Below are 72,089 nucleotides of genomic sequence, written 5' to 3'. Positions count from 1 at the left end.
AACAATTCTTCTATTACTGTACTTATGTCATGCACAACATATCTCAAATTTATGTAACTTAAATTAACTAATACTTTAAGTCGGTTTCACTTTACCTTGAGACCATAGTTAAGGAACACACTGTGTGTAAATATATTGTGCAGTTTTACGGATGTTAGGAAAACTAATTTTCATAAAATCGTCCTTGTTTCGATTCAGTAAACTAATCGATACTTTCGTAATGATATGGTTGAAAGCGTTGATACAGTATGAAAGCGTTGGCCTGCAGGCAGGACCGTCGAGTGGGTTGTAAGCGCCCGGGGCGAGAATTCCCAGGCGTCCCCCAACCGGTGTGTCTTTTATGAAAGACAACCAGAGTTTATTTTGTACTGTGGACGTAGCCAGGATTTCGATTCTCACCCCCCTTCCCCAGTACACAAGGTCTGGCAGTACCCCTCGAAACTTTTTGTAAAAATTAAGCCTTAAATTGCATTGTAATGCGTTTTTAAAGGCTTTTTTCAGTATAAACCAATATGGAATAGCCTAAATTTGAATTTTATTAAGATTTCTTTTTCCATTTTAATGGGAAATGAAAATGAAATGAAATCTTTAACGTCCCACGCTTATGCCGGTTAGGCTAAAGGAGACGGTGATAATGAGAAATGAGTGAAATGGGGGAATGAAGGAAGTGGGAGGAAACGGGGGAATCCCGAGAAAACCCACGAGCACGGTGTTTGTCCACCACAAAGTTCACACGGCGCGAGCTGGGATCGAACCAGGGACCCCAAGCACTGGAGGTGAACGCTCTACCACTGAGCCACCGCACCCCCACCATTTTAATGGGGAAGGACCCTTGAGTCCCCACCATGGCTACGTCCTTGATAGTTAATAAACACAGTTGTTGAATGAGATTACTACAGAATTGAAGGACTGGAAAGATATTTATTCTGTTATCGATTGGAAAGTACGTGCGAAGTTGTATTTGTGATGCTAACCGGTTATTATCAAGTGATGTCAAAGTAAGCAGATAATTGTAGTACTGCAGTTATTGTAATATTACTTGAGCTTTTTTTGGATAGGAATAAAGAAATGTTATTAACTTCTACTAAATTTCTTCAGTTTGTACCAAACTGCCATATGGATAAGAAGTAAGTAGTAGCAAGTAGTAATAGCAAGTAAGTAGTAGTAAGTAGATCTCAGTCAGTTTTCCAAGATAAAAGGACAGAGAGACAGAATTCCAGTTGAATATTTCTAGATGATGTTTTACATGACCGAAATTTTACTTAGCCGTGGTCTGATTATTATTAAAATATGTGAATTAACATTATTTTTAAAAAAATATTTACCAACATAATCTGAATTCCTGGAATTTTGTGTCGTGACGGCACCCGGGGCGATCGAGGTTATAATTGTAACTAAGCAGTAGTGTGGTTAAGGTATTCCCTCAATTGAGAATCTGGGATTGTTCGGAGACTCACTACGAACCACACTGGGTTCTTGAATTTAAACAGCCTGTCGATCTTAAAGATCGAGTCATTGGCCAATTCCTAGGACTACGGTCTTTTGGATCCGGGAATCGATACGGGGGTTTGTGTCACAGATTACATTCCTTTCCGTTGGCTGAAACATAGAAATAGTCCACCTCAGTGTGCTGAAATTGTCGGAGAAACAAAAACAAATATCAATCGTATATTAATACACTTATATTCAAATGTGCGGAAGGATGGTTATATTTGTTTTTGTTTTTGATTTGGTTCAGTTTGGTTTTGATTGATTCATTTCCATTTATCTATGCTCCCCAAACACTATCACTATCCAGTTCATCTCTCCTTCGTGATCTCTTCTTTCCTCCACTCATAAAGGCAGAAATTGGATTTCCCTATTTTTTCTCTCTTTTTAGAATACGCAGGCAAAAGCTGTACTGGAATAATTACATACATCCTTTGTTGAATAGGATACGACTCTTTGTACACTGCACACATAGTTTCTCACCAAGCAACGTGTATTATGATTTATGAGCATCATATTTGTGAATGGTGCGAATGAAATGTCCGTATTCTGTGTCACTTTGAAAAAAGCCAGAAAAATTGAAACCACGTACAATAGTTGATAATCAAAACAGTATCCGGTTGTAGGTATATTCCTTCGTCGTCGCTCAGCTTACAATTGGATGCCATGAAGAAAGAAGTGTGGAATCTGCGATATAAAGGAGTCGTTAGCTACACGTTGGATCACTCTGTTATCACGGAAGTTCTTCTGTGTCGAGAAGTGAGCCGGAAAATATGGTGCTTAGTGGAAAAATCATCAGAAGAATACGAACAGTGATAAAGGATTTTACACCATAATTCATGGACAATCTTTCTCATTTTTTGAGCAACGTGTAGGCATGCATTTTTGTGCAATATGAACATTGAATGTTGTTGAATTCTTGCCGAGTTTTTAGTTCATTGCGAGGTCATCATTATAACGATCGATAATTATATTTCCATCTCAAAAGACATTATGGATCATCTCCATCATAGACCACCTTAGCAGCAGATAAAAGAGTGGATTTAGAAACCTCTTTGGATGTAGATCACGCTTACTATTATCTTAGCAGATTCGTTTTTTCTCGTGAGAAATGGCAATCTGATGTAGGAAATCTTCTCGACTATTGCAGTTGAACAGAGTCAACTTAAGCGACATCCATGAGTGCTATTGTTCACCTTTCTGATTAGGCCCAGCCACTGAATGGCAGTGGTATTGTGTATGCGTAACTCGTCTGCAATTACACGAACAGTTTTCGTAGGGTCAATTTTAACGGTGTTCCTCTGAAAGCTCATCAGATTGCGGCTAGTTGTGCAGAATGCCCCAGTTTGAACACGAAGACAAAAATCATTGTTCACATGAGACAATTTCATATCACCCTGTTCAACAAGGCACAAACCTCATATGAAAAGTAATCATAAAGTAAGGTTACAAAGTCAGCAGTGAAAGTGTATATATTATTTCATACAACCTATACAGCCGACATATATTACATACATTAGGTTATTTTTCGACATGACCTTCATATCGGTTGAGGCACTTGTCACATCATGGGATGAGTTTGAAGATTTCCTCCTGGTAAAAATCATGTCCTTGCGTGTTCAGCCACGTTGCACTTTCCGGTATTGGAGAATATCGTGCACAATGTGACAAATGCTTCCGAACGACATTCTCAATTATTCTGCCATCATCTTGTTGTCTTGAATCAGTTCCTCCACGCTGTGTTGAAGTCTGTTGATGACTTGCTGGTTCGGGCACTGCGCACCTCGTCGGTGACATTTTCTGTACCAGCTTCAAACTTTCGACACCATTCTGCAAAATGCTGACAAGGCATTACATTCTTCCCGTAATCCTCCACCAGCTGCCGGTGAATTTCAACCGCGGTTACATGTATCGCCCACAGAAATAAAATAACTGAGTGAACAACTAGCGCCGTAGGTGGCGGGTGACTGAAACTCTGCACAGTTGCTAACTCCGCGTATTAAAATTATCACACGCTCCTCATTTCTCTATAACAGACGGCTTTGTTACTTTAGTTTCTGATCCTCCCTCGTATATAAATCACATAACTTTTTTGTAATAAACAAACAATTGTATAAGATATATATAAAGTCTTCAACAGATACCGCAGTCGTTTCTTATTGAATTTACTAATAACCAGAATAAACTATATGAATGATCAATATATGAATTCGTATATTGATAGCCTGGTGCTTGGATCACTGTTGAACTCGACATGGAATTATGCTTGTACTCCTTCCAGTGAGTTTCCTATGAGCAGCAATCCTTTACGATATATGTCCTGGCCTCTTTCATCAGCGGTATTTTCTGTCTACAGTGGTAGTTGCCTCTACATCGGCTGTTTTTCCTTCACTGTTGCAGGTCATGTTTCCTCCTCCGAGTTTTCCCCTCTCTCCTTTCAGTGCTTCATTCACAGCTCGCTACATGGAATATAAAACATTATTCCATGTTACGCGCGCTCTGGGTGCGGTAGTCCCGGGGTCGATTCCCGACGGGAGCTCATGTGGTTCGGATTCTACGTTAACTTGTAGTTCACATAGCCTCGCTGTTGAAAGAAACACTAAACGAAAACCATATTATATTACTTCATATTGCTACTTCGAATTCACTTGTACTTTTCGGTTTCTCATCTTCCATGTTGGATTCTAGTTATGTTGACCCAATGTGAACCATATCCTTATTTCTCAATAATTCGCTCTCACTGAAAAAAAAAAATGATATTTCGACATTAGAGATTCAAGGCATATTTTGGAGATGGAGAATATGCCACTACAAATAAATTTTCAAGTATGGGAGTAGTTGTTAAGAATGCACTATAATTAACTAACATGAAGTATATGAGAGGCACGGGCGAGTACAATGACATTTTACATTTTGTAACTTTCATGTAAACTGGGAAACCAGGTTGACCATTCCCATGCAATTTAATAGAATGACATACAAGTTTCCTCTGCCTTTACAGATACATTTCCAACATTGAACTACCTCCATACTATTCTGTGGTACAATCCCAACCCAGTCCACCTAATAGCTTAATTCCATTGGAAGAGGGGTTTACCATTTCCCTCGCTCGAGCTGCTCATATATTGCTACTATCGTATGGAATTTTATCAGAATGATTTAGAAAGCTCCTTTGTGGATAAGCGGTTAGCGTACACGCCATTGGCGTGGGAGACCGGGTTCGATTCCCGACGGAAGCTCATCTGGTTCGGATTCCACGTTAATCTGTTGGTTCTGTCTCATATGGCCTCGCTGCTGAAAGGCATGTTTGTGAATTTTCAACACAATTCAAATCAATCCGAGTAGTAATAAAATGCGGGTTCTGCGCCACTGACCCTGTACCCACTTTCTCGGTCCCACCTGAAGCAGACAACGAATTTCCCAGTGCCGCCTGACACACTATGCCGGAAGACACAGGGAGGATACGAGAAATCGAGCATCGTGAACTGTCAACCCACGGTCTTTTACGACCTCCATTTTAGGGGTGAATTTGTTCCCTTTTATGAGCACCTTTTAGGGGGTGTACTCGTTCCCTTTTACGAGCACATTTTAGGGGGTGAACTCGTTCCCTTTTATGAGCATATTTTCCAACCCCTATGAACAAACAGCAGAACATCAGACTACGTAACATAACGAACATACAGAAGAGCAAATTGAACTCGTTCCCTTTTATGAACACTTTTTCAGGGGTGAACTCGTTTCCTTTTATGAGCATATTTTTCAACCCCTATTTTAACATAGGAGATAACACATACGATTACGAACACATAGAAGAACAGATAACACATAACACTACGTAACACACAGCAGAACAGATAACACATAAGAGTACGTAACATAACAAGGGTGTACTCGTTTTCAACCCCTATTTTAACATAGCAGAAATTACACTGACACTACGTAACACACAGCAGAACAGATAACACAAAAGAGTACGTAACATAACAAGGGTGAACTCGTTCCCTTTTATGAGCATATTTTTCAACCCCTATTTTAACATAGCAGAAATTACACTGAGACTATGAACACACAACAGAACAGATAATACATAGCACAGCTAATAAAAGAACATGGCTTATTTTTTAACCCCTATTTTAACATAGCAGAAATTACACTGAGACTATGAACACACAGCAGAACAGATAATACATAGCACAGCTAATAAAAGAGCATGGCTTATTTTCCAACCCTTATTTTAACATAGCAGAAATTACACTGAGACTATGAACACATAGCAGAGCATAAGACTACGTAACACACAACAACCTCCATTTTAGGGGTGGACTCGTTCTCTTTTATGAGCATATTTTTCAACCCCTATTTTAACATAGCAGAAGACTACGAACACATAGCAGAGGTGTATTCGTTTTCAACCCCTTAGCATAAGACTATGCAACATAGCAGTTACGAACACATAGTAGAGCAGATAATAAACACAACCACCTCCATTTTAGGGGTGAATTTATTCCCTTTTATGAGCATATTTTCCAACCCCTATTTCAACATGACAGAGACTACGAAACATGGCGGACATAGCACAGGGGGTATATTCATTTTCTCCACCCCTAATGAAATTACATAGGAGAGCAGATAATACATAAGATTCGTTCCCTTTTATGAACACTTTTTAGGGGGTGAACTCGTTCCCTTTTATGATTACTTTTTCAACCCCTATTTTGAACATTTTAACATAGCAGAAATGACATAAGCATGTCCTCAAACTACTGACCATCGTAAACAAAGGTCAAACTCGAAAACAAAACAACATATCGAGGTGCTGTTTCCACATTTAGTAATTGGTCAACAGGTACCACAAGTTCCAAAATTAGTGGTCATCGAGGTCAAGGCCAAAATACTTAAAACCAAAAAACTCGAAAATGGATCCACATATTGAGGTGCTGTTTCCACATTTAGTAATTGGTCATCAGGTACCACAAGTTCCAAAATAGTGGCCATCGAGGTCAAAAGTCAACATACTTAAAACCCAATAACTCTTAAATGGATCCACATATTGAGGTGCTGTTTCCAAATCTAGTAACTGGTCATCAGGTACCACAAGTTCCAAAAATAGTGGTTATCGAGGTCAAAGGTCAACATACTTAAAACCTAATATCTCGAAAACGGAGCCACATACTCAGGTGCTGTTTCCACATTTAGTAATTGGTCATCAGGTACCACAAGTTCCAAAATAGTGGCCATCGAGGTCAAAGGTCAACATACTTAAAACCCAATAACTCTTAAATGGATCCACATATTGAGGTGCTGTTTCCAAATCTAGTAACTGGTCATCAACTACTACAAGTTGCAAAATAGTGGCCATCGAGGTCAAAGGTCAACATACTTAGAACCAAATAACTCGAAAATGGATCCACATATTGAGGTGCTGTTTCCACATTTAGCAAGAGGTCAACAACTACTACAAGTTCCAAAAATAGTGACCATCGAGGTCAAAGGTCAACATACTTAAAACCTAATAACACGAAAACTGAGCCGCATATTGAGGTGCTGTTTCCAAATCTAGTAACTGGTCATCAACTACTACAAGTTCCAAAATAGTGGCCGTCGAGGTCAAAGGTCAACATACTTAGAACCAAATAACTCGAAAATGGATCCACATATTGAGGTGCTGTTTCCACATTTAGCAAGAGGTCATCAACTACTACAAGTTCCAAAATAATGACCATCGAGGTCAAAGGTCAAAACTCGAAAACGGAACCACATATTGAGATGTTGTTTCCATATTTAGTAATTGGTCATCAACTACCACAAGTTCCAAAATAATGATCATCAAGGTCAAAGGTCAAAACTCGAAAACGGGGCCAAATATCGAAGTGGTGTTTCCACATATAGTAATTGGTCATCAACTAGTACAAGTTCCAAAATAATGACCATCGAGGTCAAAGGTCAAAACTCGAAAATGGAGTCAAATATCGAAGTGGTGTTTCCACATTTAGCAAGAGGTCATCAAGTACTACAAGTTCCAAAAATAGTGACCATCGAGGTCAAAGGTCAAAACTCGAAAACGAAGCAACGTATTGAGGTGCTGTTTTCAAATCTAGTAACTGGTCATCAACTACTACAAGTTTCAAAAATAATGACCATCGAGGTCAAAGGTTAAATATTTAAAACCTAATAACTTGAAAACGGAGCCAAATATTGAGGTGCTGTTTCCACATTTAGTAATTGGTCATCAGGTACCACAAGTTCCAAAATAGTGGCCATCTAGGTCAAAGGTCAACATACTTAACACCCAATAACTCGAAAACGGATCCACATATTGAGGTGCTGTTTCCACATTTAGCAAGAGGTCATCAACTAGTACAAGTTCCAAAATAATGATAATCAAAGTCAAAGGTCAAAACTCGAAAACGGAACCACATATTGAGATGTTGTTTCCATATTTAGTAATTGGTCATCAACTACCACAAGTTCCAAAATAATGATCATCAAGGTCAAAGGTCAAAACTCGAAAACGGGGCCAAATATCGAAGTGGTGTTTCCACATATAATAATTGGTCATCAACTAGTACAAGTTCCAAAATAATGACCATCGAGGTCAAAGGTCAAAACTCGAAAATGGAGTCAAATATCGAAGTGGTGTTTCCACATTTAACAAGAGGTCATCAAGTACTACAAGTTCCAAAAATAGTGACCATCGAGGTCAAAGGTCAGAACTCGAAAACGAAGCAACGTATTGAGGTGCTGTTTTCAAATCTAGTAACTGGTCATCAACTACTACAAGTTTCAAAAATAATGACCATCGAGGTCAAAGGTTAAATATTTAAAACCTAATAACTTGAAAACGGAGCCAAATATTGAGGTGCTGTTTCCACATTTAGTAATTGGTCATCAGGTACCACAAGTTCCAAAATAGTGGCCATCTAGGTCAAAGGTCAACATACTTAACACCCAATAACTCGAAAACGGATCCACATATTGAGGTGCTGTTTCCACATTTAGCAAGAGGTCATCAACTAGTACAAGTTCCAAAATAATGATAATCAAAGTCAAAGGTCAAAACTCGAAAATGGATCCACATATTGAGGTGCTGTTTCCACATTTAGCAAGAGGTCATCAACTACTACAAGTTCCAAAAATAATGACCATCGAGGTCAAAGGTCAATCTCGTAAATGAAACACATATTGAGATAACGTTTCCTCATTTAGTAAATTTGTGTGATCTATTCAATTTTGTACAAAGCAGAAAAAAAGTGAAGAAGGAATAAATTTGAGAACATAATTTTAACTAGCGCAGAATTTCTGTACCTTTTTGGGCCATTCAAAAGAAAGCAAACATATGCCATATTAACTAGCTGAGAATTATTTAAGCAAAACGAAGAAAGCGAACATGGACCATTTTACTCAAATTTGGATGGAGTATTTATCTTTGTATGAACCAAAAAAAAATGAAGAAGGTCCGTTTTGACTAGTTCAATATTTCTGTACAATTTTGTACTACCCAAATAATCACAAGAAAATCAAAGAAGGGTCATTTTATACCTTTTTTGTGCTATTCAAATAATAGAGGGAACAAATTTCAGTGGTCTATTTTATTTTTGTACCAATCAGAAGAAAAGCAAAGATATGCCATTCTCAGACTTTTATACCATTTTGTACTACTCCAATAAACGAAGGAATACCAACCAGAAAAAAAGAAGTGAAGATCAGGTGGATTATTTTCTTTTGTACCAACTGGAAAAGAGAAGAAGAGCTATTTTAACTAGCTCATTATGTACTGTTTAAACAAACGAAAATTGAGCATTATGTAACTTTTGAACTACTGAAATGTTCTATTTTTGTATTAATTAGAAAAAACCGAAGAAGGGTCATTTTTAACAAGTTCATAATTTCGATGTTCTACTTTTTATACCAACGAGAAAAAATAAACTAGCTGAATATACGAAATAATAAATTTAAGTGACCTATTCAATTTTGTACTACTCAAATAAATAATGGAGTATTTAGTTTTGCACCATTTTGGAGTATTCAAATAAACAAAGGAATTATAACTTGTGTCAACTCTAAAATTAATTAAACGAAGTAATGCATTTGAAAAACCGAAGTTGAGTATTTTATACCATTTTGTATTATTTCAACAAACAAAGGAATAAGCAAAAACAAAGGATCATTTTATATCATTTTAAACTAGTCTAATAAACGAAGGCATAAATATGAGTGAGCTATTTAATTTTGTAGTTGAGTATTTTAACGAAAGAACAAAATTGTACTAACCAGAAAAAACCGAAGAAGGCCTATTTTAACTAACTGAGAATTTCTGTACCTTTTTGTAAATTTGAGTGGCCTGTTTTTTGTACTAACCAGAAAAATCGAAGAAGGTCCAATTTAGCTAACTCAGAATTTATATACCTTTATACTAGCTCAATGAACGAAAGAACAAATTTGGGTGTTCTACTTTTTTATACCAAACAAAGAAGAACCATTTTAACTAGCTCAAACACAATTTTAACTAGCGCAGAATTTATGTAACGCAAAAATTAATTTGGATGGAGTAACAAGAAAGAAAGCAAAGATATGTCATATTAAATATTTAAATAAACGAGGGGATAAATTTAAGTGATCTATTCCATTTTGTACCCATGAAAAGTGTCATTTTAACTGGGTAGAATTTGAGTGCTCTAAAAAAGGCGAAGAAGGACTATTTTATATAATTTTACTACTCAAATAAACAATGGAGTATTTAGTTTTGTACCACCGAGAAAAACAAAGAAATTGTACCATTTTGGAGTATTCAAATAAACAAAGGACTTATAATTTGTGTCAACTCTAAAAAGGACCATTTTAAACTAGTCTAATAAACGAAGGTATAAATATGTGTGACCTGTTTTTTGTACTAACCAGAAAAATCGAACTCTTTTTATACCAATCAAAGAAGAACCATTTAGGCTAGCTGAGTATTTTATACCATTTTGTACTACTCAAATAAACGAAAGAAAAAGCGAAAAAAGATCATTTTAACTAGCTCAGAATTTATATACATTTTGTACTAATCAAATAAATGAAGGAATAAAATTTGGATGGACTATTTTCTTATGTACCAACAAAAAATGGAGCAAATTTGAATGGCATACATACTTTTGTATTAACGACAAAAAACCTATTCACTTTTGTACTAAGCAGAAAAATTTGCATTAAAAAAGCGAAGAAGGTAAAATTTAAATAGCTCAGTATTTATGTACCTTTTTGTACTACTAAAATAAACGAAGGAATAAAATTGGATGTTCTACCTTTTATACTAATCAGAAGAAAACGAAGAAGGGTCATTTTATTTTATTTTGTAGTACTCAAATGTACAAAGGTATAAATCTGTGAGACCCATTCAGTTTTGTACTAACCAGAAAATTTGTTGGCTTTTTTAGGAAGACCATTTTATCTTTTGTATTACTCAAATAAAGAAACCTATTCAGATTTGCCGGCTTATTAAAAAGTGAATAAATTTCTGTTCTACTTTTTTGCGCTAATCATTTTCTTGTACTCTAAAGCAAAGAGAGACCATTTTTAACTAGCTTAGAATGTATGTGCCTTTTTGTAACGAAGGAACAAATTTGAGTGGCCTATATGTATATCAATCAGAAGGAGGTTCATTTTAACTAATCCTGCTGCGAGTAGATCAATTAGTACATAGATTAAAAAATAAAACAGTATGGCATTAAAGTAAAACGAATTGCGACTTAATAGCCTAAATAATTCATTTTCGAATACATACGGATTAAACCACTATGTTAAAAAATATTACTTTCTCCTTATGCTTATTTGGAGCAGAGTTAAGAGGACCAAGCATTATTTTAAACTCCTATTCTAGCCAATCAGTATTTAGAAACCCACTAGTAGGACGTCGATTTATCGTTTGCAGTAAACCTGTTATGCTTTAGTAAACAAAGTCCATTTTGGATTATAACTTTAAAAACATACTCTTATGACCACCTTTTATACAACAAACAAGCTTCTTAGCCTCACTTCAGAAATTAGAAAACAAATTCTTTCTTCTACGCTCTTCAGCATACATTTGTTGTGTTTTTAGCTCTTTCAATTCTTGCATTCTAGACCAAGAGCAACAAGATTCGATTCTCACGATCTTCTGTTTTATCCTACAACTTTACTTTGGAAATTACCCCAATAAGCATCGGTTAACTTTATCCATATCTGTAAAATATTTTTTGGTGTGTAAAATTGGATCCACTCATCAGTATAGTAGTTAAAGATAATTGCTTCCAATCTCGTAATACCCTGTAAACGTTTGTCTGAACAATGAACAAAATCAATTAGATGTAAATGTTAATGGAAGAATTACCTGTATTCCATTTAAGACAATCTACACCCACGGAATCATCGTTGTTACAAATAGTGTTAATAGGTTTGTCCTTCCATTCAAAAATTAAAATACCTGCAACATCTTGTGTAATATTCTGTTTGTAAATTTTTCTATTAGTACATCTGCTAATTCCATCCTAATACTTCTTACTTATATCTCCCAAATACTTTTGCACAATTTGTTGTACAGCTCTTTCCCATTTAATTTAACCTTAAATCTGAGAAATTAGATGGTATAAATGTGTTCGCAACATTGTCGCAGAATGGTGGTGTAATTGGTTCACCACTACCAAATTGTTATCTTTACCTAATAACTCTCTGAGATTTTAGTAGTACAAAATGGTATAAAATACTCAGCTAGCCTAAATGGTTCTTCTTTGATTGGTATAAAAAGAGTTCGATTTTTCTGGTTAGTACAAAAAACAGGTCACACATATTTATACCTTCGTTTATTAGACTAGTTTAAAATGGTCCTTTTTAGAGTTGACACAAATTATAAGTCCTTTGTTTATTTGAATACTCCAAAATGGTACAATTTCTTTGTTTTTCTCGGTGGTACAAAACTAAATACTCCATTGTTTATTTGAGTAGTAAAATTATATAAAATAGTCCTTCTTCGCCTTTTTTAGAGCACTCAAATTCTACCCAGTTAAAATGACACTTTTCATGGGTACAAAATGGAATAGATCACTTAAATTTATCCCCTCGTTTATTTAAATATTTAATATGACATATCTTTGCTTTCTTTCTTGTTACTCCATCCAAATTAATTTTTGCGTTACATAAATTCTGCGCTAGTTAAAATTGTGTTTGAGCTAGTTAAAATGGTTCTTCTTTGTTTGGTATAAAAAAGTAGAACACCCAAATTTGTTCTTTCGTTCATTGAGCTAGTATAAAGGTATATAAATTCTGAGTTAGCTAAATTGGACCTTCTTCGATTTTTCTGGTTAGTACAAAAAACAGGCCACTCAAATTTACAAAAAGGTACAGAAATTCTCAGTTAGTTAAAATAGGCCTTCTTCGGTTTTTTCTGGTTAGTACAATTTTGTTCTTTCGTTAAAATACTCAACTACAAAATTAAATAGCTCACTCATATTTATGCCTTCGTTTATTAGACTAGTTTAAAATGATATAAAATGATCCTTTGTTTTTGCTTATTCCTTTGTTTGTTGAAATAATACAAAATGGTATAAAATACTCAACTTCGGTTTTTCAAATGCATTACTTCGTTTAATTAATTTTAGAGTTGACACAAGTTATAATTCCTTTGTTTATTTGAATACTCCAAAATGGTGCAAAACTAAATACTCCATTATTTATTTGAGTAGTACAAAATTGAATAGGTCACTTAAATTTATTATTTCGTATATTCAGCTAGTTCATTTTTTCTCGTTGGTATAAAAAGTAGAACATCGAAATTATGAACTTGTTAAAAATGACCCTTCTTCGGTTTTTTCTAATTAATACAAAAATAGAACATTTCAGTAGTTCAAAAGTTACATAATGCTCAATTTTCGTTTGTTTAAACAGTACATAATGAGCTAGTTAAAATAGCTCTTCTTCTCTTTTCCAGTTGGTACAAAAGAAAATAATCCACCTGATCTTCACTTCTTTTTTTCTGGTTGGTATTCCTTCGTTTATTGGAGTAGTACAAAATGGTATAAAAGTCTGAGAATGGCATATCTTTGCTTTTCTTCTGATTGGTACAAAAATAAAATAGACCACTGAAATTTGTTCCCTCTATTATTTGAATAGCACAAAAAAGGTATAAAATGACCCTTCTTTGATTTTCTTGTGATTATTTGGGTAGTACAAAATTGTACAGAAATATTGAACTAGTCAAAACGGACCTTCTTCATTTTTTTTTGGTTCATACAAAGATAAATACTCCATCCAAATTTGAGTAAAATGGTCCATGTTCGCTTTCTTCGTTTTGCTTAAATAATTCTCAGCTAGTTAATATGGCATATGTTTGCTTTCTTTTGAATGGCCCAAAAAGGTACAGAAATTCTGCGCTAGTTAAAATTATGTTCTCAAATTTATTCCTTCTTCACTTTTTTTCTGCTTTGTACAAAATTGAATAGATCACACAAATTTACTAAATGAGGAAACGTTATCTCAATATGTGTTTCATTTACGAGATTGACCTTTGACCTCGATGGTCATTATTTTTGGAACTTGTAGTAGTTGATGACCTCTTGCTAAATGTGGAAACAGCACCTCAATATGTGGATCCATTTTCGAGTTTTGACCTTTGACTTTGATTATCATTATTTTGGAACTTGTACTAGTTGATGACCTCTTGCTAAATGTGGAAACAGCACCTCAATATGTGGATCCGTTTTCGAGTTATTGGGTTTTAAGTATGTTGACCTTTGACCTAGATGGCCACTATTTTGGAACTTGTGGTACCTGATGACCAATTACTAAATGTGGAAACAGCACCTCAATATTTGGCTCCGTTTTCAAGTTATTAGGTTTTAAATATTTAACCTTTGACCTCGATGGTCATTATTTTTGAAACTTGTAGTAGTTGATGACCAGTTACTAGATTTGAAAACAGCACCTCAATACGTTGCTTCGTTTTCGAGTTCTGACCTTTGACCTCGATGGTCACTATTTTTGGAACTTGTAGTACTTGATGACCTCTTGTTAAATGTGGAAACACCACTTCGATATTTGACTCCATTTTCGAGTTTTGACCTTTGACCTCGATGGTCATTATTTTGGAACTTGTACTAGTTGATGACCAATTATTATATGTGGAAACACCACTTCGATATTTGGCCCCGTTTTCGAGTTTTGACCTTTGACCTTGATGATCATTATTTTGGAACTTGTGGTAGTTGATGACCAATTACTAAATATGGAAACAACATCTCAATATGTGGTTCCGTTTTCGAGTTTTGACCTTTGACCTCGATGGTCATTATTTTGGAACTTGTACTAGTTGATGACCTCTTGCTAAATGTGGAAACAGCACCTCAATATGTGGATCCGTTTTCGAGTTATTGGGTGTTAAGTATGTTGACCTTTGACCTAGATGGCCACTATTTTGGAACTTGTGGTACCTGATGACCAATTACTAAATGTGGAAACAGCACCTCAATATTTGGCTCCGTTTTCAAGTTATTAGGTTTTAAATATTTAACCTTTGACCTCGATGGTCATTATTTTTGAAACTTGTAGTAGTTGATGACCAGTTACTAGATTTGAAAACAGCACCTCAATACGTTGCTTCGTTTTCGAGTTTTGACCTTTGACCTCGATGGTCACTATTTTTGGAACTTGTAGTACTTGATGACCTCTTGCTAAATGTGGAAACACCACTTCGATATTTGACTCCATTTTCGAGTTTTGACCTTTGACCTCGATGGTCATTATTTTGGAACTTGTACTAGTTGATGACCAATTACTATATGTGGAAACACCACTTCGATATTTGGCCCCGTTTTCGAGTTTTGACCTTTGACCTTGATGATCATTATTTTGGAACTTGTGGTAGTTGATGACCAATTACTAAATATGGAAACAACATCTCAATATGTGGTTCCGTTTTCGAGTTTTGACCTTTGACCTCGATGGTCATTATTTTGGAACTTGTAGTAGTTGATGACCTCTTGCTAAATGTGGAAACAGCACCTCAATATGTGGATCCATTTTCGAGTTATTTGGTTCTAAGTATGTTGACCTTTGACCTCGACGGCCACTATTTTGGAACTTGTAGTAGTTGATGACCAGTTACTAGATTTGGAAACAGCACCTCAATATGCGGCTCAGTTTTCGTGTTATTAGGTTTTAAGTATGTTGACCTTTGACCTCGATGGTCACTATTTTTGGAACTTGTAGTAGTTGTTGACCTCTTGCTAAATGTGGAAACAGCACCTCAATATGTGGATCCATTTTCGAGTTATTTGGTTCTAAGTATGTTGACCTTTGACCTCGATGGCCACTATTTTGCAACTTGTAGTAGTTGATGACCAGTTACTAGATTTGGAAACAGCACCTCAATATGTGGATCCATTTAAGAGTTATTGGGTTTTAAGTATGTTGACCTTTGACCTCGATGGCCACTATTTTGGAACTTGTGGTACCTGATGACCAATTACTAAATGTGGAAACAGCACCTGAGTATGTGGCTCCGTTTTCGAGATATTAGGTTTTAAGTATGTTGACCTTTGACCTCGATAACCACTATTTTTGGAACTTGTGGTACCTGATGACCAGTTACTAGATTTGGAAACAGCACCTCAATATGTGGATCCATTTAAGAGTTATTGGGTTTTAAGTATGTTGACTTTTGACCTCGATGGCCACTATTTTGGAACTTGTGGTACCTGATGACCAATTACTAAATGTGGAAACAGCACCTCAATATGTGGATCCATTTTCGAGTTTTTTGGTTTTAAGTATTTTGGCCTTGACCTCGATGACCACTAATTTTGGAACTTGTGGTACCTGTTGACCAATTACTAAATGTGGAAACAGCACCTCGATATGTTGTTTTGTTTTCGAGTTTGACCTTTGTTTACGATGGTCAGTAGTTTGAGGACATGCTTATGTCATTTCTGCTATGTTAAAATGTTCAAAATAGGGGTTGAAAAAGTAATCATAAAAGGGAACGAGTTCACCCCCTAAAAAGTGTTCATAAAAGGGAACGAATCTTATGTATTATCTGCTCTCCTATGTAATTTCATTAGGGGTGGAGAAAATGAATATACCCCCTGTGCTATGTCCGCCATGTTTCGTAGTCTCTGTCATGTTGAAATAGGGGTTGGAAAATATGCTCATAAAAGGGAATAAATTCACCCCTAAAATGGAGGTGGTTGTGTTTATTATCTGCTCTACTATGTGTTCGTAACTGCTATGTTGCATAGTCTTATGCTAAGGGGTTGAAAACGAATACACCTCTGCTATGTGTTCGTAGTCTTCTGCTATGTTAAAATAGGGGTTGAAAAATATGCTCATAAAAGAGAACGAGTCCACCCCTAAAATGGAGGTTGTTGTGTGTTACGTAGTCTTATGCTCTGCTATGTGTTCATAGTCTCAGTGTAATTTCTGCTATGTTAAAATAAGGGTTGGAAAATAAGCCATGCTCTTTTATTAGCTGTGCTATGTATTATCTGTTCTGCTGTGTGTTCATAGTCTCAGTGTAATTTCTGCTATGTTAAAATAGGGGTTAAAAAATAAGCCATGTTCTTTTATTAGCTGTGCTATGTATTATCTGTTCTGTTGTGTGTTCATAGTCTCAGTGTAATTTCTGCTATGTTAAAATAGGGGTTGAAAAATATGCTCATAAAAGGGAACGAGTTCACCCTTGTTATGTTACGTACTCTTTTGTGTTATCTGTTCTGCTGTGTGTTACGTAGTGTCAGTGTAATTTCTGCTATGTTAAAATAGGGGTTGAAAACGAGTACACCCTTGTTATGTTACGTACTCTTATGTGTTATCTGTTCTGCTGTGTGTTACGTAGTGTTATGTGTTATCTGTTCTTCTATGTGTTCGTAATCGTATGTGTTATCTCCTATGTTAAAATAGGGGTTGAAAAATATGCTCATAAAAGGAAACGAGTTCACCCCTGAAAAAGTGTTCATAAAAGGGAACGAGTTCAATTTGCTCTTCTGTATGTTCGTTATGTTACGTAGTCTGATGTTCTGCTGTTTGTTCATAGGGGTTGGAAAATATGCTCATAAAAGGGAACGAGTTCACCCCCTAAAATGTGCTCGTAAAAGGGAACGAGTACACCCCCTAAAAGGTGCTCATAAAAGGGAACAAATTCACCCCTAAAATGGAGGTCGTAAAAGACCGTGGGTTGACAGTTCACGATGCTCGATTTCTCGTATCCTCCCTGTGTCTTCCGGCATAGTGTGTCAGGCGGCACTGGGAAATTCGTTGTCTGCTTCAGGCGGGACCGAGAAAGTGGGTACAGGGTCAGTGGCGCAGAACCCGCATTTTATTACTACTAATCCGAATGATTTAGGGTTAAGGTTCCTGTTGGACAGATAAAATGACGTGCAATATGAATTGTACTTGAATTATGAGTTATCAAATTGCAAACTGTAAATCAAAAAATAATGGTAATGAAACACAATGTATTGGACACATATAATCCTACCAAAAAGTTATCGTCTTCTATAATATTTCAGGGCTGTAAGAAGCTAAGAAATAAAGTTTATAAACAATATAGAATACTGATGGGTTTGTTAGGCTAGTATATTAATAATATTGTCTTTTTCATGTAACACTCGGCGGAAAATTCCCTGAAAATCCTCAAAGAACAAATACCCGGAGAAATTCTACGGAGAAGCCTCAACATGCAGCTTACTTCAATGCAGCTTCAGTGAAGTACAGTTTCAAAAGAGTCAGCACCCAAACTATATGAATTCGTCTCTAAATTCTTGGTGGTGCATTTATTCAGTGTGTTATATAAGAACGTCCATATCAGCGTAACTGAGACAATCTGGAAGATAGCATCATAACATCGGACTACACCTAGATATTTAAATAGACATATATATCTATTTTTTGAAATGTAGCTTTTGTGGCGATACAAGAGAACAAAAATAAATCCTATAAAGAAATAAAACCTTTTACATTATTAAAGTAAATTAACTAGGAAGTTTCTATCACTTCCTGACAGTTTTTTAAAATGATGCAATTATACTGTATATGTATAAAACGTTTATTTAAAGTGTAGCGAGATTTTCAATAAGAAAACAGCTCAGTTTCAGTTATAGTGTACTTCCAAATCGTAAGGATCCAAGATTGAAATCGCAACTGGTAAAGTTGCATATCTGAGTTAAATGGAGGAATAACAAAGAGATGTATCATATCCTTGGGACGTTCGATTCATATCAAGAAGAATTTTTCTTTGTCTTTTACCGTCTTCCATTTATGGGCATTAATATTTCGAAATTGTGTATTGAATAAATATATAGATCGACAGAACAGCTTTTTTTTTATAAGATTCACCATAGAACTTATGGAAAGCATTATTTCAAATTCTGCTTGAAGAAAAAATTGTTCAATATACTGCAATTTTAATGCTAAAATATTGAAAATTATAAACACGTGGTGGGCACACAAACAGGTTTTTCGGTTTTCGGTTTTTAGGAAAACCGAAACCAGTTATGAAAATTTTCAAATACCGGCTTTTCATAGAAACTATTTTCGGTTTTCTCCAAAATCGGTTCGGCTTTTCACCGGATCCGGTTTTGGTTTTCTTCAAAACCGTTCCTTTTTTTTCTTTCAAAATTAGTTCTGTTTCTGACCAGAATAGCTTTTCGTTGCTCTCCACAAACCGATTCCGTTTCCACAGAAATAGTTTTGTGTGGTTTCCCAAAATTTTCACCGAAACCGGTTTTGGAGAAAACCGAACTGATTTTTCGGATTTCTGTTTTCTAGAAACCGGTTTCCGGTTTTTATAAAAAAAACGGTTTTGCCGATTCTTACTTAAAACACTTTTTAATTATCAGTAGTGCGGTTTTGTATTACTTGAGACAATTTTGGATTGAGAAACTTTCGTTGGATCACTACAATTTCCTTAGTCAATAATCAATAGCACTTGTAACGTTACGGCGTTACAGAATTATTATTTGTATTCCCTAAGATTTTTTATTTAATTTTATTTTCTAACAAAATCCGTTCCATTAATTTATCGTATGTATATTCGAAATGAGTTATTCAATTAATTTGTTAACTTTTATCATTAGAATTGCCCTCATAAGGCTTGTCTGTACGCAAGTAACTATATGCGCGTTCAGAGAAGAATTCCGGAAGCAGAATTCTTCGCTATTATTTTCTTATAGAAGTTGAAAAAGATTAGTTCGTAAAAGTTTTCCTGTTGTTAACATATAAACAGATTTTTAAAGATCTGTAATTGGATAATATATTTACATATAAAGTGGAAAATAGAACGTAACGTTGTAATTCTCATAACTAATATTTAAAATTGTGTTATTTGTTATGGAAATGTTTAAGAAAATACAGGAATAAGTAAAAATAATCCTACTTTCGATCCTCCGGATCGAAATTCCATCGAAGCGGAAAATGCCTATCAATCTTATTTAGATCTGTTCCCTTTTTATACTCATTAATCAGATGTTTAGCCAGATAATTGCTTATATTTCAAGTTTGTCAATTAACTTGTTATATATACGTACCGGGGGTCTCATGCCGTCAGATATGTAGATGTTGTATGTGATGTTTAGCATGGAGAATTCGCTACTCATGAGGAACAGCCGCAGGAACACGTATGTTAAATCTGACGCCGCGCTTATGTTACTAGGAAGGAATGTTAAATTTTGTACTGGTTTAATAACGTTATTAGAAAACGGTATAAAATGAAGATAACAATAAACAGATGAAACTCAATCCAAGTTGTACCGTTTTATTTATATGCTGATAGGTTTCACTTTTAAACAAGAGTATCTTGAAGTGGTTACCTTTCACGAGCTGACAATCTTCGTTCATGATTAACTATTTGATTCCTGGAATATCTGTTCTGCTTGTGTTATATATTGAAAAAAGTATAAAAGTTCAGAACAGAAGAATCTCCCACACGAAAGGAGGACACTAGACACTTTCTAGTACTTAGACAAGTTATGAAAATCTGGGTCAGAATATAACCAACAACTCAAAACAGTTCCGCGACAATGTTTCCCGAAAAAGTATTACTTTTTTTTTAAGATATGTCAACTTTTGAGTCTATTCATATGACTCTTCTAATAAAAAGATTGGATATAGTATACATGAAGCTGCATCAGTTCACGAAGGAGCAGGACGCTCATACTTTTAGGGATTATTCATTGAGTATGTACGAACTTACAAAGGGGGTAACAAGGCGACTTTTATTTACTTATCGACTGATACGAAAATAAAAAAGAACGTACCTGTAATTTATATCTGCATGTGTAGTGCCCTTGTACTTTATCTATGATTATGTGTGGGGGGGGGGAATTTAAAACATATCGCATGTCTTCTGCACATGGATACTTCTTACTATTGCACTACGTAGAAAATATATCGTATTTTATGTAGAAGTGGTAATAGAACACAGAAGAAACACAGATCAGGGGGTTTTCATGTATACTATTACCAAAAGATTATCAATAAGTGTATGAGAACTTTGAAATCTAGTTTTGGCAACGCTGCGTTTGAAAGAATACATTAAATTGTGGGAGCTGTACAAGGTAGTTTGATGTAGATAAGCATGGAACGACATACAATGCAATAAGACGGTGCAACTTGCCCCACGGTTTCCTAGACTTCGGACTTGAAGAAAAAGTTCCTTTGTCTCATTCAGCCAAGAAATGGCGATGCAAACTTGTCAGCCAGATCATGTGATCTCTCTTAATTATTTTCTCTGAAGCTATTTAAGAGAATAAGCTACAAACAGTTCCTTAAGTGAAAATAACTGGCGCCTAAGTCATAAGATTTTTCCGCGTTACTAAGATTTTTCCGCGTTAAAGTGTAGTTTCAATATGTAAACCAGTCACTCTATTCAGTAAACTTATACTCAAATTATTGAGTCTAGGCTAGTTACTTTTCGGATTCTACAAAGATTGAGTCTATCCTTGACTTAAAGATCCTACATAACCTAATAACTTAAACGCCTCAGTATGTCTTGAAAATAAAAACGCTTTTAAAAAATTAGATAATACCTTTCACTATCACTACAAAAGATCTACGTCAAGAGATGGGATTAGTGAATGAAAAATGGATCGCATTCTTTTCAATGATAAGCTCTAAAATTAAAGCAAACTTCAACGAAGCAAAATCAAACAGAAATAGCTTATTCCAAAAATAAAATCAATTAAAGGAAGTAAATACATTAATACAATCCAAAATTATATCAGCCAGACTTATCAAGGAAAGTATAACATGGATAATTTCTATTCTGACTGTGATAGGGCCACACAGGTACTGAAACAATATTTCGGTTTTTATACTGTATCCTTCGAGAAGATATTTAAATCTAAATTCCATGTACTCAGAACAAATAAGCTTGACATCTAACCTAGGACATAGCAAACAAACATGACAAACTCTTTGACGTATTTCTAACCACATATCGTACATCAATCGTAAAGACATTACTGGCACTCTCTCAATGACATCTCAACATCCATACTTCACAAAAAGTAGCAACAATAAAATCTGAAGCACAGAGAGAATGCAGCTTTTCAGCAGTCCTCAAGAAATCCAACGTTCTGGGACTTCTACGTCATTCGTAACTCAATTTGGGAAGATACAGAAGATAGGTGTTGATCCTTCTTTCCCGGTCTGTCTGGAGTGTTAGTATTACTTCTCCATGGACAATAGAATAATTTGAATGCATCATTAATAGCAAAATAGCAGATGTTGCTAAACATCATCCTCTCCTTGTTTTATGGGAGTAAATTTATGCTAAAATTAATTTTGGAAGCTCAATTTTAATCAAAAGCAAGACAGCACCGTAAGCCCCTATAGATAAAAGGACCAGTTCTTGCCTTTCTTACCGATTTCGATCCCTGATAAGACATACTCAAATTCCACTAGTCCACAAATCACGTACAGTACAATTGTCCATAAACTCAATATTACCGATGTGTCTTATTGTAAATTATTCTTAGTTATCCTCCTCCACAGAAAGTAATACTACTGTTACAGGAATCTATTCAATAGTATTGATTGAGCTACGTCTTGGCTATAGTTAGCATACATGTCCTCAGCGAAGAAGATCCGGGTTCGATAACCGGCGAAAGCTTATATGACGCGGATCACACGATAAATTGTAGGTCCACGTCTCATATAGCCTCGCTGCTGAAAGAGAAGATATAGATGAACTCTCGCACACAACCAATCAAATCAATGTTCCTGATCTCATATACCCCTCTGGTTATGGTCTTCATTCAAACGTGCTTATCTTGAATGAAAGAAGCATTTGCGTTCGGGACGTAAATTCTAGAAAAAGGAACGGATTATGTTTATCGCTATCATAGTGCGAGTTTACTCAACATATCTTAAGCTGTCATTATTGAGTTCCAATAGAAAGAACCGATTTAATACCAATTGTACGATACAAGATTTTGGTCATTATTCGTCAAAGACATTGTTGATCATGATTGAATTGTTTTAAAAACGTCTGCACCATAAGCAATATCAATTTCTTGAGTTCGACAAGTTTGCCAATAATAACATGATCTGGGAGAAACTGAGGTTACTTTGGTGCGATCGAAATATCTTTTCTATTTGTGAAAAATTGCTCTCTGTAAAGTAACCAACGGACAGCCTGAGATGAATTGTACGACTTCGCGAACTATGTACATGTTCAGAATAGACTGGGGTTCCCAGAAGGCAGTGTGTTGTCTTGAATAAAATCACTGTGATTTTCCTTTAAAATGAAATAAGTTTAAACTGAAATATTAAGCACATCAATCTTCGAAGAACATTAATAATGCATTTGGGTCCGGAGTTCTGAATGAACGCACCACATACTGTTAGATTTTGAAATTTTCTGCCCGTGACACAACTTGAGAAACAAAACGATGTTGCGACCGATCAACAAAATTTTCTGATAAGTTCCTCATAAATCCCGTGGAATTAGCCCCTCCAAGAACTGTTCGTGCATTTCAGACTAACTAGGAATACAACAAACTACTGTCGTTCTACGACTTCAAGCAATCCATAAGATTAAAAAGTAAGAGTTATGGGTGTTACTTGACTTGACACGTGCTAAAAAAGGGTGAATGTACAGAATAATGTGATACTATATTGTCACTTCGGATGAAAATGAATGTTTTGACTATATCAAACAGTCAAAATAGTTGTCTAATCGAAATCAATTAACTGTCCGCCTTTGAAAATTTAGAGGTCAATGTTGGAGTGATTAGTGATGCCTTTCTTCATAGAGGACAAACCCCCACTGCTGAACTCCATAAATGGATGGTAATTTCAATTTTTTTTTTTAACGAATTTTGTCATCAGGAAATGCCTAATACTAACATGTGACAACGTTTTTGTTTCTCTATTGCAAGGTAGATTGTTATTCTCCTTTAAAGCAGCAGTCTTATTGTAAAAGGACATCTTGCAAATTATGGATGACAGGTTGCCACTTCATAGGACAAAGTTAATCACTAGCTGGAAAAGACACAGTTGGATTGAAACTCTGCCGTGGTACGGACAATTATCAAACATGAATTATGTAGAAAATGTTTGGTGTTTCCTACAACTAAAATTTCACAATCGGCCACTCATACCCAGAAATTACCTATAGTTATTTGATGTAATTTATCACAGGATGTTATCAATGGGTTACTTGATACCATGTTACATAGAATTGAAGATTTACGTGCTACAAAACCAAGGCTCTTCCGAGTACCAACTCCAGTATCAGGATTTGTTGAGTTGCTGTAGTGGCAGTGTCAATGGCCAAAAGTACATCTTTTGGGGTGTATATTTACTTATCAGGCAATGTAAATGTTGTAATTGAAATTTTCTAATGCGAACTAGCAAAAGACTTGCACGGACTAGCACCAGTCCACGGACCGACAGCTGACAACCACTACTACGTAATGTATGACTGATCATAATGCACTTCCTTTGCAACCATCTCACCATAATGGGATACAGAAAAGTTCGAAATTAGTGATTCTATCTCAAACAGACATTAATTCTAATGTTTTTCACCGATTTTTTATTATGGCAATCGAACCACCTCTCTAACATGCCAGTACCACTATCAAACAGCAGGTTTTGTTATTTATAATTCTGACCAAGGACGGATCCAGAATGGACTTCTGGGGGAGCGGTGGGTTGTAATACTGCTACTTAGAGCAACTTTTAAGAACTCCAAACTCTGGGAGGTGTTTTATTTATATATAAAACTAGCATATATTACCCGCTTCCCTGGGTTGAAATAAATAATTTAAATGCACACTGATATTGCTCATTTTCGATCATACTATATATATATATCCCTCCACCAAGTGGCGGGGCTGATTTTGGATTTAAACCGGATTGGAAATATCACTGTTCATCTGAATGATCCCGAAAACTATGGATTAGACATTAATATTGATCATTTTCGATCATGTGACAAATTTGATCGAGATCGGTCGGCGGTTCAGGAGATTTAGAGTCACGAACATAGTGATTTTCAATTTTATATATATAGATAAGAAAATTTCATCTTTTGGGGGGTGATCGTTCCAATGGACCCCTCTGAATCCGCCCTGGCTCAGATTATTTCAGTATAGTTTAGTCAGGAAAAAACGTTTATTAAGGTATTATGGAATAGATCTAATGTAACACAACATCAAGGGTATGACAGATCATAACCGTTTTGCTTTGAAACTATCTGTAATTCTGCATTATGACCAATGTGAACATGAAACATTTAGTGATTTGCTTACAGTATTCTTGAATAAATAGCATTTCCTCTTCCGCCAGTGCCGGATCTATAAACCGCAGGACCACGCGGTTGGGGGGGCCCGGACCCTAAAGGGGCCCAAGGGCTTTTAAAGATCCTCCTGTACCTTGCCTGTAAATACTGATTTTTAAAACACTTGAAAAAGAATTATATTTTTACAATAGTTTAATTACTTAAAACAAGTAATGAGCTACTAAGATTGACAACGACGCAGGAGATGTGTCTCTTACAGATTTAAAAGCAAGCTTATCTGCACATTGTGCCTCTTGCAAGAGTTGCAACACTGCTGAAGTGGGCGGGCGCAATTCCATTGTCGGAAAAAAAACGAGAAGAATAGATGATATTCCAAGGTGACCAGACTTCCCGTTTTAGCCGGGACAGTCCCTTTTTTCAATCATTGTCCCGTATTTTTCTGATTCTCAAACGGGACGCCTAAATGTCCCGTTTCTAAGCAAAAATGACCCAGGTGTCCCGTAATTATTATTCAAAATATAAATAATCAATACAAACTCTACACTCTTCCGTACCAACACTCATTGGAAAGGTTCATTTAAGTGGAACTCAAATAAAGTATCTCCTGACAACTGCTGGGTAGATGTATTTTCCCATTTCTGTTCTTATAAAGTACCGTACTCAAGTCTTCTAAAACTTGTGAAGTTCCTTCCCTGTTTACCCGGGACTAATGCTACAATAGAACGTGTATTCTCGCACATGAATGCTTTGTGAACAAGTTTACAGATACTTTGGAAGCTGTGCCGACCAGTAAGATTAATTTTGATCAGTCTTGTACCAATTTCTACAAATTGTTAAGTGCAAACAAAGAACTTTTAAAGAAGATCCATTCATCCCAAAAATGCCAGTGAAAATTACGCTATAAATGATGTAGTGAAAGTAATAATATAGTAAAGAATAACAGATATTCAATAATGAGGTAAGTAGTTTATTAGTAGTTAAAAGTATTGTTGGGTAGTACTTAAGTTAGAAACGCTGTGTTATCACTCTTACTTGTGTATTTTATAAATTGAAAACAGTGCTAATCTGGAAACCAGCCCCCCTTCCCCCCCGTCGCTGATTCGTATGCGTCCCGGTTTTGCAAGTAAGAATTCTGGTCACCTTGTGATATTCCTCTGTGTACAGTGATGTAATTTAGCCTATTTGTGGCTAAATCTAGCCTGTTTGGAGAGGCACTTAGCCATACAAATCTACGAAATGCTTATAGCCTTAAATATAGCTTATATTATGAAACTCTTTTGCCATTTATTGCTTTTTTATTAGCCATTAAGTACATTTTCAAAATACTTCTTTGTTTGAAAATAAAATGTAAAGTTAAAAATAAGTCTATCTGTCATTATATACATTTGTATTAATTTTTTTTCTTAAGACAGAGGATGATTTATTACGCAACAACTCCCCCATTTTTTAATTCTCCTTTTCTCTCCCCACTCCACAGATTTACAACTACTCAACAATACTTAGAAAGAATTTTACGCTTCCCGAACGCTTCGTTTGAAATTTTTAAATTATTTTAAATTTGCATTTCATTGCAAGAATGAGAATTTTCTAATATAAATTTAGAAACTTCGCGTCTTCAAGCCACGTAGATTGTTTTAGCTTATTAAAGGAAATAAATAGGAGATCTAATTATAAATTTTAGTTCATAACTTCAAAGAATTTGCACTATCCCACTACTTTATTTCACTACTTGGAAGTGGAAATTAAATATGAATTTTATTTTCTGTAAATTTTGAACATATGAGCTTGAAATCACTCAGCAGTGATGCCAATTTAGCCTATTTTTGTCTAATTCTAGCCTATTTGTAGACACATTTAGCCATACAAATTTACGAAATGCTTATAGCCTTAAATATAGCTTATTTTATGAAACTCTTCTGCCATTTGGCCTCTTTTATTAGCTGTTAAATAAATTCTAAAATTATTTTTTTTCTTTGAAAATCAAATGTAATTAAAAAAAATAGAAATGTTTGCCATTATATATTTGACATTGTATTAATTGATTTCTCTTGATTAAGGGTGTTTTATTAAGAATCAAATTATTGTTTTTTCTTCTTCTCTCTTCCCACCCACAGATTTATAGCTACTTAACAATACTTGTCTACTCAAGAAAAAATTTTATTGTCACTCCCGTAACGGTCATGTTTCGTACTTTTTAATTACTTTAATTTTCGCGTTTCGTTACAAGAATAACAGTTCTCTTATACGAATTTAGTAACTGTTTGGTTCTTCTAGCCACAGAGATGGTTTTAATTTATTAAAGAAAACAAATAGGATATCTAATTAGCTTGAAAACAATCAATCATGACGATTCGTGTGGGTGTACGGAGAAATTAGAAGGGTTGTAACGACTATGAACTGTCCAAAAAAAAGGACTACGGATAATTGGGACAATGGCAATCTATCCACAATTCAACGATGGTGCATCCTGTTCCAGCGCCTCGGCTAGCTGCGACTTCATCGATGATGATTTATTTCAATTCAACTGATAATATGGCTGTTGACTTTCACAAATCGAATGAGTTGTTAATGAATTTTATTGTAATTTAAAGTCATTGTTGCTTGTTGATCTTCAGCGAATAAAATTCAACATTTCAAATTTTACTATAACTTACTTATAATCCTACATACAAAAAAGGGGTTTAAAATGTACAATGTGGGTTATAGGTTAGCAGTTCAAAATCTAGCAATTTGTTGTGTAAAAATGCTTATTTCTGAAGGTCATTCAGCCTATTTTCTTGAGAGATTGTTGGCAACACTGTCACTCAGTGCTTTCATAACCATTCGTGTAGTCCGGGTGCCAGACAGAAAACCTTTTTTTTTTGTGTGTGTGTGTGTGGTATGGCAAAGGTTTTATGATTGATTTTGATAGTTCAATATGTGTAGATTTCGAAACAGCTTGATGCCACTTTGTCATCATTGGGCAAATTTAAATATTCAAGATGGCGTTCAATATGACACATCAAATACCGGTATGCATATTGTAAATGTACAGCAATTTCTGTAAACAAGGTGTTGTTTTCTATGTTTTCTGGGTCATAGAATCCAAAACTGAAGTCCATTTCTTAAAGGAAGCTAGAGTAATCTAAATATTCAAGATGGCGTCCAAAATGGCGGATTAAATATGCATACTGGAAATGTAAAGAGATTTTTGTACACAAAGTGTCATTTTCTGTTTCCTGGGTCGAGGAATTCAAAAACTGTCAATTTCTTAAACGAAGCTACATAAATCTAAATATTCAAGATGGTGTCCGATATGGCGGATCAAATATGCCTATTGTAAATATAAAGAGATTTCTGTAAACAAAGTGTCATTTTCTGTTTTTAGGGTCGAGAATTAAAAATGAAGTATATTCAGTGTTAAAATGTAACTTTTATTTTCCTAATATTTAAGTACTTCTTTTTAATGAATAATTACAAGAGCTATATTTTTAACATGTTCTGAACAATAACTAATTAATCCTCGATCACTAGATCATCTTCACTATCACTTATCCTTTCTTGTTATCCCAAAGTATGCGGATTACAATAATTATCTCATGAGGGTATGCAGCAACAAAGAATGTTGCACAAAATATTACTTAGCCTACAGTTGCATCTCGCATCTAACATTGCTGAGCAGAGTTTATTTGACCGACAGGAACACTTCATTATGTCCAAAATATCTTGGGGAGTTATAGTTGCGCGTTTTGAAATGGTAATGGAAATCAGCTGCTTGTCGTCTTCGTTTTTAAACCATCCAAAACAGACGAAGTTGATATCAGGCAAAGTCACGTCACTTGCTGACAGCCATAAAGTTACTTGAAAGTGATCCCGTTTAACATTTTATACAAAACTTTCAGTTGGTGGTGGAATGGATGAAAAGGGAGGACCATGAAGCTCTGCCTGGCTAGTTTTTATCGTCCACAGAGCTATTCTGCATTCTGTCATGTCAAGAGATTCAAGTCCATAACAAGCAGTGACAAACTTCGTAGCTTCTTTTACTACGTCTGTTACATCAGTATCGATGTGACCGAATTTCTGAGGTTTATAGCTACCATTGAGACATTCTCGAACTTTTCCTATGCCACAGTAGCTAGCAACAGTGTCACATTCCGAAAGAGTGTGGACTGCAGATAAACTGGAAATGATATCATGTTTTTTTTTTAACTGTAGCCTGTATGACAACTGCATAGCTTTCTCCTTTTAATGACACCATGTACATTTGATTTGACATAGAGAGTCTGTAGTAATAATAGATTATAAGGGCAAATACATAAGTGTCGTCACAAATAACATGGACTGTTTGATAACCTCTTCCATTTCTACAATCAACTGTTGCATTATTATGATATCTACTTTTTCATGAAAGGTTTGTAAATTGATTCGATCTACGACAATACCACATTTTATTGGTATGGATGATGGATCTTGGTTGGTAATGATGAGAGTGTTTTCTAGGCACAATCTTTCCACTTTGTCAGCAACATATCTGCTTAAAAGTTAAATCAACTGCTTCTTATTGTCATTATTCGTTAACATTGCCTTCTGTGCAGGAAGTTGCGTTTCTTCTGTCAAAATAAACCTTCTTTCAGACTTCCTCCCCGAGCAGCCCTCGCGGATGATTTAATACTGTATTCGTTATATTTGTCGAAACTTAAGTTGACGTCTGCTTCTAGCAAACGTGCAATGACTTTACCACAGAAGTTTTGCAAGAAATCTCTGACAAGTCCTCTCACTGGCAGTTCACTACCCACAAGATATACACAACCATCAATAACAAGCAGTAAAGGTTTGCTACAAACTCTGGCTGACATGGGTATGGTCATGTTAGTCTTTAAAATAGATTTGTCTTTAGCTTCTCGAACCATTATCTGTAAACATCCATGGAGCTACTGCAGCAAGTTCTTATTTTAATGTCAAGCATGTTTATTTGTGTGTGTATCTAACGGGTTAAAGTCCTAGAACATAGTAATGTTGTGTCTATTGCAACATAAGTTTTAGGTTCAGTACTTTTCATTTCTTCATTGAACTCCTCTATGGAGAGGTTCATAAAATCCATCTGGCAAACTTTGCTCAAATTTGGAGACAACAGATTTTCCTATTTCTTAAACACTGCGTACATTTTGCTAGTGCTGCTCCATCCTCATGAGATACTATTTTCCGGGTATAATATTTACTAATCTTTCAGGGTGATTTACCGGCCTGTATGAACATCTCTAACTTCCATGCCAATTTTTTCCTATCTTCAGAATTACTAATAGGTCTAACCCTCCCTATGTGATACAACGTCTCCTTCGGTCTAACATTATTCCTCAGTTTACAAGGTCGTTCTGTAGTTGGGTTGTTACATGCATACTCAAAGCCCACCGTTTCATAGCGGCATAAATCATTGTTATGTGTCTTCAGGAAGTTCCTCTTTCACCATCCCCATAAAAGTGTTATCAATCGTCATGTCTGGGTATAGCATTCCGCAAACCACTGGTATGCCTCACATATTCACCACCCAAGAAGTGTTCAAGATTTTCTTTAGGCATTCTTTCCATAAACCTAAGGTATGTTTAGCATATCGCAAATAGTAACAGTGACCAGCAGTGGCAAAGTAAGGCAGCATTTCAGATACCCACGAAATGTGTAGACACCAATCTGTTTCCATTCTAGCCTCATAAATGACATTATAACATATGATATTATGACATCATCATGCATAATATCATATGTTATTAGACTATTCAATATAAAGTATGGAGATATGTACTCATAATATTGTTATTGTTCTTTATTAATATCATTTCTTCACTCCTCGACCCTAAACTAACTCACTCACTCACTCTATGGCCTATGGAACCCGGAGATTCAATGCCGCGTTCACAAAAGCTCTCCACTGACTTCTATCCTTAACTAATTGGATCCAGTTTCTACTTTGTATTCCTATCTCTGCGAGATCCATCTTAATATTGTCCTCCCATCTGCGCCTAGGTTTTCCTAATGGTCGTTTTCCGATTGGTCTTCCAGTCAAGTATTTGAAAGCGTTTCTACTTTCTTCCGTTCTAGCTACATAACCTGCCCATCTAAGCCTCCTAGACTTGACAACCCTAACAATGTTGGGTAAACCGTATAAATTATGTAGTTCCTCATTATGAAGTTTCCGCCATTCCCCATTCCCGTTTCTCTTGGGACCGAATATTCTTCTCAGGATCTTGTTCTCAAATACTTTCAGTCTATGTTCTTCCCTCAGAGTAAGCGAGCATGTTTCACAACCATACAGAACAACAGGCATGATTATCATTCCTCGACCCTAAAAACAGAAAATGACACCTTATTTATAGAAATTACTTTATATTTAAATATACATATTTGATCTGCCATATTGGACGGCATCTTGAATATTTAGATTTCTGTAGCTTCGTTTAAGAAATGGACAGTTTTTGAATTCCTCGACCCAGAAAACACAGAAAAGGACACCTTGTTTACAGAAATCTCTTTACGTTTACAGTATTCATATTCGATTCGCCATATTGGACGCCTATGAACTGCCAAAAGAACTACTACTGAAAATTGGGACAATGGTAGCCTACACAATCAATACACAATCCAACGATGTTGCATCCAATTCTAGTTCCTCGGCTAGCTGTGACATCGATGATTACTTTCGATGATCAGTCGATATTTCAATTGGACTGATAATATGGCTCTTGACTTTCACAAATCAGATGAATTGTTGATGAATTTTGTTGTAATTTAAAGTCATATACACAGCGCCGTAAGTTAGATTTTTTTTAGGGGGATTAATATTCGGGCCCCTTAGAAAAAGTTGTTTTGAGCCCTCCCGCAAAATTCGAAAATAGGGCCCTCCTTTCCCGATAAATCTCAACGACATACGAACATATATTATTTCTAGAGTTTCTAATAGTAGACATTTATTACTGAAATGGGTCCACGACTCATTTTTGTTTTATTTAGCTTTTGTGCGCTGTTTTGTTTATGTAATGTAGTGAACCTGTTTGATACTTCATTTATAATTTCATAATCGTGTCGTATAAGGAGTAAGAAAATTTTGTCTTAAAGTGGTTCCCCTCGAATGATCGGGAGTTTCTCTGTTGGGCATTGCCCCTCAGAAGTTAAGGCCCTGCATATTATTACTTGTAAGTCTCCAGTAAATAAAATTCAGCATTTCAAATTTTACTATAACTCACTTATTGTTCTACATACAATAAAGGGAGGTTTAATATACAGTATACAATCTGGCTTATAGGTCAGCAGTCAAAAATCTAGCTATTTTTCCTCTAAAAATGCTTGTTTCTGAAGGCCATCTAGCCTTTTTTCTTGAGAGATTGTTGGCAACATTGTCTGTGCATTACAAAACAATTAGAAAAGCGGGATAGTCATAGTAGGTAAAACGGCTGAATTATTTAAAGAAACTGGATTATGTATATTGCTTGTCATGTTGTTTATTCTCTAGTGGTGAAAGCAAATGTGGATGGGCAACAGGGAAGAGAGACTGGCAAAGATTATCGAAAAATAAATAAAATAAAATAAAGCAACACAGCAAATCTCATATTTCAGCATGTTTGGTTTCTGGTAAGTGGAAAATGGATAAAAGCATTGATCATTCACTGGAGGGTGAAAGGAAATTTGAAGCAAAGTTTTGGACCCTGATTCTGGTTTAGAAAATTACACTCACAGTAGCATTTAGAGGTAGTAAAGAGCATGATGGAAGCTACGATGGATATTTTTTGTCCCTCATATAGTTGTTAACTATGTATGATCCTACCCTGGCACGGGTCATCAGTCTACTCAAACGCCAGATTAGGTATCTTAGCCATAATACTCAAAATCAAGTTATCTATTACCTGGCTTCAAACTTAGAATTTAATTTGGTGAAAGAAATTAAAAGAGTACTATTTTTCTCATCAATCATTGTTACGACTCTATGAAGAAAGATAAAATGAGTTTCATTATTTTCTATGTATTCGACAGAAGTAAACGATACCTTAGAAAACGAAGTTTCTAGACGGGTCGAGATTGAGGAAGTGTTTCTTAAGGATTTTTAGATGTAAGAAATCAAACTGAATCCGGACTTGCAACTCTAACCCTTTGGGGAACCCATGGTACAATTTGTACCATACGGGTGTTTCATGGTACATTGCGTTATAACTCTCCTATTTGAACTTTTTCCTCCGGTTTCTTTTTCAAGTCCAGAGGCATTGTAGAAGACCTTACGTATGGTTTCACACCTTCCTGCGTCGAGACATAGGAGGTGATGACGTCATAATTCTAAAATATATATATTTTCTTTTATTATTTTTTGGCGGGTCTATGTTCATTATTTTTTGGCGGGCTTATTTTTGCACGTAGAAGATTGAAATTTTGCACAATCATTCAGTGCACCGAGTAGTATTTACCAGATTTTTTTTCAGATTTCTGCGTTAAAACAGGGGGGAATCCAGAGGGGCAAAAAGTTGAAAAAAGGGATATTTTTGCCAAAAAAAAAAACCTTTCTTCGGGATTTTCCAGCCTTAGATACATGATGGAGACATGTGAATGGTACCACCTGAAAGGCAGTTCTATTCTGAAGAGAATGATGGGCGAAACATGACCCTACGGTAATTAGGGAAGTGTCAGGTTATTTTTATCAAAATATACTTCTGTATAGGGGAATTTTGGACATTTTCGATATTTTTGCGGGCTTATTTTTGCACCTAGAAGATTGAAATTGTGCACAAACATTCAGTCCACCGATTAGTATTTAACAGATTTTTTCATATTTCTGTGTTAAAACAGGGGGGTACAGAGGGGCTAAAAGTTGAAAAAGGGAAATTTTTACCAAAAAATCCCTTTCACGGGATTTTCCCGCCTTAGATACATGATGGAGACAAGTGAATGGTACCGCCTGAAAGGCAGTTCTATTCTGAAGAGAATGATGTGCAAACCATGATCCTAGGGTTATTAGAGATGTCTCACGGAATGTTTAAAAATATCCCTCTCTATACAGGAATATGGGACATTGTCGGTATATATTTTTTTGGCGGGCTTACTTTTGCACCTGGAAAATTGGAATTGTGCATAAACATTCAGCCTACCTAGTATTATTTATCAGATTTTTTAGATCTCTGCGTTAAAACAGGGGGGTCCAGAGGGGCTAAAAGTTGAAAAAAAGGATATTTAGACCCAAAAAATCTCTTTTTTCGGGATTTTCCCGCCTTAGATACATGATGGAGACACGTGAATGGTACCGCTTGAAAGGCAGTTCTATTGTGAAGAGAATGATTGGCGGATTATAGTCCTAGGGTAAATAGAGATGTCTCAGGATTTTTTTTTTACCTGAGATCATGGTGTTTTAAGGTAATTTAGGGCATTGTGGGGATTCTTGATAAAATTTCTCCTGCCCTTAGTATTCAAGATAGATACTTTAAATTTGGCACACACATTCAGTATACCAAGTACTATTTATCAGATTTTTTTTTGAGATCTCTACGTTCACACAGGGCTGTTCCAGAGGGGCCCAAAGTGTGAAAAAATTCCCTCGAAATTTTCCCTTTGACATCACTTTTCCCTCTCCTGGTATATGGTATGACCATGCAAGTGGTATCATTCGAAAGCCAGCTCCATTCTGAAGAGAATGAGGTATGAACTATGATCCTAGGATAAATAGTGACGATGCAGTAGCTGCTTGACTGAAAGTCTAAAAAATACCCCAAAAACCCAGGATCCCGAAAGGGCTAGTGTTAAATCATTTGGAGAAATTGAGATTTACTGTGAAAAAATGCAGAGGACAGGGATATGATGGCGCTCGCGCTGTTGTGATGAGTGGTGCTTACTTAGGTGTTCAGAAGAGACTTCAAGAAATTGAGGAACGAGCTATATACATATATTAACTGCGCAGTACCTAACTGGAACCTTGTTTTTAATGATGGCGTCAAGGTGCAAAAGAGATTGCCAGTTACTTTACAACGCTCCAGGATTTGTATATATTTTGTGGCCAAAGTTTAAATAGGTGGAATATTTTGTCATCATTGACAGGAGAATTAGATATAATTTTAAGAAAGCTCAATCCAATCAGATGGGCCTCACGGTATCAGTCCATTGTAGCCATCAGGTTGAGGCATGCTGATATAATGAGAACTCTCTGGAAACTCACTGAAAAGTAAGAAGGCTAACGAGGTATCAGAAGTAGAGTGATAGGCGAATGTCATGGGCTCCTTCGATTTTGTTTTTCTGACTGGTGCTGTTAAAAATATTTTCACAACTGAACATCACATCGCAGCTTCTCCAAAGTAAACAAATTGACCTTAAGAAAGCTTTAAGCACTCTTGAAGAGAGCCGAGAGGATTTGAAGAAAATGAGAGAAGAATATTATTAAATAAAACAACAGGCCACAACTGTTGCTGCGAAGTGGAAAGTCTATCCTGTGTTCACAGAAAAAAGGCAACCACAGTGGAAAACACTTCGATGAACTGCTGGAAGATCATCTGTTTTCGGACATAGAATCTTCTTCGGGTTTAATATTTACAATAAACTTCTAGATATCACGTACTATGAAATAGAGAATCCTTTTGCATCGTTACAAACGATTCTTGATGAATTTTAATCATATCATTTAATCATAAATACTTGTCAACCTTTCAGACGAAGAAATTTTAGTTAGAATACAAAAGAAGTACCAGCAAGACATTGATCCGCCGCTACCATTGGAATTAATTTCCCTTCGCACTGGACTTAAACATCATATTTCAATGATCAACACTAATCTTGAATTGGCGGTATTACTATACGTCGTGTTTAATACGATTGCCCCAAGTTATCCTGAAGTTTTGACTACTCTTGCTTTATTCCGAATTTACCCGTGACTGTAGCTTCCGCTGAAAGGTCATTCTCAGTCTTAAAGAGGCTGAAAAGCTATTTGAGGTGTTGAATGACAAGGAGAGAATGAGCGACTTGGAGATGTTGGCAATCAACCATGAGAGGGCTTCGACCATTGAAAAGAGAGATTTTATACGGGAGTTTGCGAAGATAAAGTCGAGGAGGAAAGATTTCTTGTAAAACGTATTTGAATCTCTATTCCATAGCAAATAGAACACTAGGAATATTTCATTAAAATGTAATATTAAAAAAGTGTATTGAATATAGAGGAGGCCCTTGCAAATTTTCATGCTGGGGGACAGAAATTTTTAGATCCGGTACTGTCTTCCTCAATACTATGTTCAGTCATAACCACCTCTCTTTAAATATTTTGAGTAACCAATGGCAAACGCAAACTTCGGAAAGGGGGTTCAAGCTCTCAAGTTTATGAAATTTCATATGTTTGTTTATAAAATTTCAAGTAATACTTTGCCTTGCAGGGAAGACTATCTTGTCTGCTTGTTTTCTCAACGTTTATCGGTATAAATATCAGCAACTTCTTTGTTATAAACGCTATAAGCGCCCTGTATTTACTATTTTTTTTTTAATTAGCAGTGTTACACACTATTCATTTTGTAAATAAATATTTTGTTTTTCCAGTACTTCGTAACATCTAAGAAGTATGTAATTGAATTGAATTATGTACCATACGTTAATTATGAAACTTCGTAGTCATCAATATGTATACTACGGGCAGATCCAGGACGGACTTCTGGGAAGGGGGTCGATAGGTTCTAATACTGCTACTTAGAGCTACTTATAAGAGTTCTAAACTCTGAGATGGGTTTTATTTAAAATAAGAAAGTTTCCTCTTCTGGGGGAAGATCGCCCCGAGCGCCCCCTTGGATCCGCGCCTGATATATACTGGTGTTCTTTTATAGCTTTTGCATTGGCCCCCATAATTTATTTTCGGCATCTCTAAGACACCGGGCTGCTACGGGCCTGTTATTGACTAAATTAAGTTTACAGACAGCATCGCTTCACGCTATCTCGACAGGGACTACTTTTATAGGAATAGCTTTGAAGTTTAAATTGTACGCTGGTCTTATTTTCAAAAGTAGTGTTTTAATGCTTTAAAATGATAAACAATGCTAATGCTAACGTAATTTTTAGGGATGGACACGAGCGAGTTTCATTGAAACTCGACTCGACTCGAAATAAACACATTTGAGCTCGAATAGAGAACAAGGCTCAAAAAATTTCCTACAACTCAACTGGAATTTGACTCGAGTTTCGAGTCGAGTCGAGCAAAAACGAACTAAATCGAACCAGCAAATGCTGCGTGTAGTTTCAAGTACTTTTTTCAAGATTCCTACATAGACAATATAATTATTATCAATGCTACTTACTACTACTACTATTACAAATTATTATTATTATTATTATTATTATTATTATTATTATTATTATTATTATTATTATTATTATTATTATTATAACAACACACTGTATAAACATGAAAGATAGGTGGTTTGTAGCTGAATACTAAAAACTAGTTCACTGCTGAAATAGTCGTGAAGTCTAGGAGGCAACGAGGTTCTGGGTTTGAGTTAAGGAGGACCAACTATTTGGGCTTGAGCCAAAAATTGTTAGGTTAAAAGTTATAGGGCGCTGGCCAAACATGTTCAAAACTCCTCTGCCCGGGTTTAGGGTTGTCAACGGCTCGAGTAGCTTGGCTCACAGCTAATTCACTATCAAGCCGAAACAGCAGCTCACCCAACCTAGCCGGTTCGAGCCGATTGCTCACCTGAACCGAGTCGGTGGCTCATATCAACCGCGCCGGTTCGAGCTGTTCGCGCAGCTGAAGCGAGCTGAGCCGGTTGACATCATTACCCGAGTTGGGCTTCTGCTTTGGCTCAAAACTTCGATTGTGCAGATCTCAGCCTTAATGGTAAGAAATACTGTATATACTTATATTGGTGCTTACCACATTTGAAGATGTTTCGTTATAAAACTCTATTGTCGTCTCGTTAATCGAGACGAGACCAGATGCGAGCAACAGTGTCCCATCTCGTGAGCAACACTAAAAGTATTCCACATTACTGCTTAAATTTCTCATGGCTTTCGCTTTCCGGTCTAATCAGGCAATGATTTCAAAACGAGTTAAAACGAGCTGAACGAGCGAGCCATGTATCAAACTCGACTCAACTCGCAACTCGACCTCAAAGCAGTGACTTGGCTTGGAACTCAACTCGAGAAAATTACCTTTGACTCGACTCGGAACTCGACTTGAATTCGCTTCAAGTTTCGAGTCGGGTCGAGTTGTAGTTCAACTCGTGCTCATCCTAGTACTTTTTAAAAAACTTCTTTCAGATATGTGTAAATATTATTGCTAGAAGCAGTAGCCTACAGGTATTTCTGGAAAATTCAATATGTGCAATATATAAATTTCTGCCTGTTCCACAATAACTTTAGTAAAACAACTACAGATTACTACGATACACATTTTCTTTGAAGTTTAACAATCATGCTTACTCCTTGGAATTAAATTTGGTCAAGTATAAAGCATAAAATTTAATTCCTTTGAAAAACACGCTTCGCTTTATTCTATTGATAAGTGTACCACGAGTATAAGTTGAAAAGTGCAGAATTTGTCTAAGAAATTTATGATCGTCTTAAATATTAAAATTCTTTCGAAAGTATTACTATTAATTTCGCAAACTATTCCACAAAAATAATCTTTCTTAAGCTTTCTTCTTGCCCCATTTGGTAATAATGACCACTAATGAGCTTTCACAAAATGACAATATAAAAGAGAAGTTAAAAAGTTCACGAAATGAATTTAACACCTTCTTTTCATAATTAGATCCATAACTTCAACTGCTTCAACCTGATGCTACTTTTTCTTCATGTTATGACGTCATTAGTATCCTCACGATCATCGCTGGTGTGAAATATTCTCGCTGCTTTCAACGTTAGTTGTAACGTTATGTTCTATATCCGAACTTTCCGTCTCTCTCCCTCCCTCCCTCTCTCTCTCTCTCTCTCTCTCTCTCTCTCTCTCTCTCTCTCTGCTTCCCCTTGTATCTTTCTTTCTCTGTGTTTTGTTTCTACCGTCTATTTTCTTCTCTAAGAATTTCAAGAGGACTTACTTCTATGAGATAAGCTCATATTTTTTGTTCATGGAAGGACGTCAAGCTTTTGTCTCACAAGGGACAAAGAGCACTTTCTCCTCGACCTCCAGAATATGAGTGCCATTTGCTGTTACTATTAAACTGTAGTCATTGTTGCAATCTCTGATGATATATATCTTAATATAAAAGTACTTTTGAAGGAAAAGCTTTTTATATATATACATGAAAGAGCGAAACTTATGAGCTTCGTTTAACTCTATATATACACTGAGTGCTCACTGAATTGCGACTACGTACATAATACTTTGTTGGTTCAACTTTTTGCTCAGATGACGGCCTAGATAGGGCGTGGCATGGATTCTTCTAGTTGCTAATATCTTTCCATGAAGATCTGACACCATATATTCCTGAAGGTATTCCACAATAAGCTCACAGATGTCAATGCACGAGTCATAGCGCGAACAGCTCTTCCACAACATCTCATAAATATTTCATAAGATTAAGATCCGGTGAGTTAGAGGGACAATTCACATGCTACAGCTCCGTGGAATGTTCCTTAAGCGAAACAAGTACAGTCCTGGCTTTTTGGCACAGTGCATTGTCGTCCTAGAAAATGCCGTCTAGTTGTGGGTAGAAGGTTTGGACTGTAGGATGTACCTGATACCCTAATACCTGCAGATACACAACAGATGTCACACTGTGGTCCATGCACACCAAGGTTCCAGTTCATACAAACAGAGGCATCCCCAAATCATACAGCTGCCCAAACTGCCTGTATAATACGCATCATACACGAGGAATCCATAGTTTCGTGCTGTTGGCGCCACACATGCACACACTCGTCCGAGAGGAGTAGCACAAACCGTGAGTTATCGGAACAACACAACCTATTCCAATCATTCACGATCCAATTAGCGTGTTCCTATGTCCCAGCGCAAGGACGTAGTCGGTGACGAAACGTAAGGAGTGGGTCAGTGCGGCACCGTACAGTGCGCAGTGCGGCAGTGTACACCGTATAGTTGCGTGGGATATGGATGTTGTACGTCCTCCATTGTATTGATCACGTAATTTCCGAACACTGATGAAATCGTTTCTTCTTTCACGAGCTGTTTGAAGCAACGCCCGCCCTCACGTTTCGACTTCCGTAGGCCCTTGCAGTTCTTTATGCACCTTCACTACACACAAACTTGTGCATCTGACAAGTAGTCTGTCTGTCTGGATTATTGTTTCTGCGATATCCACAATCATGCCCTATCGGGATGCTAATTAATCTTGTCCACCTCCAATTATAACAATGTGCTGTTTGCCAACATGTAGTTACGTGTGTGTTCTTTTCCTGCAATACTACTAGTCGGGGTCGTCATGCAATCAGATCGGCTGCTGACCATACTTTCTTCTATGGAAAGTTGGTCGCAATACAGTGAGCATTCAATGTATAAAAGAAGTCTTGACTAACTAACTGATCAACGCTCAGGCCAAACCGCTTAAGCTACAAACTTGAAATCTGGACAGGGTGCAAAATATGGAATGTAAGGAATTGGTAAAAAGGAATGTAAGAATGTAAGGAATGAAAACTAAGGAAAGAATTTTGCAAATTCGACGAGAGGGTGAGAAAGGGGTGTCAATTATTATTTTAAAGTGTTCATATGTGGAAATCTCTGAAGGTTAGAAACATGAATGTTGGTGTATGGACTTTTCATTTAAAATAATTAGACACATGTTTCAGCGTTACATATATATATATGGCTTAGAAAGGAAGAAAATGGTACAAGAAGAAAAGAGGTCTGAGAATTAAGAGTATTGTAAGATTTCCACATCTCGGAATCTTTTAAGGTTCGAGACTCTGTTCTTCCATAATTCGGGGATATTACCCTTACTCAAAATAAATAGACATGTGTCCCACCGTTTCTTGATATTTGCCCTAAAAGAGAAGAAAAATGCCGATTACAATTTTTAGACTATAATTTAATAACCATATCTGGAAACTCGTTAAGGTTAGAGACATGAAATTTGGAATTTATATCTTTTATTTGAAATAATTAAACATGTGTTTCAGCGTTTACAGATATTTCCCCTGGAAAGGGAGGGAAAGGACGGGTTGAAAAACGTAGGATTACGATTGTTACAATAAGATTGCTGTATCTTGAAATTCCTTAAGGTTGGAGGCATAAAAAGCCGTTTAGGATTTTAATTCGAACTAATTAAAGTTATGTTTTAGTATTTTTAATGCTTCCTCTAAAAGGGATAAAGAAGAAAAGAGTCGAGGTTGCGGTTGTTAAAGTAACACAGGACATATCTCGAAATCCCTTAATTGCAGAGGCATTTCAGGGGCGGATCCAGGGAGCGGTGCTCGGGGCTATTGCTCCCCCCAGAAGAGGAAACTTTCTTATTTTATACATAAATAGAACCCATCCCAAAGTTTGGAGCTCTTGAAAGTAGCTCTAAGTAGCAGTATTATAACCCACCGCCCTCCCCCCAGAAGTCTGTCCTGGATCCGATCCTGAGGTAATGTTAATTAAAGAAATATTCAGTATTTCTTGACATTTCCCTCAAAAAGGAAGAAAATGAGTGGGAGCGCAATTCTTATAATAAAATGACCATGTCTCGAAACCCCTTAAGATTAGAAACATGTAAGAGATATGAGAAATGTGAGGCCTAGACCGGTCAAATTTGCGGGTCCGGGAGTGAAGTCCGCAACTAGCCGAAGGTTAGTTTTGACATAAAATGAAAGAGAAACAAAGAAGATAAAATATAGTTATAATCATTTCATGCGTAAATAAACCTTTCTGGTTAACTGGTACATGTTTCAGTTGGAGCCACGAATGCTAAAACATCCTTAGTTTAAAGTCACCAGAAGAAAAGACAAAGATTAACTTCCTTTAGTCATAGTATAATCTGGTTTATTCAATAAAGTTTTGGTAAATCATAAGTGAAGTTTATAGCTATATGAGTAATGTTTATGGAAGCACTGGGTCTCAGTTGGTAGACCAATTACGTTCCGACCAGAAGGATTCGTGGTTGTATCGAAGTTGTGTGATTTTGTGATACACATCATAATCGTAGGTTTACCCTGAGCTTTCAGTGGACGTTCCTCTTTGATGCAACATTTTCATCTAATAATTACATTGTGTATAGTTGGTCTTATACAGGGTGTTAACAAAATGTATCGCAATATTTTGGGAACAGATTTCTCACTTTGAAATAAGAAACAAAGTTCATGTGGACCTGTGCTCAAAAATAGATAGTTTCGGAGATGTAGGGTGCCGAAAACGTGAAAAAAGTGAACTTATCGTAGTCGAATATCGTAGTCGCTAGAAACAAGTTGATAGCTCCACTCCTACGGAACCCATGGTAGTCAGATCAGGACATCACTAAGGAAGTGGTATGTGAACTATCCAAATATCTATGTTTAAAATGCTTCAGTATTTGCAAAACAATTTTTAGAGAGGTAGGTGAAGAGTGATCAAGTTTTCCCAAACAGTCTCTCTGAAATGATTGTGCATGAACCGGAGATTCTGAAAGATTGATATTTGGAGAGTTCACATCAGGTCCCTAAGCTTTTCATGGCCCCTCCAGACCTTAATACAAAATTATATTATTAATACAAAAATCACAATTTAGATATTTGTAAGAGAAATTTTAATAACTTTCCCCCTATCTTATTCTTGCCCCCCCCCAAAGTTCTGTGTCTGGTTGCGGGTCTGGTTCACATACTAGTTCCTCAGCGATGTCTTGACCCCACTACGATCGGTCTTATAGCAGTGGAACTATGGACCTTTAAAGTTCATTTTTTCATGTTTTCGGTATCCTATAACTACGAAAATATATGCACCTCCGTCCGCAAGTCCATATAAACTTTTCTCTTATTTTGATGTAACGAAACTATTCCCAAAATAGTGTGACAAATATTTGAACACCCTGTATATTAAAGATCTAATAACTTATTTCTTATTTAACAGTAACAATGTTTGCAACTTCAGGGGAAAATACTATCTTCATTAGAGAAAGAAACACACGTAGTAGCAGTTCAAGATCTTTAGAAGCAAAAGTTTAGTCAAAAGTGGGCCTTTGAGTGTTGCTTAAAGCCTGCATTTAGAAAGTATGATCATCCATTTTTGTAATTATTGCTTTAGGTATTAATTCACTATTACTGATTTAATATTCATTTATTACTTACCTTCAAGTGCGGTGAACAATTACTGCTCAACGTAGTTCGAAAGTTATATCCAACACCGATGTTTCACTAGGTAATTAATACTAAATAAAAATAGCAGGTACTTCAAAACATGAAAATTTCATTTCTGGGATTCAAATAGCTATCACATTTTTCACACACACTTACAATAGTACAATAACTAATGGTACTTTACTTTTCAGCAGAATGAAAATAAATAAATAAATACTTGGATCCTCTTTACATCGCAATCAGTCTGTTCTCGTGGAAACAACATTACTTCAATTCCTCGCATCCCCACGTACTAGTACATGCTCTTTCTTTTCTTGAAAGATATTCTGTTAGTAATTCTCCTTTGTCTTCCGGAATTCTGGGGCCATCTTTATCCCTGCTAAGTGGAGAAATTCGCAACTGTTACTGAAATCGATTGACACTTGTCAAATCCTGCAATCTCTTGTCGATAATGAGAATAGAGATGAACAAATGTGAGTATAAATGAGATTTTTCACGTTAGAAAATTAGCAATTCCATAGGTCCCACCAGGAAGTTCAGAAGTAAGTATAGCATGGGTCCATCTCAGGTGGCCAGAATGGTTTTGACACAACAAATCAGAGAGATATGTTCCTGGGGAAAGACCAGTCATTTGTTTCCGACACGTTCCCGAATCTTATCAACTCGGATATTAGAGGCGTTGCACAATCATGGGCCGATGTGTTCAAGAGATTAGATGAAGGAAGCATTGAAATATTGTGTCCATACAGGAAGTGATGTACTTCGCATGCTATATACAGTCGCGCATTATCCTGTTAGAAAATGGTTCCATGCAGAACCAGTACTTAAAGAGCCACAGGCGAATCCAAACCTCATCGATAAGTTGTTGGCCATTTAATGCGTATTAGACGCAATCATGCACGGAATCACAGGGTAACCCCATATGATTACATTCAGTGTGAGACCGGTGTTGCCACTAAGAATGCAGAAGTAGAAAAAACAAAGAAAGAAAGAAAAATAGCCTTTTCCCACAGTAGCATGTAGCTATCATAATGTTGCAGCAAAGAGGAAAATGTCATGCTATTAGGTTCTTTACACGCGATGCTCAACACATTCAAAACCGGACACCTCCTTAGACAATCTGCAGAATAACAAATTCAGTACCTTTTAAAGAACGAATATATAATTGTCATTATTTTTTCTATTTTGCTTTTCTATTATTATTAAAGTTTGTGATGTAAACAGTCTATGTTTGTTATTGTATGTCCACGTAGAACCTAAAAGCCTAAGGAAAATAAGTAATAATTCGTTTTAGTGCGATATTTATCATTTTGTGCCAAGCTTACAAATTCCTATGCAAATTAAAACATATTTAAAGATTTCCTAAATAAATCTAAAAACAATGATCTATTCTTACATATCATATATAAGAGTATTCCCTATCCATTAGTTTTATTATATCAATATAAATTACATATACATATTTGTATTTAACACAAATATTTGACACAAAAGTTAGTATTGGAGTTATATTGCAAAATGCTAATATATATTCCGGTTGCTCTAGTGCTCACCAGTGTTTCTTCCGGACCTGTTATTGGGAGGCACTGCCTCCCCGGAGTTCTGAAAGTGCTCCCTCGGAGCAGACCATAGATAATACGTTTATAATAGGGGGGCGCGGTGGCTCAGTGGTAGAGCGTTCACCCCAGTGCTTGAGGTTCCTGGTTCTATCCCAGCTCGCGCCGTGTGGACTTTGTGGTGGACAAACACCGTGCTCGTGGGTTTCTCGGGGTTCTCCCGTTTCACCCCACTTTCTTCATTCCACCATTTCATTCATTTCTCATCATCACCGTCTCCTTTAGCCTAACCGCCATGACCGAGGGACGTAAAATTAAAGATTTCATTTTTTACGTTTATAATATAATAATAAATAGAATAGTATCAGCAGTACTGAATGTGCCCTGGCGGAACATTATTTCTGAAAGAAAAACTGGTGCTCACTTCTGGTTAAAGGAATCCCTGGTCCGATCTCAGGTCCTGAGAGTTTGTAGCGAACAAAAGAGTGCTTATCAGTTTTCAGAAGATTATTGTATTTTCTCATATAATATAGTTCCATAAATATACCGTAACCATTCACTTTCATAATCATCCATCTTCCTTAACTTACAGATTATAACTTGGAACGGTAACTAAAATTTTCATTTCATTTTCAATTAAGATTGTAAGTGTACATATTATAAATTACTAGTGGGTATGAGTAGGACTTTTGTAGGTTAGATTTAAGTGTAATCTTTGTTGGTAAAGGTTACGTTCACTCAGTAACTTTGAATTAGGGAGGATTAGGAATGAGATTCCTTGGCTTTTGGCATCTAAGGCCATTTAGCCCGTCACGTATATGAGGGATGACGTCCCTCAGCGAGCACACAATCCGGGGAAGGGGAAGGAAGAAAGGATTGGGGAAGGAAGGAAGCGGCTTGGGACCTATATGTTAGGTACCATCCCATCATTTGCCTGGTGGAAATGAAGAAAACCCAGGAAAACCTCATTCAAGATGTTTGGCCTTAAAAAGCATTTTACACTGGGAATCGAACCCTAGACCGCTCGCATCGAAGGCGAGTGCGTTAATGATTACGCTACGCAGGGCCACTAAGTAACTTTTAATGTGAATGTTAGAAGTAGCATGATAAATGCGGTATACATTATATTATAAACTTGTACACTATACGAAATCATTATCAATACTATATTATTCATTTTTCTTTCCTGCTCTACTTACTTCTTGTTCTGCCTAATGACCTTCCATCACTTTGTACCACATCTTTCATCTTATTTTTAGCAGAACAGCAATTTCTCTTCTGCTTATTCCTGTTCTACCTAATCTTCGCAACAAAAGAAAGATATTTAAATTTTATGGAAATTTAACAGTAATTATTTCCCCTGCAACTGTATTTGTTTTTAGAGTCCATTGATTTTTCTATATCATTTGGTAAACCGTATAATGAAATTTTAATCGCATTAAACTGGGAGTTATTGAAATTTCACCTTTTCCATTGGTCAGGAGCTCTGATTGGCTAAATTGCCACATTCCGAAAAACTAAATCAATATTGGTCTGTGATTCGCTGGGAGTATGACCTCTCTTCCAATCGATGTATTTGGTTGATGTATATACGTGTGAGTGATATACGTACAAATACTAGTATATGGGCATATGTCAATATAACAAAATGCTTATCATGGTGTTTTAGAACTTGCTCATATGGAATAAATACAACATTTTTTGAGGTCATACCAGAAACTTGTACTAACTTGTACTAAAGCAATTCTTGTACAGCCATAAAGTAAAATGATCTTTCTTCGTTATTGATTTATGTTATATCCAAGGTAATCTGTTAGGTCCCACAATTCCAATTTATATAATTATGTTACTATTACCTAGGTATTCTTAATATTTCAACTTCTGTATCTGGAAATGTTGATTGGATTATTTTATTAAGAAAAGTTTTTTTTTTAAGTACAGATTATACTATTTATATTTTGGATAAGGCTCCATCTCAGAGAGAGTCGTTATCAGAGTTTTAGTGGAGGTAGTGGTATATGTTCTCAATTATCACTGTCTATTACAGTTTTTACTCTATATAAATCATCACTAAAACCAGACGTCGTTGATTTCTGCCACCTCCGGTCTTAGTAAAGAGAGATTATAGTGGAAATGAAATATATTTATGTGATATTTAATCGATTACAGGTAATCACTTTAAGCTATATACACCGTATTACCCGCTTTTACTTTAAAGCAATCAACATTAAAACTGGAAGTGGTTGATTTCTGTCATTTTCGATTTGAATAGAAGGTTAAGACATGAAATAGTATATATTCTTAGTACGCTACATCGGTTGCAAGATTCACAGTAACTCTTATCGTTTTTGCTGTATGTAGATAAATATTGCAATATCTCCTTATATATATAAGCAACAACATGTGCTTCTCCACGAGAATCATCAAGCAGCCGACAGACGCCGTCTAAGAAAAAGTACGAAGAGGACACGGAGAATCACGAAGAGACCCCTACAACCCCTCCACAGTCTTCTCCTTCAACTTCGGCTATAAAAGAGCATGTCAAAAGGCAAAAGACATCAGTTACAGGTTACTATTTCTTTCTTTCTGTTCGCGCTGCTCTGGGCAAGAGAAACTCCCTAATCTTTCCTCTGCGCCGCTCTGAGCAAGAGGTTCCTACCCAATCTCTGCGCTGCGCTGGGCAGGAGGTGTTAACCATCTATGTGGACCTATGAACAAGAGATTACTATCTGTCTCCGCGCTGCACTGGATAGGACTCCTAACCGTAAACCATTGAAACAGAAAATATTAGTGGAATTCTATCACTTTCGGTTTTAGTATAAAGGTGGAGAGGAGAGGTATTCTTGGGGCTGTTAATCGATTGTAAGAGACCATGTTTTGCTTGCATTACCATTTTTGTTCTATAATGATCAACGTAAAACCTGGAAATGGTTGATTTATATCGCTTCTGTTCTGGATATCTTCTCCATGAACAAACTCGATTTTTAAGCTTTGATCCTCTACATTCTGTTCAAAATTGATGTTATCTTTGTCAGGAACTTTTGAGACTTCTTTGTCGCTTGTTTGGACACACTGACAGAGTAAATATGTAAAGGAGCTTTCGTAAACTATCATCATAAGTATTCTGCCATTATTGGCAGGTCATTTCCTGCGACTGAGAATCTTCCATACTCCACGGTCCTCCAATAACCTCTTCGTCTTCACGTACGATTTTTGTTTTGATATCGTCCATCAATTGCAGCCTTCTTCTCCCTTTCCCTCTCTTTCCTGCCACTATACCCTCTAGCACGTCCCTCATGATACAGTTTCTTCTTAGCAAATAACGCAACCAGTTTCTCTTCTTCTTCTCAATAATATCTAGAACTGTTCTTTTCTCCCCATCATTTCTAACTCCCCCTCATTCGTTTTCCTCTCGACCTAGCTAATTCTCTCCATTCTTCTCCACATCCACATTTCGAAAGCTTCCAGTGGCTTTTTATCATTTTTACGTAATGTTCATGTTTCTGCACCATACAGTTCAATACTCCACGAAACATTTTATGAGTCTTCTTTTCAATCTTATTTAAAGGTCCCACAAAGTGGACTTTTCTTCCCCCTAAAGGCTTCTTTCGTCATTCCTATCCTCGCCTTTATTTCACGTTCGCACTTCATATCATTACAAGGTGACCAGAACTTTTACTTTCAAAAACGGGACGCATACAAATCGGCGATGGGGAGGAGGAGGAGGGGATGAACTCCACATTGCTTTTTGGGACTCAGCAGTGTTTTTAATCTACAAAATACACAAGTAAGAATGATAACACAGTGTTTCTAACTTAAGTACTACCCAAAAATACTTTAAACTACTTCAACACTCAGAAATTCCACTCAATTCCCACTTGAACCACAGAACACTCAATTCTCATTTGAATATTCAGAAGTTCTAGGCACGGCTGAATCTTCCCAATGAGTGTTGGTACGGAAGAGTGTAGAATTAGCATTGACCATTTATATTTTGAATAATAATTACGGGACATTTGGGTCATGTTTGCTTAAAAACGGGACATTTTGGAGTCCCGTTTGAAAGTCAGAAAAATACGGGATAACGGTTGAAAATAAGGGATTGTCCCGGCTAAAACGGGACGTATGGTCACCTTGCATTACTACTACTACTACTACTACTACTACTACTACTAATAATAATAATAATAATAATAATAATAATAATAATAATAATAATAATAATAATAATAATAATAATAATACCCAGGTATCGAAAACTAATCACCTGTTTTATTTTCTCTCCTCCTACTTCTATATTTGACAGCGACCGTTTATTATATATTCGTGAAGCAAAATCCTTATTAATCAAGATTTTACAATCGTGCAAGCAATGGATCCGTTAATAACTGTGTATCGTAATAAATATTCTGATCTTATTCTCAGAAATGTACAGCGCAGGGACAAAAATACATTCATATTGTTAGTATAATTTCTCTCGATTCAGAAAAAAAAAAGCAGACAAAACCTAGCTTGGGAGTCGGTCTTGAAATTATAAAGAGCTATCAACTATCTATTTGCATGTAAAATGAACACCAAAAGAGTCTGTGCTTTACAGTTGATAATATGATCTCCCATTTTGTGTTTCTACAATTTTACATATAAATGTAGTTTAATTTGAAATCTAATATACATCTCTTCGTTATGAATGTAATAACCATTCTCTTGTTCAAACACGTCTCTTGGTGCTTCTGTGGTTTACCAGTTTCAGATTTCTCGCAATAAGTTTCTCCTTTATTGTGCTCGAGATTTTTAAAATTCACGTCAATGCATGCAAAGAAAATGGTCAATGACAAGGGAAAGTGGATTGAAGGGATTTTAGCGTTAGCGAAGCAATCCCTTAGATAGATCATGATAGGATTAACGTAAAGCCCAGAATTAAGGACCTTCTGCAGATAACAACAGCAGAGAGCCACAAAATGGGCAACTAACTGGTCACGTGATGGTTGCTAATTGCGGGTTGTAAATTAGTGAAAAAGTCACTCGACTGGAAGACTGAGAACAATTATCGCTCCTTCAGAGCTTTACTTCTTCTTCTTTTTTATCTCCCTCCCTCTCTGTATTTCTCTCTCTCTCTCTCTCTCTCTCTCTCTCTCTCTCTCTTTATCCCATTTCACGCTCTCCTCTTATTTATACGTAAGGATTCGTTACTTTAGTCAAATCTCCGTCATGTGCATACAGTGTTGCTAGCTCATTTTTAAAATTATGATGATAAATAAAATTCGACTAATTCTTGAGCTTGGTTAAAACAATGTTGCAAGTTTTCAGCTTTTGCGCTTACTTTCTTTTGCAACAACGAAATCATAAACAACACAACTTACTATTAATGTAGGCTCCTAACTATGATCCGATTAGTGGCATATGTAGCCCGGGGCCGGAGGTCCTAGGACCCCTAGTTTTTTGAGTATCATAAATAATTGAAGCTATTATTTGTACAAGGGTGTATTCAAAAGTTCCAGGACTGTTCATAACATGCAAACCGCTTGCGGTTCACGAGTTTCCCGCTAGGAGCGTTGTAGTGGTGTCTTGTGAGTCAATGTGCCGAGTAGCGTGGTTTGAAGTGGATGCGTTTGAATGTTGCACGTGTTTTCGTGTGTGTGTTGCATTAGCCGTCTGCAATTTTTCTTATCTCGGCGGTAAGGCGGAAGTTGAAGAACAAAGGGTGTGCATCAAATTCTGTGTGGCATTGGGTAAAACGTCATGACAGGCGATGAGAGCATCGTTTAATCCACGATCCAGATTACGATCCAGAAACTAAACTACAGTCTTCACAATAGAAGTGTTCTGAGTCTCCAAGATCTAAAAAAGCACGTATGGAAAGAAGCAAATTGAAGACGATGCTCATTTGTTTCTTTGACCGAGAGGGGATCGTACATCGGGGATTTGTCCCACATGGAAGCATGGTCAATGCCGACTTCTACTGTGATATCCTAAGAAGGTTGCATGAAAATGTGCGTCGCAAAAGGCCACAGAAATGGCATAACGGTAACCTCATTCTCCACTACGACAATGCACCTGCACACCGGTCCTTTGAAGTGGTGCAGTTTTTGGCTAAGAACAACATGACACTGGTTCCACATCCATCCCCCATACTCACCTGACCTATGCCCCTGTGACATTTCTTTTCCTCAAGCTGAAGTTTCGGATGAAGGGGCGAAGATTCGACATCATTCCAGAACTTCAAGAAGAATTGCAGCGGGTACTTGACACTATTCCAATAAAGGTCTTCCAGAAATTCTTCCAAGCATGGTAGAAACGCTGGGACTGCGCTGTATTAATACAAAAGGGGAGAACTTTGAAGGTGATGAAGGAATTTAACTTCAAAGGTAAGAAACTTTCATTTTACAGATTCAGTAACCCTGGAACCCCAGTAACCATTCCTGGAACTTTTCGATACACTCTTGAATATTTTTGAAAGTTTATATTAGCTTCTATATTTTTGAAAGTTTATGTTAGCTTCTGATATACCTATCACACTGTTAAAAATACTTTCTTAAATCCGAGAAACGGTTACTTATTTGTGCACCGAGAATATCTTTTCTTAGAAACAAGAGTTTGAAACTCTCATTAATGAGAAATGAAGAAAAGTAGACGAGGTTGTATAAAGCGAAACGAGAAAATATACTGTTACTTTCCTTATGAATGAGAATTACCAAATCTCATTTCTAAGAAAATATTGTCTCGGTTCATAGATTAAAAACGGTTTCTCAAATTTAAGAAATTATTTTTAACAGTACATAGTTTGGATTCTGGCTGTCCCCTAGTTTTTACCTTCTAGATACGCCACTGATCCGACGTAGTTAACAGATAAGTAGATTATCATATAAGAACAATTCGTACAGTGCAGGCTGTTCCCATATATACAGGAAGCAGCATCTTAGAAACGGGCTATCTTAGAAAAAGAGGAAACGATTAGATTTACGTGAGTGTAATACGTTGGAATACGAATTATACATGAAAGCATTTACTTATTTGTGAATTTAGGTCAGCAAACAGAAAACAGTGTTGCACAAACTAAGGGAAATCATGTTGCACCAAAAAAAAGTTAGTGTCCAAAAATTACATTTTGCAGACGATAGTCATTCTACTGTACACCCTAAGAAAGTTTCTTGCTAAGATCACCCCTTGGTCCTTGCAGCATGTCTCGAGGAATTATTGCAACATCTTCGTGAGAACATATAAGAAAGTGGTATATAAGAACAAGAAAACTCTTATGGTTTAAAAAAGCCTTCTGATTCTTGTTTGTGCACCAAACAGTTTACTTGTATTTTGTCAACACTTTGTGTATCCACAAATAAAATGAAATCTTTCAGTTTTACGTCCCACAGTTATGCCGGCTTGGCTAAAGCAGACGGTGATGAATGAGAAATGAATGAAATGATGAAACAAAGAAAGTGGAAGGAAATAAAAGAACCCGGAGAAAGCCCACGCACATGGTGTTTGCCCACTTCCGAGTTCACTTGGCACGAGCTGGGATTATCCACAAATAAGTACATGTTTTCGTGTTTAGTTTGTATTCTTACTTGTTACACTCAAATAAATTTTATCGTTTCACCATAATAACTTATATAAACAGCCCGATTCACTACCACATCCTGTATATCTTACCTTCAAAACATCTAGATTACAGTGTTACATCACTGGTCTCAGCTAGGGCTGTTCCGATAATCGAGTAATCGATAACAATTCGATAAAATTTCAAAACCGTTTCATCGATAAAGAATTTTAATTTTATCGAATTATCGAACTTTCGAGACTCCCGAAATGATTGAGACTCTCGAAATGTTCGAGACTCTCGAAATGATCGAGACTCCCGAAATGTTCGAGACTCTCGAAATGATCGAGACTCCCGAAATGTTCGGGACTCTTGAAGTGTTTGAGGCACTTGAAATGTAAGAAACATTAGACAACTTCGAGACACTCGAACTGTTCGAGAGTCTCGAATTGCTTGAAAGCAGCAAATACAGAAATATATCAATATGATCGCATTTGTCGAGTCGCTTGAATATTTTGAAATGTTCGGGGTTATCGGAGTGTTCGGAAGAAACAATGCATTCGAGGTTATCATAGTTGTATATAATATGTATTACATATATGCAGGGTGTTCATATTAAAACTTCTCTCCTTAGCAATAAAGTGAAGAAAACGTTTTTTCCCCACAGATCTGTACAAGGTTTAAGCAGTCTGTTACTAGAGAGCAAGAGGAAGGGAAGACATGCATCACCCGAATGGAATTGGAACCCAAGACACCATTAGTCTACTAATAGTCACTTTGCCGATTGCGCCAATAACGGGGCAGGCAGGAAAATATTTTTGCATATGATTTCGACAAATACAACTTTGCAATAACTTATCAGGTGAAAAAAGTTGTTTGATTAGTTTGGCTGCAAGAAGAAATCATTGGAGAAGTGAAGGAACCGAACTGCCCATCACTACTTTTGATAATACCCGAAACTTCGATAATACTCGAAATGTCGATAATACCCGAAACTTCTATAATACTCGAAATGTCGATAATGTCTGAAACTTCGATAATACCCGAAACTTCGATAATACTCGAACTTTCGATAATACCCGAAACTTTGATAATACTCGAAATTTCGATAATACTCGAAATATCGATAATACCCGAAACTTCGATAATACTCGAAATTTCGATAATTTCAAATACTCGAGCGGTTTCGAGTAACCGATGACAACTCGATAAATTTTCACTCCCGAAGTTCGATAGGTCCTCAGCCTTATCGAACACCCCTAGTCTCAGCCTCAAACGCTGCAGGTATTTGTTTTAATAATGGCCTTGGTAGGTTGATCACTCTGGAAAATACTTAATTTTATTTACTCTGACAAACATGCCCTGTTAAATAGAACAAGAATATCTGGTTAGGTAATTTGAATATAACAGAACAACAATAATAATTAGTATTTGTATATGGTTTCCTTGTGTAAAATTAACATATCTATCTATCTATCTATCTATCTATCTATCTATCTATATATATATATATATATATATATATATATATATATAGAGAGAGAGAGAGAGAGAGAGAGAGAGAGAGAGAGATAGATAGATATAGATATAGATATAGATATAGATATAGATATAGATATAGATATAGATATAGATATAGATATAGATATAGATATAGATATAGATATACAGGTTTATAAGAATCTATTTGAACAAACTTCGGGAGCTGATTCCTGTCACCAAAATAAGCAAAAGAAAGTCCAATGGAACTTCGCACAGTGAGGGATAGTTTCGCTGATATAATGTGTCGAAGATAGTTCCGATCTCGAAAACCGAATACGAACGTAGTTTTAGTGTTATGTATTCAATTATGCCACCACAACGTACAATAATAACTTGAAATTTAACACAGGAACCGCGATGACTCAGTGGTAGACCGTTCAGCTCTGGTGCATGGGGTCCCTGTTTTGATCCCGGCTCTCGCCAAGTGAACTATGTGGTAGACAAACACCGGGTTTGTGGGTTTTCTCGGGGTTATCCCGTTTCCTCACACTTTCTTCATTCCACCATTTCATTCATTTTTCATATCTTCACCGTCTCCGTTAGCCTAGTCTTTAGAAATCTCCTTAGTAAGAGTTCGGCCTTCCACTTCGTAAGTTCAAGCCACAAGACTACGTTAAAAGTTAGCTTCTTAGTGGAAGATTACGTGCCGAAGAGACAGCTTCTTAAAAATAAAGTGGGAAAAAAAGAAGATGACAACAGGTTAAAATCTGTATGAGATATTCTGTAAACAGGTGTAATTTGTTTCTTTTTACAAATTTCATTTCTTCTTTTGGAAGTTTTACTTGCTTTTTCATATTAAAGTGCAAATGGAAATGTTAGTCATTAACTCCCCACACAGCAATTTAAACTTGCTGCAAGGTTGAGGAAAACTTGCCGTTGGAGGTCAATTGGCTTGCCGCAAGCTCTACTATGCAAGCCAATATGCTTGCTACAAGCTTGTGACAAGCTAGTTAGCCACATCAGGGCAAAAATTGCTGCACACTTGTCTTCACAAATGTAACGCAAGCCAATTAAAAGCGAAACTCATCGACGGAAATCCTGATTAAACTAATTGCAAGCCAAAGAGATGGCAAACAAGCCATTTGCAAGCAGTCTGCACTATAGCTTGCGCTAAACAAAAATAAGTTCTTGTGTATAAGCGAAAGCGAAATAAAATCAACTAAAAGCGACAGGCAAGCTTGCAGCAAGTAAGCATGCTGTTTGGGTCATTGTCTTGATTTTGTTTTCCTTTTATTAAATTTTAAACTATGACTCTCCTAATCGTCTAGCTCAAAGAGTTGTAAACTTCTTTTCTGTATGGCTATATTGTAAATATTCCCATATATAAGAGCTATCAAACATCAAAATTAATCTCTTGAACCGGATAAAGAAAGTTTGCGGGACACATATTGACTCATGGCTAAGCGCTTAGCATACGCGTCTTTTTCGTGGGAGATCCGGGTTCGATTCCCGGCAGGAGCTCATGTGATTCGGAGTCCACGTTAATCAGTAGGTCCACGTCTCATATAGCTTCGCTGCTGAAAGAAACGTTAAACTCAAAATCAACTTAACTCAACATATGGACTCAGGGTGTAGTTTCCCGAGTTCTGCTTTGATCTTCATGATTAAGTTTCATGAATAAAACTTGAGTATTTCTTAATGAATTCATATTTGAGAATGTAACAGATATTGTATTGTAGTAATAAGTGGTCTTGGCTTTATTTAGTTGTTGTGTGTTGGTTTTGCATCATTCTCCTAGTTCTGAAACACAATTTTCCGAGTTCCATTCTTCGAACTTCGTGAATTATTCTTTTCTAAGCAAAAAAAAAGTCTTACGATATCGCAGGACACAACAACTTACAGAATAATACTTAATCTATATCTTACGAAAAGGTGCAGGTTTTTAATAAGTACCAATGTCAAGGATAAACCATGTGATGGAGTTTGGTTGGCATAGAGTGGTATTAGACTTCTTTCACTTCCAGTTTTCAGTAAAGAGATTACATTGGAGATGAACTATATTGTTGAGACGCTTAATTGATTACAGAAAATTGCTTTTCGTTATCTATTTGTGGTTTTACTCTATAGAAATTTCTATTAAAACCGGAAGTGATTGATTTTCTGATACTTCTGGTTTTAATATGCAGATTAGAGCGGAGATAGAACATATCCTTAGGACATTTACAGAAAACCACTCATCACTATTTGTTACTATTTGCACCCTGTGGCAATCACTGTTAGAACCAGAAATGTTTATTTCCTCCACTTTCGGTTTCAGTAGAGAGATTAGAGTGGAGTTGAAAAGCATAATACATTACAGAAACCGTTTCCTGCTACCTAGTACGGTTTTTATTGTATAGTGGTCAACATTAGAACCGGTAGTAGTTGATTTCTGCCACATCCGGCTTTAATTGAGTCTTAAGACAGAGAATAGAATATATTCTTAAACGGCTTAACCGATTCCAAAAAAAAAAAAAAAAAAACGCTTTTCACTATTTCTTATCGTTTTGTTCCATATAGATCACTATTGAAACCAGAAGTTGTAGTCATATACAGGGTTTTTCCGGGAAGTAGTAGGACTGATTTTTCCCAACAAAACGTGGTGAAGAAGGAGGATGTTAGTGCTCTAATTGGGTTGTAAGAGACCATAGCTACCAGCGCACCAGTCGCCAGTCGTCTCCAAGCCTTTACGTAGTGTAGATAGAGTTTAAGGTGAACTCCTTTCAAGGCGCCTTGTCATCTCACAATGAATCGTTTGTTAGAGAAACGTTATGCGGTGAAGTTTTGCCTCAAATTGCGAGTGAGACACATAACATGATCAAAACTGCTTATGGGAATGATGTCATGGGTCAATCAAGTATTTTTGAGTCACACAAATTGTTTCGGGAGGGAAGAGAACAAGTTGAAGATGAGCAACGGTCAAGACGCCCTTCAACGGCAAAAAGGGACGAAAATTTAGTGAAAGTGCGAAATCATTTGAACTCGGACCACAGATTGAGTGTGCGGATGATATCAGAACAATTAAACTTGCCCGCATGAACACATCGAAAATGAAATTGATGTAGATAATCTTTTTTTCACTGCAAAGGAGTGATTCACAAAGAGTTTTTACCGCCTCATCAGACTGTGAATGCTGCGTTCTACGTGGAAGTACTTGAAAGACTACGAAAACGAATCGTCCGCGTCTGTTCAACAATTGCAGGATCATAGTAACTTCATCACGACAATGCACCGCCTTTGCTGCCATGGACTTCGTGACCAAACATGGCATCACACAGCTCCTCCAGCCACCCTAAAGCCCAGATATTGCTCCTGCAGACTTCTTCCTCTTCTCTCGACTGAAAAGGGTCATGAACGGATGCCACCACTGCTTGGCCCAATCCATGAAAGAGGCCGTAAAAAAGGAACTGAAGAGCATTCCAGTTTCTGCGTTCCAGGGAGCCTTCGGTGATTGGCAGACTCGCTGGGAACGCTGTGTTGATGCAGAAGATGTGTCAAAATTGTTAATAACTTTTTTCTAAAAAAAAAATCAGTAATAATATTTTCCGGATAAACCTTGCATAACGGAAAGAACCTAACAAAAAGTGGAAGAAAGAAAAATATATTTTGTATAGAATGTCAATTTTCATTTTTCCCTTTTTTCATATACACATGAGCTGGATAAAAATGTTTAAGACTACGCTGGGAAGATAAACAAAGTTACAGTACTAATATTTGGTCTCTCTTTTTTCTTTGTTTCTATTTCGATGTACTTTTAACATAGAGTGCGTCTCTCATATGAACGGTAACAACGTGAAAGGTATTAAAGTTGGAACAGACACAAAGAAATTTTCAGAGAGAGAAAAATGAAATGCAACTGTAAAGAAAAAGGGAAAATTAGAAAGGCAAGAGTGGTAGAAAAAGAAAAAAACACGCTTGTTTCTGTGTTCGTATCATGACAGACACTAAATGCCCTGAAGGGAACGAAAAGGTGATTAAAAAGACGAGAGACGGATGAAATAGCGTTGGTTGTTCCAAAAAAAAAAAAAATCCGCTGATAAAATAAATGAAAAAATGTTAAAGGTGAAGCAAAGGAAAAGATGTCACAAAGAGATAAATTAGGTACACGACGTGTTGCTACATGATCTCACGTGGCTACTGAATTATCTATCTTACGTAGATTTACTCAATTTTTTGCTATCTTCTCGTGTTCTCTTTCTGTGCATCATGCACTTTTAATCTCTTTTAATCTCTTCAACAATATTCCTTTGAAATTCTAGACCTTTTGGAATAGTTACACTTTCCAGTCAATGAATATCCTCCTACGTATATTAGGATTTAAACATTGTTCTTTCCACATAATTTTTTAAGAGTTCGAGGGGGCGCGGTGGTTCAGTGATAGAGCGTTCACCTCTGGTTCAAGAGGTTCTTGGTTCGATTCCAACTCGCTCCAGATGAGTTTTAGGTGGACAAACACCATGTGCGTGGGTTTTCTCGGGGTTATCCCGTTTCCTCCCACTTTTCATTCCACCATTTCGTCCATTATATTATTATTATTATTATTATTATTATTATTATTATTATTATCACTGTCTCCTTTAGCCTAGCCGATATTAACGTGGAACGTAAAACCTAAAGATTTCATTTCATTTTTTTAAGAGTTCTATTTCTAAGAACATATGAATGCTATTACTCCAGGTATTTCTATGGAAAGGTAATTGTTAAATGTTTATTGTGCGTGAGTTAAACAACAAAACCGTCATAAATTTCTAACACTAAGGAGCTTTTCTCGGAGGAAGAGGAGCCTGATTATACAGATTTTGGGAAAGCAAAAGTTGGAAACTTATATGTAATATGTAAAACAAAGTTCCGATTTTCCTTTTTCCTCTGCATAAAGGTAATTTTTCATATATTTTGGAAGAGAACGTTTTACGCATATATTTTGATCACTCTCGATCCTAGCCATAGGAGTTAAACGCAGGGGTCTGATTGGTTGGAGTTATCCGTTTCTCGTCAACTCCAACGTATAGTACAAATTAAACGCCAAATGCTGTCAGTCCTCGCATCCAAGTATGCGCCGGTGGGTGTAGCCGAGCGGTCTGAGGCATTAGTCTGATGATCATGAGGTGAAGCCCATTGGGGGTTTGAGTCCCTCTGAAGAGCAAGGATGTATTTTTCACTGTCCTCGATGTTTCTGTGTTCGTGTCCCTGACGAGTCTAGTAGTCCTGAAAATGGTTGAAGTAGGAAATAAGTCAGATTTTATTTATTTTTTTTAAAAAAAAAAAGTATGCTAGCGATCGAGTTAGTAATGATAGTCGTTTTTGACGTGGGTTCAAACCCAGCCCCAGGAAAGATTTTTTTATATATTTTTTAAAAATTTTCATACATAATATATAATGCATAAATTGTTCTTTTTCCACTATTTACGTAGAGATATCATAGCCGTTATAAACAATGACGTTATAAACCAACAAGAGAGTAAGAAGTATAGCCTTCGCGAAGCGAGGGGCCGTAGGGGATAGTGAGGAGATAGAGAGGAGGCACCAGGAGGGGGAAAGACTGTACACACAACTTTATTGATTTAAAAAAGCTGATTTACTTACGTTATGAAATATTGTTGAGCGAGCGTCAGCGAGTGAAAGGTGTTAAGTCCCGCAGGACTCGTTCTATTCCACCTTTAACCCTATTATACACCACGTGACAATACGTCGCACACATATGGTGCAACTTCGATGTAAATCTAACTTCACGCGCTTCCTTGTAATCAACTTAAAACAATTGGCCAGGATAATGCGTGAAAAAAATATGCGTCAGCCCCACGATGAAGAGTAAAAGTACCTAAATTTGTAGATAAATAGTCTGATTATATAGATTCCATTGCATAGATTTTTAAGGAGAGGAAAGTAAATGATGCACGCTCTTGAAGGAGAGATATTTTTTGTGGATAGGTAAATTTTATAATTAATCCTGGGTCGCAACAATAGTGAAACGTGCCCTAACAAAAGCCTGATAAACACGGAATGAAGGTGGAGAAGGTACGTTACGAATTATGAGTAAATACTTAGACTGAGAAAATAACATGATATACAGTAATTTACGTTTACCAAACAGTTAGATAATGGCTTCCCTGAAATAGACCATAATTAATCTTTAATTACCCTGGAATGTAATTTGATAAATTGCATTTGAAATAAAACAAGCACATTTGATATTTTGAATGGCACAGCAAACTGTAAAGAATAGGCAGAGCTGATAGTAAATTTTTAGGGATAAGCTTTAGAGTGTCTGATGTGATTGTTCGAAAGTGTTGATAATCTACTTTAACTCTCGTAGTTGACAAAGATTCATCGTCTTAGTCGGTGACTGTGTCGTGTCTCAAACTTTCTTCTCCGATAAAAGAGTCTCGATTGTCCATTGCATGGTAGTTTTAGTCCAATCCAGTTTTCCGGGTTCCTCCTACAAACTTCTTGTCCTCTCCAAATATGGAAATTGGTATCATAGGAGACACCTCCCATATTGCATATGATGATCGACGTTGCAGGATGTCGTCTATGCAAATTGAAAATCTCAGAAAGTAATGTCCTTAATCAGCCTCGCTCGGTGATGATGAATTCGTTTAAATCCTTATGTTAAGGAAAAGGCAGAAGAAGAACCTCTGACTACTCAAAAGGATCTCAGTATAATTCATCTTCCTCAATGCTGATCGCGGAAGGCACCTCTAAATCCATAATTCAGTATTCCTTAGATGTGTTAACATACAAGGAAATAAAAACAAGCAGTAAACTCATGATGGAATAAAAGTAAGAAAAATGTGAGGTTCGCGGAAATTGGTTGTGAATGAAGTTGCTTTATCGTGTCAAATTTTAATGTCATTAGCAAAAGATATTAAAACGCTCTTTGAGCCTTCATAGCCATGAAATAGCTATTTATAAAATGAAAATATTCTTGAATTCCGGTGCTGATGATAATTAAACCCAAGGACTCTGAAGTGGCTTCCTTAACAATAGATTCCACCTATTTGTTTAACCCCCTATGCAAACCGGAAGTGGTAACAATTAACAATTTCCGGTTTTAGCATTGTTAGCCATAGAACAAAAACAGTAACAGATTTTGACAAGTGGTTCCTCTTGGGATCGATCCAACGTCTGAAGAGGGAGTACTATCTTTTCCTGTAACTCTCTACTAAAACCGGAAGTGCTATACATTTGCTTCTACTTCTGTAAGAAAACAGGGAGTGGTTGTGAGTAATGGCTCTTCGATATGGGCCGTTTGGATGCCAAGTGGCCTAAGTCCAAATAATAGAAAAATGAACTAATGTCCTCATTAATTTCTATACATGTTTATCTTTTTTAATATATGATTGTAAACAGCAAATTATCAGACCATAAACCGCATACTTATTGTTTTGGTTGCCAACATAGCAAAAATGGATTCATACACTGAGAAAAATCCGTTATCCGGACGAGGTGTTTTGTACAAATATACGGGATTCCATATGGTTACTACGGCAATCTGTAGGAAGAATATGTTATCCATATGCTACATACGTCTGTCTTTTTCCCACTTAGATGATACATAACAGTATTCCGTATATTACATAAGTATACATATGTTACATACGCCAGCTATATGTTATATAAGTCAATCTGTATGTAGATCCTGACCGCCTATAAACAGTTCTTTTCTTTACACGGAAAGTACAGTATAGGTGGAAATCTTATACTGAAAGTATGGTAAAACATACGGTTTGAGTTATAGGTTTGCTGCACGATGTTATATATAGTCATACGTTAACTCCAAACACTACAGGATTTACGCATATAACCTACGTTTTTAAATACACTAAATACATATTTTCCTCATGTAGCCTGAGGAGCAGGTTCTATCTTGGATCTTATCCGTGTACTGCGATCAGAAGTAATATGATATACTCTGGCAGTACCAGTGTTGAATTTGCACTGTTTGCGAGTGGACCGTATTTTCACAGTGTGAAACAAAACTCGCTAGTTTTGTTATCCTTATTACTGTCTTTACTATGTGCTCGGTTTGCATACTATTGTTTACATGAATGTTTATGTGCTTCAAAGGTAAGCTCACTAACCTAGTCAGAGAATGTCGTGAATGATCTGCATTAACGTTCATATTGTCACTCTCCTAACATTTAACTCGAGGAAAGAAACGGAAATGAAAATTTCTTAATTCGATTTCTGCTCTCACAAATCCAATAATCTTCTTCTTCAAACTTTTCTTCCTCCTCGCGCTTTCCTTCATTAATAATAAATCAATCGCGTGTAGAGAGATCTATGGCACAACTGGAGAGAATGTAATAAAATGAGACCCAAATGAAGACAGGTAAAAAAGATTGGAATTCATGCCTGGATCATTAAAACTTAAAGAAAGAAATTTGATCCTCCGGAAGAGAGCAATCTGGCGTCCAATTACTCAAATCTTGGAAAGTTTCCATAGCCCTCGGGAGTTTCACTCAGCTAACGAGTTAAATGGAGAACATGTATCCCTGTCTTGCATTCTAATTATTTAATTTCTTTCGTGTTCTTCATTCCCTAATATATTACTTGTGTCTCTTCAACTTTTCCTTTAAACGAGAAACCAACGAGGTTTTTCTTTAAGGGTAAGCTGATGGGAAAATTGCTTCTTTTCTACATTTTAAATATTTTTATAAAAAATTATATGATTTTTTTACTTTAATGCCACGTGGTCTGTTATTCAAAGAAGGCATGTGACAAGTAAAAGAATTTATAAGATAAGAAACCGAAATGGAAACGGGAGAACTCCAAGAAAACCAACCAAAACAATGTTGTCACCAGTGGCGTATTTACGATTTTGTTTCGGGGGGCTTTGCTAACTTTCGGGGGGGGGGGCTTTGCCTGAAAATATGAAAATTCTGCAAGATATTTCATATATTTTACTATAGTAAGTAAGATTTCGGGAGGACTTAAGCCCGGAAGCCCCCCTAAAAGCGCCACTGGTTGTCACCGTAAATTCACAGCAGTTAGGATCGAACTAGGAATTACTTGTATAAGAAGTAAGCTCTCGACGAATGAGCCAACGTTCTCATATCTTTTGATGCCTAAGTCCCAGTTTTTATTTCATCATTCGTCTACTTAAGAACAGTGCCGCAAATCTCGTGGGAATGAATGAAATATGTCCCCTCCAATCTTGGAAATGGGGAGACTGTTCCTGCCCCCAATAATCCGACTTGAAATGTGTTTTTGGGGGGGGAAGGAAGAAATGTGATAATTTGTGTCTCATTGCCACAAAGGAAAGTGAGGTGAATTGATGTCCTTCAGAATAAGCCTCAAAGCTGCCCGCTTCCCAATGTTGAAGATAACTCTGCTCTCCTGATCCTCTATAGCATTGTTTTTCAACTTCGTAAATATTTTGAATATCGCTAAGAGAAAGAGGGGACCATCTTATCCGTTCCCCCTAATGTTGAAGACAGATTTGCACCGCTGCTTGATAATTCATCAATTAACAGCGAAGCATTTCTATCATGAACCAAAATTTGTGGGCAGTTGCAGCCATACATTACTACAGACAGCTATCCATTGAAAACGTTGCTGTATTTATAAAGTACTTTTTTAAAAAACAATATGGTGATGTTGATTTCGAACTAGATAACTAAGAATACCTTCGTGAATTCTTCTACGATATCGGCAGGATAAGTGATGCCTCTAAGTGAAATTGTCCAGCGAATGTTTCCATTATTCTGCTCTTTTCTTCTTTCATGTGGTTGCGCGCAAATGGTAACACAATCTACTATAATCACGAATTTCGCAGTTTCACACATCTAGCTTTGTGATAATTTCAAAGCACATGCTTAGGAACAATAAATTAATAAAGAATTTTTGTAACCCAATGAACTTATGAGCATGATATTTATTTTTTCGGGAACGCAAGATGGGAACAAAATCCTGACAGTGTTGGATAAGTTACTTGTAAAAATGTAACGCGTTACAAGTTACTTTACTTTCTCTTAAAATGTAATGCGTTACTAACGCGTTAGTTGCCCCAAGAAAGTAACTGTTACTTTTAGGACCGAAACTTTGAATATGTGAAAAAAATCGTATTACTTCAATTCTCCGTACTACTATTACTACCGTTATTATTATTATTATTATTATTATTATTATTATTATTATTATTATTATTATTATTATTATTATTATTATTATTATTATTATTATTATTATAACAACACTGTGTATTAACATTAAAGATGTGTACAAACATTTGTATTTGAATTCCAATAAAGTAGTTGACTGCCAACCTCGGTATTCGTAAAAGCTAAGAGTCAAGAACATTATTCACGAGCTTCTGAATTTGGCTTGAGTGTCTAGGTTGAGTATTCGGGCTTGAGCCAAACATTGTTAAAAGTTATAAGGCACTTGCCAAATATCTTCAAAACATGTCGGCCCAGACTTAGAATTCCCAATTACTCGAGCAGCTCGGCTCACAGCTCATTTACTATCGACCCGAACCGAGAAGTGAGCTGAAGCCTTTTGGCTCAGTTGAGCAGAACGGAGCAGTTGGCTCATCCCAACCAAGTCAGCTCGAGTCGATAGTTCACCCTAAGCGAGCCGGCTCGAGCCATTGGCTTAGTTGAGCCGAGCTGAGCTGAGCTTGTTATAAAAAAAAAACTCTTGTGGTCTCGCTATCGAGACAAGACGAGATGCGAGCAGTGTCCCCTTTCGGAGCAACACTAAAAGTATTCCATATTACTGCTTAGCTTATATTTATCATGGCTTTCTCTTTCCAATATAATCAGGCCATGATTTCAAAACGAGTTAAAACGAGCGAGCCTTTTATCAAACTCGAATCGACTCGAAACTCAACGCCAAAAACAGTGAATCGGCTCGGAACTTGACTTGAGAATATAACCTTTGACTCGACTTGAAACTCGACTTGAATTCGGGTCGATTTTTAACTTGACTCGTGCCCATCCCTATGCATTAGAAAAAATGGTTGCTTATTATTATTCTGCTAAACTAATTATATAATAATAATAATAATAATGTTGTTATGTTAAATTTAAAATATAGAATATAAAGAAACATTACACTACAATTAATAAAATGAGAACAGATGAACTTGAGGTGAATGAAAACTTGCCAGTAACTCTAAAATCGATACATGCTAGTTGTTCAGAAGTCTATAATCAAGGGGATTTTAGGATACGCAAACTGATCTAAAAGAACTCCAATATTACATACCATCAACATTACATCAATAAAGTAGGCCTGCTCATTAGAACACAGTTTATTCATAAATATCCCCAATTGTATATTGTTAATTACGGCACCCTAGTTGTTGATACATATTTCCCACCGAGACACCACTTTACTTTTAAATTCTGTCCACCATCATCTTCAGCTTTGAAGAAAAAGTGTTATTTAAAATGTTCGAACGATAAAATATTTTCGTTCTCCATCTTTACAAAAACAACAACAAAATAGGCTACCAGTACCATTGCAGTCGTAGTTCACTCACTGAATGTATTGATTTGGAGCTGTCAAAATCTACGACAAAATCTTCCAGGTGCTTGCAATCAGTACACATGATTTCCCTGAGGCTGTCCTCATCTTCCAAAAACAGCAAGTGGCATTATGATCTTACCTGTTTCTTTGTGTGTCAGTAACCGACTATTGGTCACTGACATACGTAGTTCATGCTCCTTTGTTCCATTCTGAGAAATTCACTTACAGGAAAGAAAAATTTGTTTCCGAAAAAAATAAACATACCAGTAGTAGTTATTGTAGTTATTCATCCGAAATGTAACGCGAAAAAAGTAACGGAAACTAGGTACGTTACTTAAAAATTTGTAACGCGTTACCGTTACAACTACTTTGGGGAAAATGTAACGCGTTACTAGGAAAAGTTACTTAAAAAGTAACGCGTTACTTGCGTTACGTTACTTCCCAAGACTGAATCCTGAAGATCAAAACTTTAGCTTACCGTCTCCTTTAGCCTAGCTGGCATATTCGTGGGACTTAAAAGTCAAAGATTTCATTTCATTTTCAAAACTTTAGCTTAACATAAGTGTCTATTATGTGCTCTACAGTAGGTTTCGTTATTGTCTTCCAAACAACAAAATATAGCTTTCTCACTAACTTGCATCTCCTGTCCCTTGTTTTAATGAATTATCTTAAAGTATCGGTCACACTGAGTGCATCTCATCATTGAATTGACCATATTTTAGCCTTTGAAACTGATTCTGAAGAAATTATCTAGATAGATATCATATATTATCTTTGTATTTGCTGTTCACTCAAAACTCACACTCAAAAAATCAAAAATAAGCAAATATATGCAATTCTACAAAATAATTATTTGGTACAGAATTATATCTAATACCTCCACGTTCAAATTACTCCTTATTCATTGATTATGTGGATCTGTGGCGAAGTGGGTATCACTCCTAACTTCTGTTCCTTCCATACATGTTTTTTGGGGGGCACTGCCACCCCGGAGCTCTGAGAGTGCTTCCCCGGAGAAAACCCAAATAATACGTCTATAACAGAATAATAAATACGTAGAATAGTACCCGGAATACAAAGTATGCCTCCTCGGAACATTTTTTTTCTGAAAGAACGACTGCTTCCAACTACCTATTAATTGTTCAGTGTTCGATTTACGTTAAGTATAGAGACCTGCTGTGATCATTAAAAGAAGTGGAAACAAATTATCCAAAATATCAACTACACAACAGGTACAAAATTATAAAAGTGCATTTTATAGCAAATTTCGATTAAGACACCTTCGTACTTCTTTGTGGTAGTGGATCGAAGATCGAAGTGTCACCGAATTAAAAGATATAATGAGTGAAGATCTACAGGGGACACTTTATTATCACTTTTAATTATCAAAATACATCCTGAATAATTAGCCATATTCCCAGTTAATTTTAGGCAGAAGATTTCAACGCAGATTTTAAGAAGACTAGACTGCTCATTCAGCCATACACCACCTGTGTTGAGGACCTAAAGTGCGATAATGAAGTGCTGAACTTAAAACTTGACTAATTACATATTCAGAATTATGTTTGATTTTTCTTTAGAAAAAAGTTTATAAGGTGTTCCGCTTAAATTATTTGCACCCAATGTAATTTCTACTGTTATATCAGTCAATCATCACACATATCGAGGAAATCCACTTTAGTGGCGATGGCTTCTTTGAAGGAATATGTCTAGTTCATCTTAGGTAAGTATCATGCAAGCACTGGTAGATTCGTGGGGGTCTGCAGTTTCCGGATTTGCATTCTGTAACGACACATCTTTTAAAAGAGTAAAGAACTTACTTCGTCCTAAAGATGAGTGAATCTGTGAAATCATCAATCGTACTTCTCTTGCACTTTAATGTAGAAATAAAAATCTTCATTACTTTCTCGAAAATTCTGATCCATATTAATCTGCAGAGTTACATTTTAGTCTTTTAGTATTCGTTAACTCTTGATTACGATAGGCAAAGCTCTACATTTACACCCACAGAAGACTTGGGTTGAATGCGTTGGAATGCTTCGATCACTCGGTTCATGATTGCTTCGCTTAGTCCTTGATGTTCTGGCCGGGGAAATCTGTATGGACAACTATTATCCCTAAATAACGCCTCTGTGTTTTTGATATGTTAAAAACAGGTGGTGTCTCCTGGAATTTTAATTGGAATCGCGCTGTTACCCAGTTGCAATGGACAAGGTTCTTCCGTATTCCAAAATATAAAATAAAATGGCTACTCATGTTTACTTAACGCAATTATGGCTATTCTTGTATCTCTCTCTACCCAGAGGCGGATCCATGAGGGCGATCGGGGCGATCCCCCACAGAAGAGGAAACTTTCTTATTTTATATATAAATATAACCCATTCCAAAGTTTGGAGCTCGTAAAAGTAGCTTTAAATAGCAGTATTACAACCCACCGCCCCGCTCCAAGAAGTCCGTCCTGGATCCGCCCCTGTCTTTACCTCTCTCCCTTCAAGTCGTATTAGCTGTAAAAATGTGGGTCCCTGACTTAGAAAACTTTTCTTTAAATCTTAATTCCTACCATACTTACATCAATACACCCAAGAGCAATTGGTTTAGAAACAGCTGACACTCGGAGGAAACTGCGCTGTGGTCGTTCCAGTGAATGTAATACACTGACGTGGTAAGTAATAGCAAGGACGTCAGACCTATACGGGTGTTAGTACCTTGAATAAGAACATACAATGCTTGATAAAAATAGAATTTTTCACTTAGTTGCATGATTTCAATAGGGAGGGTACAGACAGAATAGAAAGCCTTTTTTTTTTTTTTGTATTATCCACTTAAATTTTGGGCTATCATTTGTTGTTAGCTATGGAATGATTCTCCAAAATGTACACTAATATGAGAACTAGCAAGTTGCGCTACTGCAATAGAAAATTGTTCTTCATACATATATATATATATATATATATATATATATATATTGTAAATTTTTATTACAAGTACACACTACATTTACAACATAGCTAAGAGCTTCTACTTTCTATTGTCTCAAATTAATTTTCAACAATAAGTTTGTTTAATGTATTACCTCTAAATATCAATTACAGATTTATTATGAATGTCCAAACCCCACCAAAAACCTGCACGCCACATTTGCAACATGAGTACTAACCTCGTCATGGCCAAGTGTGGCCAGAAGTTCCATTGATCGCATAAGATACACTGAGAAATGTCCGTTTTCCAGCCAGAGATACATATATTGTATATACAAATATACAGAGTCCATAATTTACTAGATACCCACTGCCTATTTTTCCCGCTTAGATGTTACATCATACCGCTGCAAGATGTCTGACATCTAATAGTCTTCCGCACATTACACACACACACACACACACACACACACAGCTATATGTTTTAAACGTCCATCAGTATGTGAGATCCTCACGCCTGTATACAGTTCTTTCTTTCATACGGAAAGTACGTATAGATGGAACACTTATACGGAAAGTGTTATAAAACATAGTTTTTAGTTATACTTTTGGTGCAGGATGTTGTATATAATCGTACTTTAAGTCCAAAAAATACAGGATTTACGCATGTAACCTACGGTTTTACGTACGCCACATACTTTTTTCTCTGCGTATATATATTATCTTGAATATTTCATGGTGGACGAAAATGAAATATTCGTTCAAAGAATGTTTTATGAAATATGAAGTAGCTATGTACTTCGCGAAAATAACATTACGCCTATTCGAATTGTTCTACTTGTAAAATAATTTTATATATCTTCGTATAAGTTATTCTCAAATATTTCCGCAGTCATAAACATCACTAATATAATATATAGAATGTAAGGATTTAACTGAAGTTCAAATCTTAAAGAAAAGTAAAAGTAAAGAAATGTTCGTAAAACGAGTGCGTAAATCATCTTCCGTATATATTAAAATGGAAGGTTTATATATCTATGGTCAAGAAAAGTTTATATGTTTGTAGACGTTTGTATGTTTCTGTCCTTTTTTTCTTTTTTGACAACCATATTTCGGAAATCACAAGTTCTCGAAAGATGGCGTTTGCACCAATCGATTGCAAATTTTGTATAGATTGTTCAGTTCTAATTGAACATTTTTTAAAAATGGCTGTTAAGTATCGAAATTTTAAAAAGTAAAGCATCATATCCTACAAGGTATACATTCCAACATCACACATATGTATACGGGTTAGTATATCTCTCTGGCATTTGTTTCATGGCCAAGTGTTAACGAAAAACCAAGGATAACCATTTCTCCAGTCTAAGATGAATCTTTATTGTTTGGAGCCTTTTGCCCAATGAACGACATATCACTGACGTTATAATTAATTGTGTGTGTAATGTATTTGTTTATTACACTGCATGCAAGAAGAAAGAAAACACTGATCATACATGAATTACAAACTCCAACCGGAAATAGGCTCATATCCTGAAAAAGGTGCCAGATATTGAAAAAATAAGCAAAAAAAACCTTCCTTTTATGGTACCCCTTGCCGATTTTTATGAAGACGTCTTTCACCTGTGTCTGTAAAGGAACATGTACAGATGTTGTGTGGGATGAGAAAGAAATTCATGCACCTACGTAAATGGTGCGCTGTGTGAAGTGCGCAGGTTTCAGTTAGTATTAATTTATTTTATATGAAAATTTTTTATCAATTTAAGATACGTTGAATAGAAAGAGTTTTTATGTACACGATAGTTCACATAATAATGATCAAATAGTTGCTGCGATGAAATAAAGTTACTTTTGCATACAGTTCACTGACAGAGATGGCCCCTGAGGAATAAAAGGTGCATGTCCAATCTATCACTGGAAAATTTTCTCTATCATCTGTAGCTCACCTCGCCAACTCTCTGTTTAATAGTTACATATGTAAATGACTTCGAAATGTTACATAATGCATAAAGGATGATCTCATGTGTGAATGTGGCATATGAATTCCTAAAAGTACCTTTGTATAGTTTTTCAAAAAGCATTTTATTATTCGATGCATGCGAGCAATATATGTATTCACATTTACACAAATAAACACACACAGAGAACACAAACCATAATATGCATATTCAATTAATTCTTTCCCTGTTTCAAGAATCATCAAACCGAAGTTCTATTTCATTGGTTTCATATGCGGTGTGAATATATAGTCTATTCTATTGATCATCTGTATTCCATAGTTCAGGAAATTGTTTTTTTAGATCAAAGAAGGTAGTGCAATAAAACAGAAATAATAGAACACGTAAATATTTCTTTACCGCACATGCGTGTGTAAGGTGCAGTTGAGTTTCCATAATAAGGCTCTTCCCTAAGCTGCCCCCACTTTATTCAAATTTAGTGTATAACTAAAGGACAAAGAAAAATATAAAACATGTTCAAAGTGAGCCAGGTAGTATCTAGGAAACGGTGTTAAATAAACTAATAGGGGCCGCGATGGTTCAGTGGTAGAGCGTTCACCTCTAGTACATGAGGCCCTTGGTTCGATCCAAACTGTGTGGCTTTATGGCGGACGAACCTTGTGTGCGTGTATTTTCTTGGGGTTCTCTCGTTTCCTCCTACTTTCTTCATTGCTCCATTTCATTCATTTCTCATCATCACCGTCTCCTTTAGCCAGTCGGCATAATCATGGGACGTAAAGCGAATTCATTTCATTTCATTAAATAAACTCATTGTTTAAGTACCTTTCCTTGTACAGGGTGGTTCATAATTTTGTTTCCATTTGGCAACACTGTGTAGTTTGAGAGTGGGGATCACGCAAGATGGAACATCACCACACTGTGTAATACAAGTGCGAGAATGGCTGAACGAAACATTTCCGAACCGCTGGATTGCTCGGCGTTGGTCTATGGAGTGGCCAGCTTGATGTCCCGATTTAACATTATTTGACGTTTTCTTATAGGGTGTTTTAAAGGACAACGTGTATCGGCATTATATACGCAATTTGGCCGAGCTACGGGAAGCTACCAGAGAAAAGTTCGAAAGGATATCAGTACAGGTCTGTCAAGCTGCTTGTGACTACGTTGCTCTTCGTTTCTAGTCGTGTATCGATTGAATTGTGCATTAGTGGACCATCCCACAGAGAACAGAGATTAAAATTCTCGTAAGGAAAGGTATGAGAGTAATGTAACTCTATCCATTTCGACTCTGAAACTCACTAAAGGAATTCGTGTATTGGTATACAAGCTTTTCCCATTCCGTCCTTCAATACAAAACTTTTTACACACATTTCCTATCACCTATAGTATTTTTCGAGATACATTTGGATTGTATTCTTTTATCCGAAGCCATTCAGAGGGGTCCAAAGTTGACGGGAGGGATTTCTGGAGGGAATTTTCCCAACATTCTCCAAATTTTTCCTGTTTACGTACATTATGGGCCCCAATACATAGTACCTCTAGAATGCTTGTTTCATACTGAAGAGAATGAACTTTAAGCCATGACTTTCCAATGAACAGTATAGATACCATAGCTATTTCACCACTAGTCTACAGTTTTCTTTATACCAACAGGGTCAATAGACCCCAGGGACTTACATGGCACCTAATTTTTTGTGCATGAACATATCTTTC

Source organism: Thermobia domestica, chromosome 18 (assembly GCF_964235325.1).
Source record: "Thermobia domestica chromosome 18, izTheDome1.hap1.1, whole genome shotgun sequence".
NCBI classification, from domain to species: Eukaryota; Metazoa; Arthropoda; class Insecta; order Zygentoma; family Lepismatidae; genus Thermobia; species Thermobia domestica.
Note: the sequence above shows the minus strand (reverse complement) of the source record.